We start from the raw sequence: 55,513 nt of genomic DNA, 5'->3' as shown, positions 1-55,513 counted from the left end.
GCTTATGAGGACTCTTCATAGACATAATGTTCATCAAGTTTTCATAATTCTTTTTAACTGTACAAACTATTGATTCTATCCCCTAACCCTACCCATAAGCCTAACCCTCACAAAAAAATATCTTTTAGTATGTTTTTATAATTATGGGGACACTAGCAATGTCATCATAAACCACATTTATAGCATAATACAAGTTTGTAAACTAAAAGAATTGTCCTTGTAAACCACTTAAACCTGCAAACACGCACGCATGCACACACACACACACACACACAGAGAGAGATTAATCAAAATTCTGCTTTTCACTTCATAGTTTTAATAGTACAGAAACAGGCCCTCTCACACTGAATCTATAAATGAGTAATGGAGCAACTATTTATTATTGCAGTGAGGCAAACACTGTTTTTTAGGCACTGATCCTGTGCTTCCAGATTCTAGCTGCTTTCTGAATACAGGATTGTGTATCTAAAGCACATCAGGAAGGAGGTGTGTTTTCAAGTGAAGGTTGTGCTCTCAATGACTGCAAATTAATCTTATGATGTATGAATGAGGACACTGATCAACACTGTAGATTTCAGTACTAGATTATAACTGGAAATGTGCAAATGAACCGTTGAGGTTGTACTTCCTCCTCTGTAAAAGGCAAACACATTTTAGCAGCTGATCTGCTAGCAGCTGAAACCTACTTCAGTAGGAAATGGATAGTAGAATTTGATGAGGGTCACTTGTAAGAAAGCAGCTTTTGCCACTTCAATTCCCATAATATTCATAGAGGTCCTTCGCATTGCTTTCAAAATGCCAACTTGACAAATATTAAATACAATAAAATCAACTCTGAAAAATAAATGAATGGAAAAGAAAACTTGAAAGGCAAATTTGCACAATCCTGAGATAATATAATTAAAAACAAGACATTTCATTTATCTTAAAAATTAACATGAAAATAAAGGAATATTGCCACAAGATCCATAAATGTTGACTATGGTGCTACATGTTGTGTTTGTTCACACAGAACAATTTAAATGTTTTCAGCTATGAGCTGTTGTCAGAATTATCTGTATTGCATACAGTGGTCGAATTCCAGTCGAAAGTGATCATCAATATGCCCTACTCACTTCAAAGGGCAGAGCCGTTGATGTGGATACTCTGAAGGGAACATGGCATTACTGTATGAATGAACAATTCTCTAACAGTCCTGTGGAAGGGCCCGAAACTATTATGGACATTTTCTTATATTTGGAACAACCCTTTGAGTCCCCTTACTGAAGAAAGAAAAATAGTTTGGCAATTGCCCAGTATATCAGAAAACCCTTTTTTATACAGTATATGAACTGGGTTACTTATGTTACCCTGGCAACAACTCTTGAGCTTACTTTAAAAATTTATTTTAGTATTAGTATTAATATTCTTCTTCTAAGATGCATAGGGCATACATTTAATGTTTTGTGTGAAATATTTGACCTCATTGTTTAAGAAACTAATTTAAACTTACAGGAGTGACAGTAAATCTGACTGTTACTGGAACATTTCTAACTCTGCAAAAGAAACAATCAATCAATATGCAACTATTGTCATTTTAAGGCTTGCATTGTGAACGCATTTTCTACCACGAAAATAAATAAATCCTGGGTTACTTTAGTTAATTTGTGTGATCTCTCAAACACAAGAGATGAAGGCTATGACTCGCACAATGCATTGGACACTCATGACTTGGTCCCACTGAATAAAACAAGTCCACATACTCCTAAAAATACTTCCAGAATTGTCGGCTTGACAATACATGCTAATATATAGAAATCAACACATGCTCAAACAACCAATTAGCTTCTGTACATTTGAAGTCTGAAGTCAGTTACAATATATATTTTCCTATTTAAGAGAAACCCAGCGACTTCTTTGAAATTCTCAAGGAAAGCTGGAAAGTGTTAGCACCGCAAATTAAGTGTGTGGTGTATAAGAAACATGAGATATGGAAGACAAAAATGCCCTTTTCATTCAGATGGTAACATTCAAAAAATAAGTGATCAAACCTTTGATAATACTATGCTTCTGTAATACCTGAATAGTCAAATATATAGTTATCCTAATTAACTCATGGCCTCCACACACACTGACCATAGTCTTGTTCAGTTCATAAGTTCATCATTTCAACTTTTCCTCCCAGAGCACGATCACAGGTTCTCAGACACTATATTCATACTTTCCCAGTTTTTTGGGCTCACTGCTCGGGATGCACCAGTCATCTGCCTCTGTGCTGGTTTGATAATGCCTTAAGGCTGACTTGTTGAAAACAGGCAGTCTCTCTATGGAGTCTGAGGATAAGGCCTGTAATAGACAGAGAGAGAGAGAGAGAGGACCATTGGTATTCTGCATAGTCCATAGTGCATAGTCTTTCTTTGTGAAAGTCCTGAATCACATTACACTCTTCATTACACTCTTACCCAAAATTAAACACATTTATGAATTTAAAGGTTACGTGTGTAATTTTTTCAATATTGAAATCAGGGACTAAGAACGAAATGATTTCCATTTAGGTTCGCTCAGATCAAAAATTTTAATCAAAATTTTTATTTTTTCATTAACTTAAGAAGTTCTGCATCCTCCTTTCCAAATGGTAACTGGTTAGAACAAAATAAAAGAGAGGTTAATAACATTCTTTTTAAAATGACAGTACTCTGAGCTAAGGGTGGGTGCAAAACCAGTTGCAGGGTTGCCAGATCTAGCAAGAGAAACAAGTAACCTGGTCTGGAAAAACAAGCCCAAAATAAGCCACTTGCCTGACCCAAATAAGTGAAAATGAGCCATTAATTTATTTTCCGGAGTGGTGAATTTATCAGCATAGAAATCATAAGCATACAGTTAAATACAGATTCAAGTATGATTTTATTAAAGATCTGCTTCTCAGTCAAAACCCAGTGAAGATTTGGAAACAACTGAGAAATGTAGGTTTTACCTCAAATAATGTTTTGCTTGTATCTAGATAGCCGTGCGTGTACATGTATTATTTATACATAATTGTTAAAAAGGTCTTAATTTCACAGAATGCAACATCTCAACAGGAAAAAATGTGTGATGCAGCAGTTTCCTTCAGGATCAAAGCACATTTTTTTTTCAGGCAACATGAAGAGGTGTAGTTCCAAAACTTTACTTTGATAAACCCTCTGGCCTTTGGTTTCATGAACGAAATGAAACTGTTATAACAGTCTTTAAAAATTAATTTTTCATTCTGGAACAATTGAAAATGACTTAATTCCCATTTCAGCATAAAATTTTGTTTGTTTTCTTTTTCATTCCGTTTTTAGTCCCTGGTTAAAAAACATTCTCATATCAAAATGTGCAGAGACAACTAAGTAAACCAATCACAGATTGACTTCTCAAGAGAGTGTAAACCATGGGCAGAGTTCCCATAATTTTACATGACTGAATAAGGATTTTTCAAAATGATTCAAATTCTGACAATCCGCTGATTATTATTCTGACCGATTTGTGAACAGATTTGTCTATTTCATTGACTTGTTCTCACACATTACAGGAATTTAACAAAATTATCAGACATCACAATGGCTTACAAGCAATATTCTGCTCTACACAAGAGCAATTTCTTTGCTGATTAGACAATATTTGGCAGACAATAACTAGAAAAATACACATTATTGAAATTTCCATGACCATTCCAGGCCTGAGTTTCCCAGTTTCCCCATGTCTGCAGACTGCTGTGGCTCTGTGGTGCTTTCAAAACATTCGCTGGATCAATTATGTGAATTAAGTGTGAGACTATGTGTAAAAAGCTGTTTAACTGGGAATTGACTATTGTTTTCTGAACAACGACTAAAGCGAAAGTTTGTTCAGAGTGTTAAGAAACCTGTTTGAAAACATACTTTTTGAATTAATTACATTTATATACACTCAGTCAGGGGACTCTCCTCAACCACCAGTGTGCAGCATCCACCAAGATGATGCAACAGCAGCCATTGTGTGCCTGTACGCTCACCACACACCAGATATCAGAGGAGAGAGTAGAGTGATATAGCCAATTAATGGATGGGGATTTTTAGGAGGCCATGATTGAGAAGAGCCAATGGGGGAATGTGGCCAGTACACCGGGGTTACACCCCTACTCTTTACAAGATGTGGCCTGGCATTTTTAATGACCTCAGTTTAATGTCTCATCCGAAGGATGGTGCCTTTTTACATTATAGTGTACCCATCACAATACTGGGGTGTAAGGACCAACACAGCCTGCAGGGTGAGCACCCCCTGCTAGCCTCACTAACACATCTTCCAGCAGCAACCTTAATTTTCCCCATAAGGTCTACCATCCAGCTACTGGCCAGGCCTAACCCTGCTTAGTTTCAATGGGTAACCAGGCATGAGCTGCAGCTGTCATGGTTCTGGAAGTGTTTGTCACATAATTTTTTAACCACTAGGGATTTCGATACTGGTAAGTACTTCATAGTCATTCTAAGCCCACCAGCTCTGAGGTGAATTTATAAGCAGTTTGAGAGTGAGGGAGATGACTCAACTGTGTCTTTGGCATTGTGTCATGGTGGTGGACGGTCGCTGCAGCGCTTGTTTGCTGTGACTTTGATTGGTGCAACGTTTGCCTTCAGAACTCACAGGTAGTGTAGTTCTTTACCAGGATTTCCACTGTGAAAGGCTTTTTTTGTTTGTTTTTTAGTTGAGAGAGAGAAAAAAAAAGACTGATGGCTTCAACTGGAGCATATACTATCAATTAACAACTTTGGAGCTAGGTCTGTCTTTAAAGGTTTATAAGTTATGGTTGAAAATCAATTAGCCTATTTCATGGTTCGTAACTGCTCCCCAGGGCCAACTTTTAGGAAAACCTTTGACAGGCTGCAAAACATCATTACATGTTTTGAAATAGGCTAATTGATTTTCAACTATAACTTATAAACCTTTAAAGACAGACCTAGCTCCAAAGTTGTTAATTGATAGCTTCCGGTTGAAGCCATCAGTCTTTTTTCTTCTTACTCCCATTGGTCCACATCATCGGTCGGTGTGTCCTGGAGCTCCACCTACTTTGAGGCTGACAGCTAATTCCCATTCAGTCAGTTAAGATCAGTCAACATGAAAGCACCCGCATGCAGATATTAGCAAGTTGGTGCAAATTTACCTATCATCTGTTCAGTCGTTTGTATAGAGACATGTCATACGATTTTTGTTGTTTAATTAGTTTAAAAAGGAATCAAATCTATGCAAATACTCTTTATGTCTATCATCATTCTTTTGTCTGTATTGTGCTATCTTAACAGTAGTATCAGTGTCTTTATAAATTACATTAATAAAGTGTAATCGGAGCTTATTATGGCCGCATATAGCTTGTTAGTGCATTAGCTCCATGTTTTACATGTAGTCTTGTGTGTCCTCATATTTAAATGTACCTCTAAATGCCTCCCCCAGCACTGTGGCCAGTGTCTGAATGTTCACAAAGAGTATGTCATTGCTCAGCAGTTTTGAACTTCTTTTTTTTACCTCTGAATCAAGAAGAACTTCTCCATAAGTATGTTGTTATCATAGTAAATAATGCCTAATGTGAGTCCATTTAATAGATTTATCTCAATGACTTTGCAATTTACTTGAAGCTGACATTGTGCACCTTTAGGTATATGACTGCCGATGTTCCATATCCCTCCATAGAGTACAGCTGTAGATCTCCCTGGAAGTACTTGGCATAGAGGCGGGAGATAGGAAGACCATAGCCAAAACCAGCCTGCAAAGAAGTGCATTTTTGAGTAAGTGAGAGAGAGAGTGAGAGAGGACGGCATTACGACTGTAATCTGGTTTAAACAATTGAAAATACGTATATCTGCAAAAGGTTTATTTTGTCCACTTTTAGAAGCACAGTAGCAAACAGATGGCCATAAACTAACAGACATGGACTGAAAGCCACAAAACTCAAATTTCTATTTCACTGGGTCTTAAAATATATCATGGCTCTTACCAGAGGAGCATTGCGAGTATCTTCTATCACAGGACTCGGTGCAGTAGAATACATGTAGCTGAAAAGCCTTTCAATTTTCCTCAAGGGAACACCACCTCCTCTGTCAGACATCTAAGATAATGTAGGAGTCATTACAAAACCCGTAAGTCACTCATGCAAGGATGTTCTAAGTTAAAACAGAGGTGAAATATTGCTCTTGATGAACTGTTGAGGGAGTACGAACCCTGAGATGTAATTGAAAAAGACCTCACCTTAATACTCAGGTCTTCACTCCCAAGAGAAACTCTCACTTTGATTGGTGGAAGATGTAGGCTGGTTTCATGGGTTTCCACAGTTGCTCTCATTGCGTTCTGTTTTAGACAAATCAAACCATCATATACATGAGCGTTTAATGCAAATACACAATTAAATCTTAGAGTTCACCAAATCAAAATTCCTCCATTTACTCATCCTCATGTCGTTCCAAACACATATTACTTTTTTATTCTACCAACCTTCTGCAAAACTTCAACTTCTGTGACAAAATGACAGAATTCTATTTTTGGATGAACTATCCCTTTAAAGATTCTTACTCCCATGTTTAAAATAAATAAAAGTATTGTTGTGTGTGGTGTATAGCTGCTATTATAGTAAGTACCTTGAAGAGTTCAAAGAGCATGTGGTACAGATGAGAAGGCACATAAACTATATTTATGGGCTCATTGGGTCCTTTAACTGCAAAAACAATAGATTTATTTATTCAGTAACAGTTCTGCAAATTGTAAAACAGGCTCATAGGTCACTAGTCCACAAATAACTTATTTTTTTAAGAATCCACTGTAGAAATCAACATTGGCATGCTGCCACAATTTGTCAACAATGAAGCACATGATAGAAGTTATGCTGGCTAATTTGTTATTATGTGTTGGTACAACAGGTGACCAGCTGCAAATGGTAGGCACTGAACCTTGCAAGGTTCTCCGTGCTTGACACCATAGTACAGTGCTATTTACATGTCTATGAGATAAGGAGAGAGATTGTGCCAAACTTGCTATTATGCAACTAGCGCTGTTCCTATCATTCCATATATTTCTCCATAGACGCACTTTGATGGAATTTTCAAGTAGTCTCCACTGATAAGTGATTTAACAACTTATCTCAATGTCAGTGTGGTTAACATAGCTTATTATTCTCATCACCGAAACACATTCAGATAAGCTACTTTAAGTAGTATGTGGATTGGTGGCAGTAATGTAAAAATGTATGTAGTTATTTCATTATATTTACAGTAATTTGGGGAGAAAGTTTAATTCAAGGCCATGCGTGAACTGATAAGGCACATAACTAACAACATAACACACTAAATAGTCTAGACATGTTTTATAGCATGCAAGAAAAGAATGTAGCATTCTAAAACATACCCCCCTCCAAATACTTTCGGTTTGCGCCATCCCACATTGTCAAACAATCTGAAATCTAAAGCCATGCATTGAATGAGCTGCTGTGTAAATAACACAGCAGAGACCGGCAGGGCAGAGTTCAGTATTTTCTCACAGGTCAGGACTCACCATGCACAGCACACACACAAGAAAAAAAACTGAACTGAAGGTTTGAGGGAGAAAATTCTCGCTCACAGTTCACTTGTTTGATTTCCACTTCTGGAGAGGTCAAGTAGTACTGATCACACAGCATTTTGGCACTCTCATAGGCATCTGGAGTGAGAAAGAGGGAGACAAGTTTTTGTTGTATGTAGGGCCAACAATATGTCCATTTTAGGAATGGGTCGTGACTAGTTGACTAGATTAGGTCGTCTAGATTAGTTAACTAGTCGTTCAGACAACCCACAACTAGTGGATTTTGATTATTATTCATATGTATACAGTATATGTAAAATAAGTCTTGCATCTCTAAATAATTCCACTCCCAGTTAAGCTAAAGGCCAAAGTATACTTTGGACCAGCATACGGAAAACTTAAGACTTAAGCTAGTAGACAAATCAGAAAACTAACTAAAACACATTTGCAAAAGGAGTAGCAGATAAGTGCGAATGTTTATTTCTGTGGCCTTCATTCAGAATTAGCACTTTCTTTCACAGATTAAAAGTGTAAACCAGGCAGCTAGCACAGGTAATTACCTTTTACAACCTCCACAACATCACAGTGTGGGTCGATACTGCCAATATGTTTAGGGTGGGCTGGATTGGTGCTGCCATCAAAGATTAATGCTGCAATGAACATACAATATTGTTTTGAGAACAGTTTAATAATGAACAACAGAAATTTCTGACAATATAAACTAACATTCAGCTGCAGTATTACTATGTACAGTATGTTTTTGATTTATTCATATCTTTACTATCTGGCAGAGGGCTTTAGAACCATCCCGAGCACTTACTGTGTTGATTCATCAGCATGCGTGTGGAGATTCGGCTCATGTAGAAACGGTCCAAAAAGTACTGGACGTTCTGATTGGTCACGGGATCCACGCCAAAGGCCTCCTTGTACTCCAGCACTCCCTGTGCCATGGTGGGCACCACATTATTATGCCTGTTCCTGACATTGATCAACATTTCTGTGAATCTGAGAGACGTATCAACTGGTTAAACACATCATTAGAGCAGCTAGTTAAAGTTAAACATGTGTGACATTTCCTAGTATGGTCCTTAATATTGTACTTACTTAGTTAAGACCTTTTTATCATCAGGGTTATTCTCTAAAAAGTCAACAAGCTCCATCAGACTCTGGGCGTACCTGTTTGTGAGTATACAAATAGGGAGGGTGTTTAGACTGGGAATGAGCACAATTCAGAGGGGTATGTTCAGATTTATATTTGCCCTGCCAATATTTTCACTGTCAAACCAAAAAAAAAAAAAAAAAAATTTAAATACTTGTCAGAAATAAATATACTGCACATTTACATTATTTATTAAACATTACGTTTACACAAGTTAAGTTCAATCAACAGTATTTGTGGCATAATGTTGATTACCACAAAATAAAAATATATATTTTTTTATTTGTTTATAAAAAATAAAAAAAAGTTAATTGAAAAAAGCAAAACAGAATTACAATGGAAGTGAATGGGGCCAGTCCATAAACGTTACAATACAATAGTAAGATGTAAACTTTGTGTTAACATAATAAATTCAAGGGATTTACTTGCGTAAAGGCGTTCTCCAAATTACAAGGTTTATCAGCGTCACGTCGTCATGACAACGTAGTAGTAATTTGGATATAACTTTACACAGATAAGAATAGTTAACAATTTTATCACAATGAAATCATGTTAGCACAAAGTTTACATTTTGAAATGTTGTTTATTTTACGAAAGTGTTTATTAACGTTTATTGACTGGCCCCATTTACTTCCTTAGTAATTGCCTTACTGTACCCACAATTTGTACTTTTTTTTTATTAGATTTTTTTTTCAATAAACGAGGGATAAGTCGATATAATTTTTTTCCCGTCATAATCAACATCATGCCACAAATGTTGTCCATTGAACTAAACTTGTATTGAACCTGGAACATTCCTTTAATTTGCAATTATAGCTGGATATTTTACCACTACAGTATAATGGAACTAATTAACACACACGCACGCATGGTTATTTTCACAACACTACCACAGATCATTCTTGCAATTTCGACATAAACTTTTCTCTGTTGTTAACCATAATAATAAGCAGAATTTGCAACAATGGTCAATCACAGAAAACTAAATGTTTAAGATTGCATGGCATAAAAAAATAGTGACAATGCTGCACTGGCCCGAAACTCTCTCATACTGGGCATGGGCGGATGGGCCATCCTTATTGTTGAACCACGTATATTAAGACACATAGACTATAAAAAACAAATACAAAGAAAAGCAAAAATAGTGCATTGTCTTCCTTTTATGGGAATCAATTTGAACCCAAGATGCTCGAAATTGCAGTATAGGAAGGCATCTCTTTTTGAAACACAACCATAATTCACCAGAATTTACATAAGTCTGTTTTCGTTCCTTTTAACAACAAAGCCTGTAAAATTGTTTGTTTCAATGGCTAAAGGTGGTGCATAGCAGTAACAGTGTTTACTATATCCACTAATCCAATTCTTAATGCAGCCTTTTCCAATGATGAATGGAGGCTTGGTATGATGACTGCGTGAACCATGTCCACCTATGTGACTATTGGCAAGGACAGCAACAACATGTCTAATTGGGTCACGTCTAACATGATACAATACTACTAGCTAAACCTCTGAGAAGGTTACAGTGCACAACTGTTTGTGTACAGTGTTCATGATATCTGACTCTGCATAATGTTTCAAAGACCACATGTGAAAGTCTGAAACATGTAGCTCAGGCTTTGATCTCAGCGTAAGTCACAGATTCTCTGGACTTGAGGATAGAAATTCCCAAACAAACCTTCAGCCTTTAAACTCAAGTTTACAAACAGCAATATATATATATTTTATCATACAGTAGATATTGTTTTTCATAAACAGTTCTCAAAACAGCCACTGAAAGAATCCAGTAAAGTCAGCAGATAATATAGTTTACGTAACAGCAATTATTACATAATTTGTGATACAGTTGACTTGTTGAACACAAAGCCTTTGCCAAACTTTGTAAGACAAAGGCAACAACTATGACTGCTATTGTTTGTGTTAATAAATCATTCTGTCCTTCTAAATCCTGTCCATTCAGAGCACTGTACGACCAAGTCTATTCTTAAACCTAAAAACTTTCCATGAACAACAAGCTATTTAAAATCACATGCACGTAGTACATGCATAGTCACACATGAGTGGGTAAAAGGGGCTGCCAACCCTTCATGCTTCCCTTATTTTCCAACATGATCACACAGGAATTCGGCATGCTGTTTCCGAAAGTTCCGTTACCCTAGGATCTGCAACATTATGCCGACTCAATGAAATGCTCCAACTCCCATCTGACATATTTAGAAAGGCTCAACAATTACAATTACTTTCCCTCGTGGCTTGACTGGTAACGCGTTGCATCAGTTGCATGGGAGACCACAGATAAATCCCCATTCAAATGAGAAAGTAATCACATTTGTATAAACAATCACGAGCATGATAAGGAAATTGCATTTTTATTCCTAACATTGCGTTTAGCTTCTACTAATGGTTAGGGTTAGATTTGGGTTTTGATTGGGGGTAGATTAAATAAAATAAGCATTTCTCTTCACTGTTAAACCCTGTTCAGCTGAAAACAATTATTTTTTCAACTGGCTTCTGGCATCCTCTCCAGAATATAAATGGATACCACACACGTTTATATGCTCTGAAACACTTACCACTTTAGCCTCTGGAGGCAGTGTTTTCAAATTCGGTCAACGTATACCAATTTTGGTTTAACAAATATCGGCACACACTTGCCAATATTTATGTGAGGTCAGGCTGTTATTTTCGCCCCACTAGCAACCTAGATGCACGCAAACATATCAAATGTGCATTTTTTTTATTAAGAATAAAATATATATATTTAAGGGATGTTAATGGTTAGGGCAGTTGAGAAAAACAGGAGAGGGGGAGGGGCCAGAGAGAAGGGGAACAACATCAAAGAGGACTCGAACCTGCATTCATATGAGCACAACAGCTTATACATGTCTTGAGCATGTGTACTATCCACTTTGCTGCAGTTCTTTTTTTGCCATTTAAAAAATTTGAAATGTAACTTCAGTGAAAATCTTGACGTACGTTGCACATTCATGAACGTATAGGAGAACAGCTTATTTAGAGCGACTCGCGTGTGCATGCATGTTTAGAGTTAAAAACAACTGAAGTTTTTGCATGAACTAGATTCTCTCATGCACTCATAAACATGCAACAGATGTCAAGATTGTTACTGAAAAGTGACTTAAATCTTGGTCTTTTTTTCACTAAAATCCAGTGAATGCCTTCAGAAGACTTGGAATATGACGCAAAAGTCACAAAGAGTTATTTTTTTTTATATGTTGGGCACTTTTATGTTTTAAACTAAGGCACTATCTACTGCCATTGAGTTTATAAGGTGGACTGAGATTCATTAAAACACTTCGTTTTGTATTCTGTATAAAATAAAGTAGTTTTTAAGGTTTGGAACCAAATGAGGGAGTTTAGATTCTTTTTTTTTTCTTTTCATTTTTGAGAGAACTATTTGTTTAAAAGAATAGGGTTTAGATAATGGATTTACGTTAGAACTATACTTAACTAATACACATCCCACAGACAGATAACTGATGTGTATAAAAGCACAGTGGTTAGACAGTCTATCCAGTATCTCTGTTTTCATGATGTAAATACCACTGAAATTACCAGTGACCTCAGGTTAAAATTTCAGAACCAGACACCCCGTGCATTGTGGCCTAAAGCTGAGCAGAAATGTTTTCAGAAAAACAAATGTAATCTGTGAAGTATTCAGTCTGAATGATGGCTAAACAATCAAAAATGCCGACGCAGACTGTTGACATCCTAAGATTTGCAAAGTCTCAATGTGCTTACTAGACACTGTTGATAAAAACTGACCCAAGTACATGTCCTAATATAGATTGTCATTCAGCCTGGAACTGAACTATTCAACTTATCACAATGAACAACGAGATAAATTGTTTCAAACAAACAAAGCCAAGGCCTTATAGCTTATTGATTTGTGTAAATCAGTTGAGTCAATGTCCACCTGTACAGGGTGTTTCCCCACCTTCAGCCTGAGACAGCTGGGATAAGCTCCAGCACTACCCATGTCCTGAAAATATTTAGTGGAGACGGACCATTTGTATTAAAATGAATGGGAGAAATTAGAACGGCCAATGGATGAAGAAAAGGAAGTCCTGCTTTACAGGTAAAAGAGCCAATCACCTTTCAGATACAGACATCGCCTGTCAATCAACTAGAGAACGAGCATGCACATTAGCTATAAAATTGCTTTATTTTTTTTTAAAAAGAAGCACAATTTATGATACTAATGTTGTCAGATTTTACTGCTGATTTTAAACATGTTCTTTGAGATGCTCAAAAAACAGAGGAATGTTATGAACGCCTGCATAGCTTTCATTGCACACACACACACACACACACACACACACACACACACACACAAAACAAAATGCAATGAAAGTGAATAATGACTGAGGCTGTCTCCTTCAGTGTTGCACATAAGACAGAGGGCTTGGAACAACAAGAGGGTGAGTAAATAATAACAGAAATACCCTTTTTTGGGTGAACTATCCATTTAATGTTGTGATGTAATCTTATTTGCTCTCAAAATTACAAGATCCTATTTATCTAAAAACAGCAATGGCTGTCACCTCTCTTTTGAAGTTATGTGCCACACAGTGTAACTCATATGTCACATGAGTTGATAAAAGTTAACAGAAAGAAAGCAACTGTATTCAATGGTCTGGAATTCATCACACTGGTCACATTCCAAACATATGGTCATGCGTGAGGTACTGTACATTACGGAACAGCAGGCAGTCTGGAAGAGCACAGAATTGTTATTGGCTGTAGATCTCACCAGCTATGAAGCAGCTTCAGAGAGGGGGTGCTAAGCAGTTTGTCTGGGAGGAAGTCTATCTCCTTCATGATGTTGGCTAACCGGACAGGAAGCTCTTGCCTTAAAAAAATGAAGGAGGTCTTCTCACAGGCATTGGCAGATCCTGTGAGCAAGAAATGACAATATTAGTACAATTAAATCAGTATGCACTATGCACCTGAAATTCAATATACTGTTAAACCCAATGGACACAATATTTTGGTGGACAGATAATGTCAGGTTGTTAAGGTAGGTAAGATATGTATCCCACTGGAACATTTTGATATACTGTATATTATGTAATGCAGAAAGCATAACAGCCATACAAATTCAACAAAGACAGATTCTAGTAGTAGATCATTAAACATCTGCATTAAATTCTGTCATTATTTTTGCACCCTCAAGTCGATCCAAAACCATTTGGCTTATATTCTTTCACAGAACGTAAAAGGAAATGGTTGGCAGAATGTTCAGTCTCAGTCACCATTCACTTTCATTGTATGTAAAAAATAAAAAAAAAAAAAAGCACTTTAAGTGAACAGTGACTGAGACTGTCATTGTCTAACATTCCGCAACAGAAAAAAGAAAGGCTTATGGTTTTGAAACAACATGAGTATAAGTAACTAATTAAATTTTTTTATTTTTGGGGTGAACTATCCCAAATATATTAAATGTTATTTAAGAGAATGGTTACGCAGTCTCAAATGCACAAATAACAATAACAGATTATTCAAAACCAAATGAGATGCATACATAGACAGTATTCTGGGCATCACGTGTGTGTGTGTGTGTGTGTGTGTGTGTGTGTGTGTAGCATTTTTGGGGGAAGCTTTTACATATGTTACAATACCATGGTATAGTGAACTGGTAATGTCACTTTGATTTAAATACAATGGAACTGAATGATTACCATATTCGTTCACCCTGGCGTTTACACGGTACTCCAAGGTACTTCAAAGAATACTATGGTATTATACGTCCGAAAACCATGATAATATTATGGTACTTTAGGTTGTTCGGTTTACTAGTTTAAACAGCGTTTACAGTGGTTGCATTAAATGCATTTTAAATAAGTAAACAACTCACCAAAGTCAATAAACTGCTTCATTGAGAGTGGGGACGGAGAGAACTTAGAAAATCGGTCCACTTGCATTGGTATGTTTAGCTTTGAGTTGTTCTTTAACAACAACTGGGCGAACTTCATGTTGATCTTCAAGTTAAATCCAATGCTCTTGAAACGTTCTCACCGAGCTATTGTCCTGTTCTCATCAGCAGAAGATCATACAATCCGCAAAGTTTGCATTCTAGCACAGCCTATAACTTTCATCCTACAAACAAAGATGTAGTCCTTCTAAATCGCATTTATTTGTCATTGTGCCAAAATACCTGATCAGCACAAGGTGCAAACAGGGTACAAGCATAATAAGGAAAAGGGAGGGGGGAGGGGAGACTGTTACTCCCCTAGGTATAGTATAGTAGATTATCTGACACACATCAAATACTTTTTTATAGTCTTACTGACAGCCATAAAGTATCCCAAGATTATACATTTTGTAAATATCGTGTAATAGCAATGTACTGAATAATTATATCATAGGGTGTTCGTAGCGCAAGCAACAGAAACGGATGTAGTCAATCTACAAGCAGTATATCTATATCAACGCGACCGTGGGCGCATGCGCACAGCTAATGCAGAGCAAAGGTCTTTGGGAGTGGGTCTGAGAAAGTCATCTTTAGCGGTGTATTGTACAGTGTGTTCCGCATCATAAAAACGACTAAATGGACAAATCACTTACTATAACTTGAGTTTCCCTTCTAAAATATTCATAATATAATCAGACTATAATGCAGATTAGTCATTTATTTTCAGTTTTACTGTTATTACAATAATTTTATTATGAAATGACAATACTTTTTATAATATTTAATTAAATATAATATAAAGTAAAATAGTAAAATAAATTATAAACTAAAAAATAAATAAAAATAAATTATAAGAATAATAACTAATTTATTTGGAGTTGTATTCTTTATAGTTGATATTTTTAATAATAATTTATTATTATTGTTATTATTATTATTATTATTATTATTAATATTTATTAAGCCTAATTTGCTGGATGTTTAAACAACAGAAAATACAATAATTCAGTAATTTTCTCATTTTTGACCAGGGCTCCATCTAGTGGTGTGCAAGCGATTGAAATGAGGAACAATCGTTTTCATGGTCAGATACATATTGTTGTGGATTGGACTAAAATTATTTATGTATTCATTTATTTATTGTCAAAAAAGACAATTTCGTTTAAAAGCTGTTAACCACCTGCAAAAGATTTATTTTATTTTATTCTATTTTTTGGGGGGATTTGTGAAATTTAGAAGCGGCTTTTAAACAAAACGTGGCTGTTATCCACTGCTTTTTTTGTTGGTATACCGGTAGTTATTTTTTTATTGCACATTTACGTTACAAGACGGAAGATTGCAAAACGTAAGACAAAACTACCAAGATGGAACACAAAATGTGATTAACAGAAACACAACATAAACAATAAAACATAATAAATAAATAAATAAATAAATAAAAGTAGGCTACAAGGAATCCACTGCTTAAATCTTTTAATCAATTGACTATAGAATCCGCTAGGCGGCACTGTCAGTACACATGACTTTATTTCTGTATTCCGTATTAGACATCATTTGGAGTGAGGTGGAATTGTTTAGTTTCAATGTGGAGGTAGCAAGTTGGACTTTGAGCACCTGCCACCCCTGAAAGATGTATGCCATTATCCTTAATATAATTTGATTGGGTTTGAAAACATCTTCATTGCATTTCTGAAATATCGCACCGTGTAATCTCAAACATGTTTTAATGCAAGGGACATCATTAAAGCGGATGCTATGTTGTGCACAGCAGCAGTGATACAGCATATTTAGAGTGAACAGCATCCGCACAGGGAGCAGGTAGGAAGTCACTTAACTGTGCGGTTTCATACTTGTTTTGGTTGGATTGACGTGGTGTCTTTCATTCAGTCATTCATTTAATTCTTTCATTATGACGTCATTCGGCTTCTTTTGGTACCCACTGTTAGCAATAGCAACATCCATTCACATCAGTTGTATTTTTAGATATACTATTGTGACATTTGTGAAGTAGAACTGAATTTGCAGTGGTTGTTTATGACGAAATTCCCTGAATTGGAATTGGGGCATGCATGAACTTTGTCATGGTTCCAAAACCAGATTATGATACTTGACAGTTATAACGTAGCATCCTCATAGACATGTGTCTCTGGTCCTTTCCAATACCATGAACAGCCTATAGACGTTATTAATGTTAAGTCTGCATGAAAAAACTACCTAATCTTTATGTCAGTGTTAATGTAATTGTTTTTTATTATTTTATACATCTCCCAACATAATGTATTTCAAACAACCAACATTGGTGGTTTTAATAAAGCTTTCTTCACAATTTGGAATTTGTTTGTTTTGTTTCATTTTATTTAGCCTGCATCATATGCATGTTTTGTTTTGTTTCATAATTTTATAAGCACAAAATCAGTTAATCAAAGCTTCATTGGTGATATTAGGAAGTATTAGCTAGATAAATACTCAAGTTTCAGACATCTGCCACACCCATATCTGTATACCTATATTTGCTGTATTAATGCGATCAATCCAGCTTTCAAATGCCTCATAAATATGTTAATATTTTTGTTGTTTTTGTTGTCCTGAATAAGATATATAACAAGCAAATTGAAAATACAAATGGGCCAATAGAAAATTGTTATAGGTTGGTAACAGTCTAATAGTTATTGAACAAAGAGTCTAAAAATACTTCTACCCAGTTTCCATAGTGCCCTGCTTATACTGAACAGAAGAGGACAAATGTGCAAAACTATAAATCTGTAATGTTATCCTCTTGTCGCAGCACAAAACGGCTGATAAGAGTGACTTAAAAGCCGAACTTGAGCGCAAAAAAACAGCGCCTTGCTCAAATCAGAGAAGAAAAAAGAGAAAGGAGGAAGAAAAAAAGAAAAAAAAGGCAAGGCAACCTGTAATAAACCTTAATTGTAATGAGCATTACACAGACAGATTAATAACATTTCATTTAGAATGTGCTAAGAACATGACATATATCTGCCTATGTTTGTTTGTGTGTGACTTTGCACACGAAAACAGACAGAGACCCAACAGAAAGCAGAAGCTGCCCCTGAGGATTCGGATTTGGACCGTAAACTCAGGGAGACGGAGGCCCTTCTCCAGAGTATTGGAATCTTACCCGAACCTCCATTAGGTACAGTACACAGCTCATTGGACTGTATTCAAATATGCATCTGTGCCACAGCCATCTCACTCAACACATAAGAAAATAGCCTTTTTTACTTTGCCAATGCCAGGTTGTGTAGTATTTTGTGTTCAGATTTCAGTGTAGGTCTACTTTAATGACACATGACTTTGAACGGGACATCATCCAAACCTCTCATTCTGTGGGCTGTTACAAGTCAAATGTATTGATTTATTTTGCTCCTTGGTTTTCACATTTTACCACTATACCTCCCACTTTATTGGTCCTGTCAAAGTTGTTTTTAAATAATGTAATTTCAAAAACGTACACCAAAATGGATATTTAAAATTTGTGTTTCTGCCCTGCAAATCTTCAGACCAGTAGCAAAAGCATTGTCTCATGCCCTTATGCAGATGTGAGAAAGCTAAGAATGGTTGGAATCTTTGTAATAGGTAAATGATCAAACCCCATTTGAGTCAGCCACTACTGGTGTTGGCAGTCCTTTTAATAAAAAAATAAGGCATCCTCTTCTACATCTCCATCTTGTGGAGAGAAGTCTATATTACATACATGAGTACTCCCTCGTGGAATTGCAATATGGCTCTTTTAGTGGTGCACTGAGTAGTTTTACTTCTAAAGAAGTGAATTGAAATTTTGAAACGATAGTATCAAATCATGACCTCTAAGACAAGAGGAAAACTCCAGTCATATCTGTAACCTTATAAAAGCTGTTTTCTTCTACATGCAGAGGGTCTCCTCATGGGAGCTGCCATGTTAGGACCAACTGAATACTACTCGCTTAATCTCAGCAACTGCCCTGTTATTGGACACATTCACTCAGGGATTAAATTAATTCATGGCTGACTGTGAATAGTGAATTTCCACAATGGCATTGGTCATTAAAAACTATTGCGTTTAAATTATGCTGCATCCACGCTCGTAGGCGTCAGTATAAGTTCTGACAACACATAAAAAAAATTACTGAGTGCATCTTTTTTCTTCATTAAAACATTTTGCTCCAAAAGAAATTGTAATATTGAAATATATGTATAAAATCATGACCACTCACATGAGATTTTGGGACTTTTTATCAGTAACCTTATAAAAGCTGTTTTATTTTACATGGAGAGGGTCCGTTATTAGTAGTGCCATGTTGAGACCACATGACGATCTCAATACTGCTTGCTTAATCTCAGTAACCGGCCTGTTATTGGACACTTTTACTCTTGAATTCAATCAATCAATCAATCAATCAAATTTATTGCAATAGCACATTTAAAATAGCACAAGTTGACCAACGTGCTTTACATTAGAAAAAAAACAAATTAAAAAAAGCCACATTCAAACACATAGACAATAAAAACATAAACCAAAATATAAATACAGTCAAAGATAATAGAGAAAAGATGAGTCTTTAACTGAGTTTTAAAAGACTCAATTGTGCCACTGGATCTAATGCTGAGAGGCAGACTATTGCGAAGGGCTTTGGTCTAGCAGTTTTGTATTGATAGAGAAGGTCAGAAATGTAATCAGGTGCAAGCCCAAGCAGACCCTTAAAAACAGTTAAGAGTATGTGATGAGGAGGAGGGTGTGGCCAGGCCGTGATGATGCACAGCCGGTGCTGAATCAGCTGATCAGAGGGGGAGCGAGATAAAGGGGAGTTGGAGGCGCCAGTTCAAATGAGAGTGAGTGACGCACAAGGCCGCATTGCATGTGTGTCTGTGTTTATTTTATGTTGAGTTTTTTTATTAAAATTTGTTTACTGTTCAGCCAGTTCCCGCCTCCTCCTTGCCCGTACTTACTCTGTTACAGTAGTGCCAAAACCCAGGAGGGAGGAGGGATGCGCTGTCACGGAGTCCTCTCCGCTGCCTTCTGCAAAGGGAGCAGCTATGTCTGTCTGCCTGGGGACGGAGGGGTCACTGCTGGCTGCCAAGATCCGGAGGAACTGCTGCCGTCCGCCAAAAAAGGGCAGGAGCGTTCCATCCGCCAGGTCCTGGAGGACTCTCTGCCATCTGCCGGGGCAGGAGCAAGTTGGCGTCCGCCAGGGGGTGGAGGAGCGGTTGAGGGCCAGGTGACAGCGCGTCCGGTAGCCGGCGAGCAAGTTCTTCTCTCTCTCTGTGTCTCCACTTGACCTTTCCCTCTCCCCATGTCTCTCCCCCAGGTTCACAGAAGGCGAGGTGGACCACCGGCTGACAGAACGGCCGGAAGGGCAGCGTCTCCCCTCCAGAGATGGGGGGAGTTGGTCAGACCGTTGGTACCCTGGCCTGAATCAGGTGGGTGAGGAGTGTGACGAGGAGGAGGGTGTGGCCGAGCACCATGGCTGGCACTGAATCAGTTGATCAGCGGGAGAGTGAGATAAAGGGGAGCCGGAGGTGCCAGTTCGAGAGAGAGAGACATTTTTTTATGTTGAGTTTTTTGTTAAACTTTATGTTTACTGGTCAGCCGGTTCCTGGCTCCTCCTTTCTGTCTTTTATCTGTTACAGAGTACCTTAAATTGAATGCTATATTTAACTGGAAGCCAGAGCAAAGAGGCCATCACAGGAGAAATACTAAAGTGCTTCCTAGTGCCAGTTAGGAGTCTAGCCACTGCATTGTACACTAACTGTAAATGTGATAATGAAGCGTTTGAAAGCCCCAAATACAATGAATTACAATAATTCAATCTGGATGAAATAAAAGCATTAATAACAGTCTCCAGATCCTTGAATGACAGAAATTATTAAATTAATCATGAGTGATTGTGAATAGTGAATTTCTACATTGGCGTCTGTAAACTATTTAATTTAAATGATTCTGCATCCAAGCCAGGTGTCACTGACCAAAATGACAAAATAAAGTTACTGAGTGCACATTTAAAGTTTTATTTTTTACTGTCTTCGAGCAGTTTATTTACGCTTGATAGGTGTGTTCCATTCAGAAGTGATTATCCCTAAGCCCTATTCAGTTTTTCAGAATTTACCATCACCTGTGAGAGCTTTGGAGTGCTGGAAAGAGTGGGGCTCAAAAATAACAGTCATTTGGAATGCACTTTTAGAGTAAATTTTATTTGAAATTTGGTTTGGAATGACCTTACAGCATGGCGATAATGATTGTAATCTCTTTGAAGTGCCTACCGAGGGCATCAGTTAGGCCATTTGCAACGCAAGGGTATATCTGACTGCCTTTTTTATCTTTTTATAGTCCCAACACCAATGTCCCCATCAAAGTCTATGAGCACACCAAGTGAGACAGGCAGCCAGGACTCGGTGGATGGCACAACTTCTGGCAGGTATTTAACAACCCTAAATCTATGTATACATGTAAATAATTTTTTTTTTACCTAACATGAATAATTTATGTTTTTATAGTATTTGAGAGAGGGCAAAAAGTGCATTCCCTAATAAATAGTGTATTAAGGAAAACAATAATGTTACTTTTGTTACATTTAGTTTGTCTGTTTTATTTCATTTGATTTATTATTAATGGTGTAATGAGTCTTGGGGAACATCAGTATTGATTTCTGTTAGAATGTCCTAAAAACCCTAAATCGTAATTTCAAATTGAAGAACTAATTTAAAAATGTTTTGTCTTTTTATGTGGGATCAACAGATATAGGTAAGAATCCACATTTTGTTCCTGAGTTTGTTTCTTAGAATTGATTGTTCGCTTCCAACATGGCATCACTTCACCTCTCAGTCAACCTGTGACAATGATGCAAGACATTCTAGATTTTAAGATGTAAATCCTATTTACTACTAAAATGTTTAAACTAAATGGAATGATTCAGTTTTTCTGATAAATTTGGTCTTGAAATTGATAATCAACTTTAATCAACTCTTCCTGTGGGAGAAATGTTCATGGTTAAGATGATACAAGTTGAATTTAATATAAAGCCTATCACAAATAACAACCAAGAGTTAACAGGATCATTTTTCTTTCTCTGAAATATAGACAGATAGCTCCAGTCATGTGGAAAGGGAAGGTTGATGCGGATGCACTGGCCTGTAATTAAGCCTGCATAATGCAGACGTGTAGCACGTTTGACACATGATGTGTGCATTTGTCTCTGTCAATGCTCCCTCCAGGGGGCTCTGCTCACAGCCTCTGGATTGAAGAGACACATCTCCAGTACATATTAATGACTTCATCCGCACAGCCATACAATATCATTGTCTCATCATAGCAACAAATCCCTGTTTATTCTGCTTCTGTGGGGGAGTAATTGTGCTATGGGGATGCTACTTTGAATCTGTTACACTACAGTCAAACTACCATAAAAAAGTAGTCAGCGAAACTACAAGCTGCCAATGAAACATAGCTAAATACATTGAATCTATTTGTGGTCAGGGGGTATAATTATATGTAATATTTTTTTGTTTGTTTGTTTTTTCAACCGGAGCAAATGTATTTACAAAAGCAATTCGAATCTTAGGCAAACCTGACCATAAATTTACACTAAATAGAACTATTAAAGCTAAAAACACCATCATGTGCAGTCGATTATGTTAAATGAAAAAAATGCTGTTAACTATTAATTAACTATTCATATTTATTCTGTAAAATTATTTTTATATATAGCTATAAAAAGAAAATTATTTGATTACATTTATCTGTTTTATTTAAATGATCCAAACTAATCGATTCAGTAAAATTAATTGGTCTTACAAAGGGAGGTTAAATAAAAACTTAAAGCACCATAAATTAGTCAGATAAATTATGTAAAAAAAAAAACAACATATTGATGAATAGCAGCATTTAAATTTATTATTTTGTGAAATTATTGTAATGAATGCTATCATGTCATTTTATATGACAATAAAAAGAAGACATAAAATAAACTGAATTACATGAATTACAGTAGTTTTACAAAATAATTCTGGTTCATTTTACTGAATCAATTATGGACCATCCATTCCATTTAAACATAAAAAAGTATGAACCTATGCTACATATAAGAGAGAGAGAGAGGACAAGCACATTTTATTAGTACTTCTGATCGGCTGTAAAGCTGTGAGGGAAAGATATGACAAAAAAGGCGTTTTGTCTCGTAATCTAAATAGAAAAAAGATACACTATTATAAAACATTCTTCATAATAGTTTTGCTGTTTGCTTCAACATTTTTTGAGATGTTAACAGATATGTACAGGTTGCACATCAAACAAGTATAGTGCTTATTATGTTTCTTGTTAAGGGTAAAGTGGATATTTAGTTTAAAAACTAAACTTGAAGCAACGTCATAAAATTAAGTACAGTATATGTGTATACTCTGAGTTGTGGCTGGTTGTAGAGTACACTACGGGCACCTAAACCATTAGCGCTGTGTCAGGGAACGCTGCAAATGCATTGATTTCAATGGGGATGGTGCGTTGGAAGGACAGAGAGGGAAAACGCAAGGGTTTCCGATTGTGAAGCTAAATCATGCGACCAAAAGTTGAAAACATTTAAACTTTTGCTGCAATGCACTCTGGTTTAGGCATCCATTGACCAATGGAATCTCTGAGAGGCAGGACTAGTTGTGCTGTGAAATCGGAAAAAAAACATGATGGACAAACTCAAGCATCCTGTGTATTCATTCCCTGTCCTCTATTATCTTTCTCTGCAGGCTAAAATGATAGTAATTGTGGAAAGAGAGCATGGAGAAGAGTTTCAGGGTTTACTGATGCATTTTCAAAAAGATATATTTAAAATAACCATCTCTTTCCATGTCTGCCAAATGGACATTTCGCAGTCCCATGCGTCAAACGCTCTGTCCAAGCTTTCCCTAGTGTGTAAATGACTTAATACGTCATTTGATTCTGAGTATTAACACTAGCCAGAGCAAGTTCAACAGAACTCACAGAAATGATGTGAGATGGGCTCTGTGGTAAGACACATAACAGCGGAGAATTGAACTTGAAACAGCATCTGAAAAACATGGTGCTCCCTGTCAAAGATGTCATCTAGGCCAAGTTTACATAGAAAAACAAATCTTCTACAGCACAACAGATGCGAAAGTGCGTTCGGTGTGAACGGCCCCAACACTGTGTTGTAATGGTCTCCACTACTAAGCATCCAAGTAAATACAACTCTTATCCTCTCCCAGTGGCATTAGTAAGCACATAACAGACAATGAAATGTATGTATTCACACCAAAATGTGACCTAGAATGCTGCTTGAAGGGGACATGTACGCTCTGCTATTAATGTCAATACTCACTGTATCTCATTGGCAGCTGAAAAAAGCAGAGTAGTTTAGGTCGTTCCCCCTGGTGTGACTGCATGATGCCTGCTGTTACCTTGAGCCTTCACTTCAACAATTCCTCTTGCGTGGTTAAATTGGAGCCATTTGCAACGACGTGAATGACAATACGGTTTTTTAAATGTCATCGCTGGTAAACCAGAATGTCAGTTTGACATGCTACCCATCTGGCTGTGTTAGTATAGTGGAAAAAAATTAATAGGCATGTTTGTGACTTGTAAGAAGGTTGATAAAATAGTTTAGAAGGTCAACCCTAGCCTTTCACAACTCATTCCTGTAGGATAAAATAGATAAATCACAGCAACACGTTGCCTGAAGTTTTGTCGGTTATATGAGAATATACAGCATGAGCATTTATACAGAAAATACATATAATATATTCTGGCCACTTACCAAAATATTTAATGTATGAAAGTCTTTGTTCATATATGTCTGTTGTAATGTGCAGTTTACACTATACATGGTAAATGGTCAGCACTTATATAGCACCTTTTTAACCTTTTTGGTATTCAAAGCGCTTTACACCGTTGACTCGTTCACCAATGGTGGCAGAGCTGCTATGTAAGGTGCTAGCCTGCCATTGGGAGCAAATGGGGGTTCAGTGTCTTGCCCAAGGACACTTCAGCATGTGGAGTCGTGTGGGCCGGGATTTGAACCACCAACCCTGCGATTAGTGGCCGACCCGCTCTACCAACTGAGCCACAGCTGCCCCTATACACATTACTCTTTCTGACTTTTCATAAATGATGACAGTCTCTGTACATCTCTTACAAAAAGTACAATGGTGGTAACATGGCTTAGTGTAACACTGCTGTTTTGAAATACACCATGAATGTTTATTAAATGGTACTTCAGAGAACATCATGCAATCTTTAGGATAACATGTCCAGAAATCGTGGTATTACTACGGTACATGTTCAAAAATGCATGGTATTACCAAGGGTCCGGTCCAAAAAAATACAAGGTATTTCCATGGTTCATGTTCAAAAATACATGGCATTACATGTCCTGTCCACAAAAAAAAAACAAGCAAACAAAAAAACTTTTTTGTAAGTGCATTATTTTTATTGAATGAGTCTTTATTTTCTATAGTCATTCACATACACACATATCAAGACACAATATATGTTACTATATTGCAACAGTATTTACTGTACACAAATGCACATCCCTCGGACACTTCAGAAAGGCTGAATCATATTAAATTAATATCTCTCATGCCATTTTAACATCTACCATTTTAATATATTTTGTGAAGTATCACCAAGAATTGTTCCATTCACCCTTCAGAAATTGCAAATCAGTACATTATTTGTTCAGTACGTTTGAAACCTCATTAGCATTGCTTTGAACTGCATCCCCATGTGTGCTGATTGGATTGGTCCTTTTTTCTGTTCTTCTTGCTGGCATGTGGCATGTGTGTGTTATGGGATTTGTTTTGTGTGTGTAATTGTGTTGTTTCTGCTGAGGTTAATCTTGCGTGTTCTCTCCCTCCTGTCCTCCGCTTGACACTCTCTTGCGCCCCCTCTAGGACCCTGCAGTGGGACACTGACCCCTCTGTTCTCCAGCTGCAGGCAGACTCTGAGCTCGGGTATCTCCTCCTTCTCCTTCTCTTTCCCTCTCCATCTCTTTCTTTCTCTTTCTGGCACTCTCACTCTCATTCTGCATTTCCTTTAAAGTTGGTCAGGTTCAAGTGTTTTCAGCTGGTCTCTTTCCAGCTGTTTGCCCAGGGCTGCATGTGACATTGATTGATGCATCGTGCCATGTACTGAAAATGCTTTAAACATTAGTTCTAGCAGTCAACTGTGGGTCATCCATACACACAGTATGTTCATGGACCTGAATAATGAGTGATACAGCATTTTAGATACAGTGGCCCCAAAAAGTATTTGGACACATAAGTTGCACTTAAAAATGTATGAATGTCATTGCTTTACATAACAAAATATCTCTCTTCAAAATATCATTTCTCAGATCTATCTTTTCTGAGCCAGTTTTTGGGCCACTGTATATTATTAGATGGGCAGTATGGAATTTGTGTGTGATGCAGATGACTATTTTAATGTCCATGCAAGTGTATGCATGTGTGTCAGGTTGCAGTGCTGTCATATACCATATTACCTCTCTCCAGGCAACAAACACACAGGATGGGGCCATCTAAGATAACTCAGGTGAACTTCCTGCCCAGAGAATTGGTCTCCTACAGTAAAGCGACTCAGACACCTTTAGCAGCCCTTCAGTCTGAAGGTAAAAAAACAGTAGGCTAATATTACGTTTACATTCTTGGCTTCACACTGGCAAAAATAATTATTCTTAATCAATATATATATATATATATATATTTTTTTCTTCTTCTCATGAATAAGCTAAACATCCTTAAAAAAAGATACATTTACATTAGAATTATTAACACATTTGTCAAAAAATTGTGAGTTTTATGCCTAAAAAACAATATAGTGAAGGTACAGTACATATACTCTCTCTCTCTCTCTCTCTCTCTCTCTCTCTCTCTCTCTCTCTCTCTCTCTCTGTATTTGAGAGATGTATTTCGTTCCTCGTTCCTAATTTCTTAAAAAAAAAAAAGCAAAAATCGAGGTTACAGTGAGTAATTTACAATGAACAAATCGTTTTTTCCTTTGTTGATTTAGCACCATTTTAATGTCAGAAATACAATTCCCTGTTGTGTGAAATGGTATTTAGCAAAAAATCAGACATTTAATTAAAATGTATTAGATTGTCAGTCACTGTTAAGATCTACAGTAACTTATTTATATGATTTTATCTGTAGTCAATCAAAATAGGCAATTTATGATTTCATGGTGAAACAGCTTAGGACAATCTTGGAAATTCATACAGGCTGCTCAGAGATGAGCTTTGATTGTCATTGCTGTCAGGTGGGCTGTCATCCTCATTGTCTAGTTCCATTGAAGAGCTCCAAACCTGCACAGATTAAGATTCATTTGACCAGCCGAGGCCTCCATTTCCTGAGGGGGGTGGGGGGCTTTTTTGAAAAGAGATGCCTGCCCATCAGTGACTCTGCTTGAAATGGCAGAACAGTAACGGCATTCAGTCAAGCTTTAAGTGGATGCAGACGGGTAATTCAAGATGGCTTCTATCATCAGAATGTCACTTAGAGTTGTGCCTGCTTCTCTGTAGAGCACTATGAGTTTACTTTTGCCATACTGTTCAGATGGTTGGGTCCACTATCAGTCCAGGTGCACAACAGTTCTAACGTTTGGATGCTTAGATGAAACCTTTGTAGACCAGTTTCTGAACTAATTTCCATTTAAATAGTTAAATAACTACTTGTTTGTCCGATCAATGACAGTAGAAGGTAGTGTTTTGGGAAATCTGTTTGAAAACAGTAGTGGCACAGAAATGGCTCTTCACCTTAAAAGAGTAAAACTCCTTTAAACAGTTAAGCAGTAAACACATACCTTATTTATAACAAGCCTTATAATTCTTAGAGTTAAGTTGTAGACTCCCACTTCATGGAACCGTATTCATGGACGGATCAAAAACAGCTCAGCACAATGGCATTCGAACCTTGGGTCAAAGCTCTATCTTTACAAACATTCAAGACTCACCCACTGTTTTTCTGATTGGTGAAGATCCTCCATTATCCCTTCTCTGTCAAACCCCTTTGACTATCAAACACTTCTTACTGAACAGTAACACCTTTGAAACTATCAGACAACGATATTATTCAGGAAATATTTAGAAAGGTATTAACTGAATGTATTTTAGAATTTGTATCTTGTATTAATCTCATATGTCTGATATAGCTTTGTAAATTGTATATATTTATTGTTTACCCTATGCTTGCCATGTGAATATCCTTGTTGCTTGATTCTTGTTGAGACAAAATTAATAAAACTCATAGAATTGATTGATTTATGAGATGTGAAAATGCTTAATCACAGTCACTTTTGCTTGTTTGTAAAAGAATAATTTCAGGATATTTTTCCTTATTAGTTTAAATGGGATTCATACCACAAAGGCTTCTTGGCTTCTATATTCGTTAACTCAACACAGCAGTCCGCCGTAAGCTTCCCTTTTCCACAAGTGTACTCTAATTTACTCAAAGCTTTCAACATATGCTAAAATCATTTTTTCTAAAGCCAATCATATTTAAAGCATCATATTTCAATTATATTTTTAAATTTATGGTCTTAAAATGAAGCTCACATAGAGTTCGACTAATTTGATTGCATCCTCCAGATTCAGGAGCCAGGCCTGGTATAAAATGCAGATGGTTTGAAAAGCACCATAAACATCTCCATATGGATGGAACCCCCTAACAAGCGCTGTTTGGTATTTGCAAAACTTTGCTGGTAGTCCTGAAATGAAGCTTAGCTTTGCTAAAGATTCTTCTCCCAAAATGTATTCATGTACTCACCCACAAGTTGTTTAAACACATAAGACTTTCTATCTTCCATTAAACACAAAAGGAAATGTTAGGCAGAATGTTCAGTCTCAGTCACCATTCACTTCATTGCATCCTTTGTGCGTACAATGAAAGAGAATGGTGACTTAGGCTAACATTCTTCTTAACATCTCCTTTTGTGCTCCATTGGGAAAAAAAAAGTAATGTGGGATTGGATCGCATGAGGGTGAGTAAATAGTGACCAAATTGTATTTTTTTGGTGAACTATCCCTTTAAAATGTGTTTTGAAAAACACTAACTCGTTCTGATCTCGAAATGGGTTTAACTATGGTATCCCTTTTTTTATTCATCTGCATTTCGCACCAGAATCCCCACCATCCTCTCATGGCTCCTTGATCCCTGCGCTGGCAACAGCTGCTTGCCATGTGATTGGTGATTTCCTGTCATTATAAATGATGTGTTTTTATTCCTTCCACTTCCTTGAAGCCTGATCAGAATTAAAATTGCTTGTGGAATTTCCTGCCAAGGCAGGTCATTTATTCAGCAAGTGCAACTGCTGACAAGCCTTTGATTGGCCGTTGCCCTTAGCACTCTGTACAGTTTATTTGTTTTTTTCCTCTCTGCTAGTCCCCATCCTCTGTTCATACAGATGCAGGTTGGGCTCACAGCTGTCTGTAGGTACAGGATGACTGTCCAGGGAGACCTTGCTCCTGTGGGACCTCTCATTTCAGAGAGAACACATGAGAAAGAGAGGGTTTTAATGAGTCTTTGCACCACCTGCTACAGCTTGCATTCTGTGTTTGTTCAGGCCGGTCCAGAGGTTTCGTCCATTGATTGGTGAAACTAAACAGATGCCCCCCCCCCTGCCCCCCTCTCTTTTTTTTCTCTTTCTTTTCTCCTTTCTGACCCTCTCTTTCGCTCCCTTATTTGTGGGGGACCAGAGAATAGCCCAGGTGTTAGCCTCCCGAAACAGCACTACAACACTGTCATTAAGGGCAGCGGCCAACATACAGCTCTGTTTGATTAAGATTGAATGAAGCCAAACTCTTTTCAAAGTTGCCTCTTTCCTATGCAAAGGTTTTAGATGACTAAAAACCTGTCAAAGGAATTTTTTTACTGTATATTATTGGAAAAAGTTGTAATTTATTCATATGAATTTTGGGGATACATTACTATAACAGATCATATTTGTTTGCCTAAATTAAGTTTTATCTTCATTAAATATTTAGAGAATATGCTGGATCTTATCCTTATTGAGCATGTTCACTTGCAAAGTCGCGACAATGGCGTCCGTTTATTGTTGTGCACATGACTGTTTACGTTTTGATACCAAAAGCAGAGAATAACCCCACGATTTCAAGCCATATATAAACACGGGTTTGATGTGTTGTTCAGATTTTTTGAGTAGGTAAGCTGATTTTTGGTGGTAATCGGTAACCTGTTTAAAAAATACGTGGCCAGCAACATTTTTGCAATAATGAAATTATGCGCTTTATAAGAAGTTTCGCTGCACTTTCCCAGTTAAATTCTTTATCATAACATACAGTAGCAGTGTGTGAGTATGAGTAATTTATAAAAAAGTGTATATAAAGTCATAATCAGCCGTTATAGTTGTGATATGGGTAAAAGTGAATAAAACGCACAGGTGGTGTACCACCTCTAGTGATCATTTCCCCAGAAAACTGTTGCGAAATGTATAGAACGCAGCATGTAAAAGTCAGTTTGCATAAATGTAATTTTAAGAACTTTAGGTGAAGATCATTCTATGAGACTAAGTTGCAAGTACCAGTCTATAGAAAAGATTTATCAACACAGACTGTTGCCTACAAATCTTTTGAGGGTTCCCATGGTCAACAAAAGTTTAAAATATCAGGGAATTGCTTGATTGTTATTTTTAGGTGTGGATAGATCATGGAAATGAATACAACTTTATTAACAAAGATTATATAATGCTTAATAGATCAGCTGTTTGTGTACATTCAAATATTAATATTTATGAAAATACATGAAAGTTTAATGACATTTGTTATAAGTATTTTATTTTACCTTAACTAATGTGTTGAGCAATATAAAATGTTATCACGTTTGTTTGTTAATCACTCTGGGTTATTTGTTTTAAGTCACTTATACAGTATGATGCATTTGGTTCAATACATTCCTTGATAGATCCAACAAGAATCTGGCTGTTCATCAGCTGGTTGTGATGTTGATCCCAATTCAGCTCTCACTGCAGCTCTAGTTTATTGCTGTTACTGTATTTTGTGTTTCCAGCAGTATCATTCAGATTCCATGATTGATACAGTTTCATAAATATTTTCAAAGGTGGTGTCTGAGAAGGTGGCAGCAATGATTGCAGTGGTTCATTTTTGCTTTTAAAGCCTTCCAGATCTCACCATTAGAAGCGAAAGACCTTACGCTATTGTGAAGAAACATATTTGGATGAGTGTAGAATGCAGTCATGACTCAGCAATCCTGGTCAAATCAAGGGTTATGGCTCATGTGAACTATTAACCCCTCTGAGAAAGCCCAATCTCTCGTCTCACATCAATCTAAATATGTGTGACTCTGTTTAGGACAGTTTAATTCAATGAGCTACTGGTTTCCGCATCAGCTTTGCTCTAATGAATATAGCTAGTGTGATATCATCCAGGTTCTTGTCTTTTGATTGGTCCAAGATCTCTCTCTGCTAAGTGTGCATTGTCCTTCACTCAATCGAATTACCCGCCAATCACTGAACACCATATTCAAGGCTCCAATGTGCTCTTGGTTAAATAATTTTTATGAAAGAGCAGGCTTGTGAAGGCTGCTGGGAGAGGATAACATTGAAGAGGCATGGCTCATCCACTGGACAGTAAGCCAGGGGGTTCTGGGAAGGTCAGCTTGCACACTCTTCTCATGCCTTTTCATTGTTGCCATGACCCATCAAAATTTGGCTTCCTCCAATCCTCCAGCTATTGATTAAATATCTGATCTGACAAACTGTAGAAACACTTTAAAAAGACACTAGATCTTTTGAGAGGAAATGGATGACATTATTGCTCTTGAGTTAAGGAGATGCTCCCATGAAACATCACACAGCCAGTGTTGGGGAAGCTACATTGAAAATGTTGCTTCTCAAGCTATTAACTTGTTGTTAAATATACACTACTAACTAAAATGCTACTGTAAAAGAAATTCAATAAATTAAAAACCGTGTCCATGCCTTACCCCATTTCACTACGTTAAGCCTCCAATAAATGATTTATATACAGAGGTGGACAGTAACGAAATACATTTACTTGAGTACTGTACTTAAGTACACTGTTTGAGTATCTGTACTGCACTTGAGTATTATATTTTCTGGAAACATGTGACTTTAACTTCACTACATTTGAAAGACAAATATCGTACTTTTCACTCCATTACATTTCTATCAATGTCCTCGAGTAGAAAGTCATTACTATGTAGCAGCTTTGAAAATCAGTGGAGGATTTTTTCTTCTCTAAAATGTGATTGTTTTTTTGCAGATGACAGACAGCCTATCAATAATCACTCTTGTAGTGTCACGTGTCGTGAAGTTCAATGATTTCTCAGCATTTTTGGAACACTGATCAGTTGGCAAAATGGAAGACAGCATTTCCTCGGCACGGTGCGTGCACCCATGGCCATACTTGGAAAATATGTTCCAGTTTTCTGAAAATTTTAAAGATTCATTTAGTTTTAAATGTTTGCTTTGTTTGCCTAAAACTAACCATATCACAGCCTTCAAAAACTCGCTGTCCAAGCTGCGGAAGCATATTGAGGTATGTAAACTTTTAATTTCTTGTGAAAGCTTGAAATTATCTGTGCTTTAGAGCTTAAGTTTCAATATGAATTATGGTCGGTCAAATAATTTTTTATGGATTTGCCCGCCAAGTTACCATAGCCTTGTGGATACACTGCTAACACATAGGTATGGTTCGACAGTGATGTTAGTTAGCATGCAAAAGCTTGAATTCAAATGTAAATGAGCTTAAGAGTTAATATCTTGTAACTTTTATAGTTTTTTTTTCTTCCCTTGCATAATTACTATAATTATGTGTAGAGCTGCACAATTAAATCATAAAAAGATTGAGATCTAGATTCAAACACCCACACAATCTCTTTCCATATTGATAACGATTCGTCTGTCTATTAAACCTTTGACAAAAATCATACCGGAACATTCAAATCTGCGTTGGTGCTGCCGCTGAGCCAGAGAGAGCAGTTATCATGAATAGGTTTGAAAAAGCTTCATAAACAGTCTTTTCTGGTCCTGGACATACAGCCAAAGTGCATGGTCATGTCTGTATTTACGGCAATTTCAGTATCTGCTTGATTCAAATGTGGGTTTGTGCACACTGCCAGAGCTGTGTGAGAACAACACCATGCTGCTTTTGTGGGGGTGAGTAGGGGTGTTAAATAAAAAATGAAGATGATTGTCTTTTTTGTCAATTCAGTTGTTTCATTTTTATAGGTTTTGTAACATTCTAAAAGCTCTTTATTCTACAGATACTACAAGCTAGTCAGTGTATTCAGTAGGTTGCATCAGAGGCATAAGGTATTGTAAGTATTACATACAACAATGCAACAATAATAAAACAATGCATTGGCATAAAAAAGGAAATGTACTTTTGATACTTAAGTACTTTTTAAAACCAAGAAGTTCTGTACTTTTACTAAGTAATAATCTGTCTTTACAACTTTCACTTGTAATGGAGTAATATTTGATCAGTAGTATCTGTACTTTCACTCAAGTAATGGGGTGGGGTACTTTGTCCACCTCTGTTTATATATAAAGCTGTCAGGCCTGTTTTGGCTAGAAATTTCAGGCTTCTGTCATTCATCCTTACATATTCGCATTATGTCCGTAAACAAAGAGAAAAGATCCGGCAGCAGATATTCTACTTACTGTACTCTGACAACATATTCTTTGACTTACACTCAGTGACTCTTGGTGCAAATAGTCAGATCAGCTCTGAAATGGTGATCACAGGCATGTTTATTCCTCAAACCATCAGATTCATCCATGCAGAAGAGCAGTGCCAAACCACTACTGAAGTAAAAACACAAAACTATGTTCCTTTACTAGTTACTTTCAATTTTATTTTTTAACCACAGATACCGATAGAGTTCAATAGAATTCTGTAGTGTAAATTTAAATTAGTAGCATTGCATTTAGTTTGTTACCCCCAACAAAGCACATAGCCTTAGCTCCAACCTTTTATTCTGGAGTATGTGACTCACTTCTGGAGTAAGTGACATCAATGAAACCAGCTGAGCTTGGTTCTATAGGTAGGTCAAAACACTGAAATGGCATGTGCAGTGTATTTCTATAAGGAGATAAGAGTTGTTTCAGCAGTAGGCTACGGTTAAAAAGGAGAAGTATTCTAGCCATGTAAAATCCCCATGTGCCCAGATAGGGAGGGCTGGCATTGGATCACAAGCTCAGAATTTGGTTGCAACCGCTGATGCTGAAGCGGTAATTTCATTACTGCACTTGGTCACCCCTGTCTTGGAAACAATCTCATGGACAGTTAAGAGTTCAGAAGTTCATAGAAATTACGTTCTTTGTTTCTCACAATTTTGGCCCTCTTTTCCTATTTGTGCATCTGGACATGCATTTGTGTGTGCATAAGACTCCTTTTTCTGGGATCGTTCAGGGCCATTAGCTCTGTGGGTCTCCAATGGGAAGTGGTGACTAACTAACTACTAGTTTGAAAGACATTACAAGGACTTTTCAGAGAGCACCATCAGCAAGCTGTAAGCAAGCATAAGTGTAAGTAAGCAAGCTCAGATAATTATTTTAGGTATTATTTTTTTTACTGCTGAACATTTCAAGAGTCTACATATTCATAATGTTTGATGACACATCTATGAAAATGAACAATCAGACTAATTAACATTATAATGATTTTGTTGTGGTCATTCTCAAGAGCAGCTCAAATCTCTTAAGTTACATATACAGTGAAGTGGTGACATTATTATTATTGTGAATCATACAGTACAAAAGTCCTTACAATCAAACATGAAAATGATTAATATTACCATGAACTGTATAGGCCCAACAATATGCAAAATTATTATCATGACATAGGCTTAATATGACATTTTTTTGTAATTTGTTTCTAAATTTCCCTTGAATTTAAATGACCAATAAATCACTGCACAAAACACATTGTGGTCGACACAAACCATGTTTTTTTTTCACATTGCCAGTGAACCTACTGTATATTTAATGTTGACTGGGTCATGTGTTATTTTAACATGCATCAAGAATCCAAAAGCCATTTGCCTAATTTGGCTAGCTTCTACAAAGTGAAATGAATTTGCATCAAAATACCATAGAGTTGATAGGATGTCAAGATATGAGAAGATATGAACAAAATATATTGGAAGGATTTTTTCTTCCCTTTTGAAAGTTGATAAGGCTGTGTATTTTGATATCCTAACAATATATGATTATATGGTTTGTTGCATCTTTATTATTTGCATTTAATATGATTGTTTCCCTGCTATCCACGGCCCTATCAGAACATACCTGCAACCCATCTTTGGGTCACAACCCACCCTTTGAGTGTGTGGGGTGCGGTTGGCATCCTTCTGTCACAGGCTATATTTTTCTATGGGGCCTGTAGTCAAGGCTTTTGCTTGTAGCCTTGGCATTTGACACCAGAACGCCGCCCTCAATCGTGGGTGTCTGGGTTGAGCCAGGCGTATGGGTCACATATGGAAGCTCTTAATGGCGGCATGTTGTTTTAGTTTTCTTATACAAGAAAAAAGCTGAGGGTGTCAGTGTTCACAAAACTAAAGGTTAGCCAGAATTCCCTCTCACACAACAGAGCTTTGCTCTTTCCCTCCATATACCTCCCAGGGCAAGGAGAGCGTCGTGTCGCATTTAGAAATGGTTACATTTACTCTCTTTTGATCTGCAATGTCAGAATTAATTGGTGACATTAGATGGAATGTCTGTGTCTTATTCCCCCTGTGCTCTGCACTGAAAATGGTTTGACTTTGAATTCATCATCATCATCTGATTCTGGTTTCAATCTAAAAAAGGCCAGAGTCCCAAATGGTTTGGATCAAGGAGGGATGCCAGTCAAAAAATCTGAAATGAGACAGTACAATGTCTTTCACAGTATGTGGACCATGCCAATCTGCATCCATATGATTACAATTTTCCTCTCTTACCAACATAATATAAGATACATGAAACACCTCTGCCAAAATCGATTGCTTTGTGTGTTGAACATCAGATGGGATACAGTTATATTCCTGCAAACAGTTGGACTTTTCCCCCCTGATTCGCTAGGTTTAATGTGAGGCAGTGCACAGGTCTGGGTGGTCCTGAAGTTGCTGCTGCAGATGGCTGATGCTTTCTCTGTTTAATATCTTAACTTCTGAATGTATGTATGCACTGTATGTATGTTTGCATGTGAACAAAAAGTGAAGCTCTGTCGCTTATGTTTATGAGACCTGAGATATTTTAAAGCATGTAAATGCCAATACCTTGTTTACATTTATGTAAGTTTTCTCAGATTGTTTTAGATTTAGCTGGGAAATTATAAATAAAATACTGTAATTGTATAAAATACAGAGGACCCCAAAAATTTAACTCACACTTTAAAATATATGTCATTGCATTAGAAAACAAAATATCAAAAGTGCCAACAAAAGATGCCAAACCTTTTTACAGAAGAACTCATCTTTTTATTCTCTGGGCCATTTTTGCAGTTACTTTTAAGCAACTTATGTTAGTTGTGATTTTAGTAAGTATGTGATTGAAGTCATTATGCGTTTCTATCTTTCTTTAAAAAAATCACTCTTGGTTTGATGTTTCGTTATACAGTAAAGTATTGCGCATAGACGTTTGCAATTTTTTAAGAGACAGTTCACCCAAAAATAAAAAAAATCCCTAATTTACTCACCCTTATGCCATTCCAGATGTTTACATTTTTTCTTCTTCTACTAAACACAAATGAAGATTTTTAGAATAATATTTCAGCTCTGTAGGTACTCACAATGCAAGTGAATGGTGGCCAGAACTTTGAAGCTCCAAAAAAAGCACACAAAGGCAGCATAAAAGTAACCAATACGACTCCAGTGGTTAAATATATATCTTCAGAAGCGATATTACTTTTTTACTATAAAATCTCTTCCCTGCCGAGTAGGTGGTGATATGCACAAAGAATGTGAATTGCCAAAAATAAAAGAAGAAGAATGTGAAAGTGGTGATTTATAGGAAAAAGGGGCATACAAATATTGATCTGTTTCTCACCCACACATGCAGACATCTGAAGACATTAATTTAACCACTGGACTCCTTGTATGGATTACTTGTATGCTGCATAGCCTGCATATACAATGCCAAATCTATGAAATTTCATTCGTAATGGGGTTCAGCTTCACTAGACACATTACTGCCAGCCATGTTCAATCAAATAAACACCTAAATAGAACTTTCAGAAGTTCTGACGTTTCAGAAGTTGGCTAAAAGGTCTCACCCGGTAGCACACTATGCCAAGGTCATAAGAAATGTTCAGAAATTATGAGGAAATAGGTGACTGAAATACTGGGAAGGGTTAAAAAGCTATTTCAAAGGCTCTGGGACTCCAAAGAACCACAGTGAGCCATTATCTCCAAATGGAGAACACTTAGCAAAGTTGTGAACCTTCCCAGAAGTGGCCGAAAATTCCTCCAAGAGCACAGCAACGACTAATCTAGGAAGTCACAAAAAACCTCCAAGGAACTGCAGGCCTCTCTCACATCAATAAAGGTCACTGTTCATGACTCCACTATCAGAAAGACACTGGGCAAAAATGGCATCCATGGAAGTGTGGTGAGGTGAAAGCCACTGCTAACCCAGAAGAACATAAAGACTCCTGAGTTTTGCCAAAACACGTCTTGATGGTCCTCAAACCTTTTGGGAGAATTTTCTGTGGACTGATGAGTCGAAAGTAGAACTGTTCAGAAGACAGGTGTCCCGTTATATCTGGTGTAAATCAAACACAGAATTCCACAAAAAAACCACTTCATACCTTCGGTCAAGCATGATGGTGGTGGTGTGATTGTGTGGGTATGCTTTGCTGCTTCAGGGCCAGGATGACTTGCAATAATTGAGGGAAACATTAATTCTGCTCTTCCAGAAAATCCTAAAGGAGAACGTCCGGTCATCAGTTTGTGAATTGAAGCTGGATTATGCAGCAAGACAACGATCCAAAGCATAGGAGTTTGTCCACCTCTGAATGGCAGAAAAGAAGCAAATTTAACGTTTTGGAGTGGACTTTTGAAAGTCCTGACTTGAACTCGATTGAGATGCTGTGGCAGGACCTTAAACGGGCAGTTAATGCGTTGTGACTGATCTCCAGTTACCGGAAGCATTTGGTTGCAGTCGTTGCTTCTAAAGGTGGCACAATCAGCTATTAAGTTTAAGGGGACAGTTAATTTTTCACATGATATATGTGTTGTATAACTTTTTGCTTCAATATATATATATATATATATATATATATATATATATATATATATAACATGAATACTGTTGTTTGTTTTATATCTCGTTTGAAGATCTAAAAATATTTAGTATGAAAAATACACAAAAAAAAGAAGAAATCAGAAGCACTGTATATGTTTTTGGAGCAGCAAAATTTTGATACACATTCACTGGCATTGTGAGGACCTACAGAGCTGAAATATTCTTATATTGACGAAGAAACAAAGTCATACACATCTGGAATGGCATGATGGTGAGTAGATAATGAAAGAATTATCCATTTAATTGTGGCTTAAGTGCCCAAATACTTTTTTGGGCCATTGTGTATTAAAAACAAAACAAATAACATTAAATAATAACTAGTCTATATAATGAAATCAGTTGTTTTGGTTATGCACTACAGGGGACATAAGGGGGCACTCTTAGCACATGGACATAATACACACTGTAACAGAATTTAGATTTTTGTTGCTATGAAAAAACACTAATTGTGTACTTAAGAAAATGACATGATCTGCTGTATTAAATAATTTAAAAGTCATTGAGAGCTATTTCTAATTTATTGTAAATATGTAAGAATAGCAACAGCATATTTAACTGATGAGCAATGGAAATCTATTTATTTTAACACTGAGCACCAGTCACACAAATGTGACAAATTTCTCATTCTTAATTCTAAATGAAAACACAACTTCTTTAGATAAATTCATTTAAAGTAATGAAGTGTCTTTAAATGAATGTCTTAATCAAAGAGCTTTCTCTTTGTCCGTTTTGTGACTTGTTGAAAAGTGAGTTTAGCTCATTGCCTGGGTCGAGTTGCTCATTTTGACAGGCTAGGGTTTGGAAAGTTTGAAGTCATGAAGTTTAATCATGCTCTGTGGCCAGTCTGTGCATGGCGTGGCATGATGACTTCTTAAAGATGTGGTTATGGGAGCAGGCCAGCTTCACTGGTACCACATTTGCGGGCCAGAGACCCATTGCATAATGTAGGTTCATTACCAGCCGAGAGTCTCGGTAGGTCAGAAATATGGAATCTAGAACAGAAGATGCTCAGTATAAAGAGGAACTAATCATTTGTAAAGAGTCTGTGATTAATGTCAGTATGGTGCTGTAAGGAATTCATTTCAGATCAAGTACAGAATGTAATTGTAATTTTTTTTCCTAATCTATCAAACAATTAGGTTTATAACTTTTTTCATCTGCAACATTTCTGAACCTGAATACTATGACTATACGTACTTAAAGGGCATAGCATTTGCATCTTATCAACGAAAGACATCTTATCAATTTAATATAATTTTTTAAACAAATAAACAACAGTCAATCTAGATCAGATGGTGAATGGAACTTTGTCTTTGTTTACAAAAAACAGTCTAAATAGTATCTAGTTTCTTTTCACTATTTGAATTGGTGGATTAAAATGGTGTCTAACAAAGAAGTATCATGTTCCGTTCCTAATAAAAATCATAGTGTATTTCCTTGATTATAACCGTTTTCTACTTCTCATTTTTTATGTTGTTTGAAAAATTATTTACTGTGCAAATAAGACAAGAGTTCAATTTAAAATAGGCTTGATAAAATTATGTATTTTAATATTGTGTAACACTACAAAGGACTGCAGATATATCTTCTAAAGTAAAGATGTCAATGGTTTCAATAGCGATGTTTGGTTTTCCCTTAAAATATTTTTGTCCAATTCATTGTAGATATGTTTGCACATTATAAAAATATGTTATAGTTAATAAAAGTTTAATAAAACTTATAATAATAGTAAACATTATTTCTTATTTATATTAGTTATGATCACTATTCTTATATAGTGAAATACAATCTCAGATACTGTAAGCACTAGTAATATGTGTAGCCCCCACACACTGACACATTATTTAAAAATTTCAGTTCAATCTGACAAGACTTTAAAAGCTCAAATCTAAAACATTTCCTGTGCACGTTAGCAGTGCTTCTGAAAAGATATCTGTTCAAAGTGCCTGTGCTCTTTATCTCTCAGACTCTGAACATTTCCAGACCCCAGAGTGCTGTCTCACTCTCTGAAGGGAAAGCAGGTCTATGCTGCATGGCCTTGGGCATGGAGATAGCGGCGCTCCAAAAGAACTTTGTGATCGATCTCAGCCGTTTGTCATAATGATGTCATAATGATGACAAATGAGAATGATGAGAATGATGAGAGAGGCCAACAAAAGGCTGTGCCCAATTCTGAAGTCGCTTTTCCAGTAAAGAGTACAAACAGCAAACTTCTGAAAAGCCTCAGAATGGGTTTCAGAAGGGGAGAAGAAAGATAATATGATTTATGTACATGGTTTGATGAGCTGTATTCACTGCATTACAGAGTTTTCTCTAGCATTTGTCATGCTGCTATTAATTCATTCATCTCTCCCTCTGCAGTTTGAGTCATTATTATGGTTCAGAATGAGATCATCATAGCAGTATATAAGTCTAATGTATACTTCCATTACCACAATTAAAAATCATGATCCAAGATTACTTTTGCACTTTGATTTGGACACTTTCTGAATATCGCAATGTATCCCATAGGGTTCTTCATCAGATTATAAAAGGTACATGATTCTTTGTTGAATCTTTTGAACAGAAATTATGTTTTTTTTTTATGATTAGAAATAACCATTTAAGGAAACACAATTATAATACTAATAATAATTAGTGCAATGTAAGTTTGGTAAATGTGTTTGAATAACACGTAAAGGAGAATATGGACACATAGACAAATGTGTAACAGTTCTCTTTACTCATCTCAAAAAAGGTCTGGAAACACTGGTCTGAATTGTAGCAGTAGGAGTTCTAATGGGATGACTGGTTTGTCGCCCATCCGTGTGGTTTGTAGTTATGAAATGCAAACAGTGTATCCAGAGTCATGGGCTTTTACACAGCTGTAGGAGGTAGTGAAGAGTGTTGGCTCAAGGGCTTGACTCCACTCTGGTATGTTCTGCTCTCTGTGTTTGATGAGCAAGTAGCCATGATCACAAGTACTCTCTCCACACCTTATTTTTTTTCAGGAGACAGCCTGATATTCTTTTGAGTGAGAAAGAGAGAGAGAGAGAGAGAGAGAGAGAGAGAGAGAGAGAGAGAGGGAGAGAGGAAAAGGAAAGAGAAGGGCTTTTGTTGGCTGGATGGGTCAGAGTTTGCAGACTGCTGCATGTGCAAAATGTATCCTCATGGCTCATTCCAAATTCTATATGAATGAATTTGCATATGAACCATCACCTTGTTTTGTAGATCTTCATATTTGAGCCTACTCAAAATAGTTATAGCACATTATATCGATGAAATATATAAAATAATAATAATAGAAACTTTAATCATTTTTAATGTGATTTATCCTCAAATAATGACATAATAATAACTTAAACCAGCCTAATGTGAAAATGGTTAGGCTGGTCTGTTTTGATGGTTTTAAAAGGGTTTTGGACCCTTTTTTAGCTGGCTGAGCAGTTTAACCATCTAAACCCCAGCTTGGCCAGGCTGAGAGACCAGCTTAAATCAGCAGAAAACTACCATAGACCTCTTTTGTCTTCTTCAGCTGAGCTTATATTGTTAAATATACTGTACAGTTTATTCATAAAGTATCAGACCCCTTTATTTTATTTTTTCATATCAATCTACACTCCATACCCCATAATAACAAAGCAAAAACATTAGATTTTTCTACACTTTGATTGGAGTCCACCTGTAGCAAATTCAATTGACTGGACATGATTTGGAAAGGCACACATCTGTCTATATAATGTTTTACAGCTTTAAATGCATATCAGAACATAAACCAAAAACCCAATGAGGTCAAAGGAACTGCCTGTAGAGCTCAGAGACACAATTGTGTCGATGCACAGATCTGAGAAAAGGCTACAAAAAAAAAATGTGGTTGTATTGAAGGTTCCCAAGAGCACAGTGGTCTCCATACTTCTTAAATGGAAGAAGTTTGGAACAACCAGGAGTCTTCCTAGAGCTGGCCGCCCAGCCAAACTGAGCAATCATGGGAGAAGGGCCTTGGTAAGAGAGGTGACCAAGAACCCGATGATCACTCTGGTTGAGCTCCAGAGATCATTTGTGGAGATGGGAGAAATTTGCAGTAGGACATCCATCACTGTGACACTCCACCAATCTCAGTGGCCAGGCTGAAGTCTCTCCTCAGTGCAAGACACATGAAAGCACCTAAAGGATTCTCAGACTGTGAGAAACAAGATTCTCTGGTCTAATGAAATGAAGATTGAACTGTTTGGCCTCAATTCCAAGTGTCATGTCTGAAGGAAACAAGGCACCACTCATCACATGTGCAATACCATCTAAACGGTGAAGCATAGTGGTGGTAGCATCATGCTGTGGGGGTGTTTTTCAGCAGCAGGGACTGGGGGACTGGTCAGGGTTGAAGGAAAGCTGAATGCAGCAAAATACAGATATTTCCTTAATTAAAACATGCTCCAGAGTGCTCTGGACCTCAGACTGGGCCGAAGGTTCACCTTCCAACCTGATAGAGCTTGAGAGGATCTGCAGAGAAGAATGGCAGAAAATCCCCAAATCCAGGTGTGCATAATACCCAAAAAGATTTGAGGCTGTAATGTAATCGCTGCCAAAGGTGCTTCAACTAAGTACTGAGTTTAAGAGTCTTAATACTTATGTCAATGTGATAATTCATTTTTTTTTTTTTTTTGTAAAGTTATACAAAATCTGCAACATAACAAAATGTGAAAAAAAACAAAGGGGTCTGAATACTTTCTGATTGCGCGGCATGTATAAAAAAAAATTCTTTAAGGCCCGGGTACAATAATATGGGAATGTGTGGATTAGTGTGAATGTGGCTTATGAACTTTTTGCTGGGTAGTTTGTCATGCAGGGGTGCAATAAACAGATAGTATTTGTCTCATGCCCATAGTGTCGTGCCAGTTCCATATGACAGACTTCTTTCATTTTGCTGTTACCGCCTCCTCAGTGCTCTGCCTCTGTTGTGGTCTGCAGACTGCTCAACACCCAACTTCTAAAGCCTCATTTGTGTATGTCTGTGTATGCTGCATATTAAAAGAGGAAGACACAGCATGTGTGTGATGTATGTTTGCCAGGCTGTGTGTTTTGCTAAACTCATGCTCGTATTATTGGTGAATCTCAATTTAAAAATGTTGATAGTTTAGTACTTCATTGTAAATTCAGAAATCGTCACCTTCCTAAAATAATGTCCTAAGTAATTTTTTGACAAAAAGTTTTTTTTTTTTTGCCTAAATCATCTCCTCATGATGCTTTCATGATTTCTGAAAAACCAGAAAAAAATTACTTGGGATAATTATTTATTTTTTACTTCTGGAACCTTTTGCAAACTATTGGATACATTTAAATGGGACAATTATTTTGTATAAGTGTAAGCCATAAAAATGCACAGAATATGTCAAATGGCAGAGCATTGGATTGTCCTCCCTGTCTTGTCTCATGCCCTCATATGGAAATACCCTCTGCCTTTTAGTTAAATTACTCTCTGTGTTTCAGAGGTCCTGAGGAAAACAAACACCCTCCGCCCCTTGCAGAGAGAAAAAAATCCCCTCTTGTTAGATGAGGGGATTTTTTATTGTCTAATCAGCTCCATATCCCAGTTTAGATGCCTGAAGCAGTGCAGCTTGCTCCAATAAAATGCTGGATGAAAGAGTTGCATCCTCCTTCCGTTTAATCGATGGCATCTTATCCTGCTTTTGGGCACCAATCATTTTTTTAAATGTCATGTGCCTTTTGAGGTTCTCAATGTCAACATTTATCTCTTTGAGAGATGACTGGTGTTGAGATGATCTGGATGTCCTATAACTCAAAGAGATGAATTTACTTTATAGAACAAATTCTGCCATTCTTACATTGGTGGTGGCATCTGGACGATCTTCCAAAATCTGAAGTATTTCAGAGTGGATAAGGAAGACATTTGTTTTTTTTTTTTTTTAATTTTTGGAAAGTGAATTCTGTCATGATTTACTCATTCTCATGTTGTTCCAAACCTGTATGACTTTCTTTTTTCCATGGAACACGAAAGGAGATGCTAGGGAGAATGACAGCCTTAGTCAACATTGACTTTCATTGTATGGAAAAAAGATGCAAAGAATGGTAGGGCTGGGTGATATTTTGCCGACGATATAAAATTAAGCAATATTGTGAATCTCGCAATTATTTTAATGTGCTTTTTATTTGGCCATTAATTTTAATAAAAAACAAATCAGTAGACTAATTCCACGATCCTTCAGGGCTGCACTATTAATCAAGATAACATCAATATGGCTACATGGTTATATGTGATAATAACTGCAAAAGGCTGATTAAAGATAAATAAACATGTCTGTGTGTGCGTCAGAATAAACGGGTGACACGTTCTGTTCTGTGCACGTGTGGGGCTTATGGGCTCCTGTTTTTAGTGCTTTTAGAGTAGTTCACATGCATTGTAAAAGAAAAATACTGCAGGTTCAAGCATTCACGCAATTCCAAACATTAATAACTGCTACAAGTAATTATACAAATCAACTGTACAAATGCAGCACAGTATAACAGAAAGGGATATGACAGCTTTAAACTACAGACTGATATTGTTAATTAAAAACTGCAATTTCAGTGTCAAAATCTCCAAAAAGCTCCAGGTGAAGGTGGAATGTCAAAATAAAAGCTCCAATTGAAGATGAAATGTCAAAATAAAAGCTCAATGTGAAGGTAAAATAAATAGGACAGAAATATATTACTTTTATATAAACAAGCAGGGCCGGATATAAGGGGGTGCTGGGTGGGCTTTGCCTTAATTGACCTGCAATTAAAATGATCTACAATTAATTTTTTATTTAGGTCTTATTTTGTTAATTTTTGCTAAGATGACCTGTCCTCCTCTGGCTTTACATCGTGAACATATGCCAATAATATTTATCTATGGAATGTGTAATACATATCATGTATTCATTAAATAGTTTAAGTGATAGCAATTGGGAAATCTAATATCAAGTCAATTTTTTTTTTAATTATTATATCAGTTGTGTGAGCACAGTAGAACCACAGTAGCATCCATTTAAGCAACTCTGCACAGGACAGGTAATGTTAGGTAGGACACATGTTTTTTAATGCCAAATATTATGAAATCATATTTTAAACATTGCTTTTTATTAAGCTACTATGTGTCAATGTGTATAAAATATAAATTAAAAAGAAAAATCATCATATCACATTCTCACTTGTGTAAATTTATTGAAAAACTATATAAATTATTTGTAGCCATATCGCCCAGTAATGAATGGTGACTGTGACTAACATTCTGCCTAACATCTCATTTTGTGTTCCACAGAAGAAAGAAAGTAAAATGTGTTTGAAACAAAATGAGGGTGAGTGAATGATGACTGAATTTATAGTTTTGGGTGAACTACCCCTTTAAGAATGTTCTGTAAATAGGGTAAATTCCAATTTCATGTTGATTTCTTTAATAGTATTGTCAGAAAACTTGATGGCATTGTGAGTCTCACAAGCACAACTCTCCTACACTGATATTTCCATGACTGGTTCCATCTGTAAACCATTTGTACATGGTACATCGCATGCAGTGTCTTTGTAGTGGAAAGTGCTAAGATTCTCCATACCACATTCAGGATTTATTCTCTTGCCCTCTGTAATGAATGAAATCATTTATGTTTCCACTGCGGCTCTAATATGTGATAACCAGAACCAATCTTTGACATATGCGGTACCCAACCGTTGCATTAATATTAATTTCTCTTGCTAAATTAAGCCGTTAATTCTGGTGTCTTTCTTTAAATCTGAGGCCAACACAGATATAAGCTTGTTGTAAAAGTATGGATTTCTTGTTCTGATTGAGCACTCACTTCTGCTGCGTTGGTCATTACAGCTAGCAGCTTGAGAAGCGGTGGATTTCAAATGATCAGAGCAGCTTGAGGAAGCTGAGAGGAGATCGAAGGCAGGTAAGATGGAGAGATGTCATTACCTTGCAGGGCAGGTTGATTCACCCTGGATAGCGGGGTAGATGGTTCTTTATGTTCTTTCCCACAGAGTGAACTAGCATTAAGCACCATGCGAGGAAGGCATCTCGTGACTGGGATGAAATAGGCTCTAGGTTGCAAGGCTAGAGATTTTTAAAGCTGTCTCATTTATCCTTACTTTCTTCAAGACTTCTCACTGATCTCTTGGGCCTTGTGGCACAACGGTAGCACATAGACTACAGACTCCAGATCAGGAGATTTTGTGTTCAAGCCGTGTTGGGGTTTGAAAACACTCTATATTGTAGTTCTCCAAAATGTGGGATTGTCAGATATGCAGATGATGGCTAAAGATACAGATAAGATGCAGATAAATAATATATATATATATCTTATTTATAGGTTATTTAAAAAAACTTTTTTTGGAATAATTTTACATCGAAAATCATTTCATAAATTGTATTTAGCAAATATGATAATACATTGTATGGACATAATTACAATTAAACAATATATCATAATTATTTAATTTATAATTTATGTATATCCTCTATGTAGGAGATGTACAAATAAGATAAAATAGAATAGTAATTGATACATGTTCATATTTATAAAATATTTTGTAATTAAGAAATGTAGTAATAAATTAGCTTTATTTTATATATAAAAAAGAAATACAATATTTTTATATGTGATTAAAAATTTATAAATAATAATGATAATATTTCTTTTATAATAAATACATTATTTAATTACTTTTGTATATTATTCTCTATTTGAAAATATAAAAAAATGCTTTTGAGAAAGATAAAAAATTGAAGGAATGAAAAAAATAAAATAAAAATGTTGTATATAAAATATGCGGCTTCTCTTGCATTAGATATTAAAGGGGTCAAGTTATGCAATTTTTTATACATTATTATTTTCATTGAGGTTCACTAATAATGTTAATAATGGTTTTTGCACAAAAACAGTCATAATGTAGTATTACATGATCTTTTTACACCTTTCGCTGGCCCTCTGAATCACTCGGTTTCTATGTACTACCAGGGGGGCTTCCCCTCCGTTTTGTGTCTGCTTAAGCCACTCTTTACTTACATCGGAATCCTCCAGAAAGTTATGCAAAGATGCATTTTCCACAACCAGGAACACCAACATCTGGGAATCATACTTGACATCTTAATGTTTCTATTGGTTAGAAGCAAACTGCAGAAACAATAGTACCACTTTGGATGTTGGAATAACTCAGTTGCGACGATTATATATGTTGTGGAGGCAGGGCTATTCAAATGACACTGCATTGTGACATCACAATGTAGCCGATTTTAAAACGAGTCGATTTTTGAAGATGGGGAAACAATAAATACTTTTATGGACTGGAGAGGAATTTTTAAGTTCTGAAACTTACAGTATATTTTTATAGTACAATGATATCTTATATGTCAAAATGTCAAGGACATTTGTATTTCTCATGACATGACCCATTTAAGTGAAATGTAGGCTACAACTTGACCTGGACTCTGTAGATCTGCTTTTTGTGCATCCCTGGAGGATTTTTTTTGCTGCAAAAGCTGAGTAAGCAGAAGTGTCACAGAGTGCCCCAAAACTTCAGGTATTTTTTGCACTGCAAGAATTTTTGGATCCTAAAAAAATGTCCATGTACCAAAAAAGGTTAAGAACCCCTTCTATTCAGTATTACTGTATAGAGCATGCTGATAGCAATGCCAAAGTCATTGGTTCAATTGGAATGCATGTAGTGATTAAAGGGTTAGCTTGAACGCACAGTCAGATTTGTGGATGAATGCATTTGCCAATTGCATAAATGTAATCATCCGCTGATGTCATGCGGGTTTGCCGTCACCTCATGGTAAGCTCAAATAAATATTTTTAGGGAAAATTAAAAATGTATCTTGGGGTATCATTTCATTTACGTATAGGCATTAGAGTTTCCCTCATTGGGTTTTAGCCCACAGTGTTGATATTTGGCAGAGTGATATGGGGTGTCACAAAAACATGCTGAGCCTGAAGCTTTGGGCAGGAAGCCACAGAGATCTTCAGATATATTGCAAAAATCTTGCGTGTTGTTTTGGCTCAACCACAACTATTAATCAGGGGTGCTGTTGCTTTATCCCCGTCTGTGTGGTCAACACTTCTGCTGGCCACTTTATGTGGTGAAAGCGCTCAGCTTTTCCTTTTCCAGATAACTTTCCCCCAGACCTGGTCAAATCTGGTCACATCCTGCTTGGCGAAGACTCTAGACTCACATCCCAACCAAAACCTTAAGTTAAGGCTGTTTCTCAGTGTGGATTCTTTTGTGTTCTTATGTTATCGTGGCTCGTTCTACATCATCCACTGCCATAGATCAATTCCAATACTCAAGAGCGCAAGTACAGAGAGTGCATAGTGTATCATTTAAGTGCATGGTACATAGTACATCATTTGAGACAGAACTCATCAAAAGGCAAAAGAGTGAGAGTGAAAATGAATGGCAGGATTCTTTTTTCTTTCAGCTCAGTGAAGAACAGGGCAAAAACAGATGGTACAGAGTCAAGGAAAGAGTAGTCTATGGTGGTGTGGTCAGCCTGGGCTGGCTGGCTGCCTGTCTAGGTCTAAGGACTCCTTTCTTCCCTGCTGGTCTCTGGCTCAGAAGCTCAGTCATATTCAGCAGCTAAACCACATTTGCTCTGGTCCAATCTGGCTCACATCAGTGATCCACATTCAGCCTCTGGTGAATCAATTGTCTCAATGCTGCTGCTAAAATGAAATGCCTTTAAATCACAGTTTATACATATTAACATGAAGTGAATGTTTACTATATAGGTTTGCTGTAACACCTTCAATGCATTCCATCATTATACTTTCAATATACAGTACATTATATGGAGTACAACCATGTCTAACTCAATACGTTGAGCTTAGCAGTGACTGACCACTTGGTATATACTCTGAAAGTATTTTTACCATTTTATAATTTATTCTTTACTATACTGTGGCAGAATGACCCAGCCCTCCGTCTCATCATCGTCAGCCCACCTCACTAAGGCTCACTAAGGTGCGAGGCTCACTAAGGTTCAACTTAGTTTGGGCAGCAGTTGATGAGGCACACCTGATGTTAATAGAGCCTCATAACTGCTGCCATTAGAACGAAGAGCGCTCCTCTCCTCGGTGAGCAAGCTTCTATCTCCTTGTGTGCACACACTGGCATCCTCGCAGGAACGGAGCAGGGATTGTCTGGCACTAAATAGATGCATTGCCGGACCCACATCCCGAAACACCTTTGATCGAATTAGATGCGACGCTGGGAGATTGGAGCACACATTGCGGTCGCCACACCACACTCCTCTGATCCACAGGAGAAGCGCATGTGGGAGTTGGCGGAGCGACCCGCCCCTCCCTCTCCTCATCATCGCCCTGCCTCTTAGTGCTGTCCATCAGCTAAGGTCACAACAGGAGAGAGGAGAGGTGCAACTTAATGAACCTCATTTGAGCAGCGGTTGATGAGGCACACCTAACGTTAATCGAGCCTCATCACTGCTGCCATTAAAACGCATAGTGCACCTCTCCTCATGGAGCTGGCTTCTATCTCCTTGTGTGCACACACTGCCGTTCTCGTGGGTCTAGGAAAGGGGGAGTGTTCGGCGCAAATTAAATGTGGCACCAGGGATTGGAGTACGCCAGGATACTGGGCTGCTATTCCTCTCAAGGACCCCACCCATTATAACTGGACTTTATCCTCTCTGCACTCCCTGCCTTCACATAGCCCCAGTGCACCACAAGGACGCCAGATTTCCCCTTTATTTTGGACAGTAATTCTCCATGGACACTTTAATCTCCTTTTTGGACATTTTGTTTATTATTATTTCTCATAAATGTCTCTAGAGGGCCTGTTGCCACACCCATTGTTTCTGGCACTTTTTCACCCCGCCACAGTTTTAAAGGAATAGTTCACCCAAAAAATGGAAATTCATATACTCTCATGCCATCTCAGATATGTATGACTTTCTTTCTTTAGCATAACACAAACATAGGTTTTTAGAAAAATAGCTCTTTAGGTCCATGCAATGACAGGATCCAAAACTTTAAAGCTCAAAAAGTATAACTTTTACTATAAATATAATATTTTATAATCACTATTCTCTCCTATATGTTCTTATTCTTTTGTTTTTTGCAATTCACATTCTTCGTGCATACCGCCACTTACTGGGCAGGAGGGACAATTTATATTAAAGAAATATTTAAATGTTTTAGGAACTAAAAATGAACCCCATGGACCTTAGTCAGGATACAATTCCAATTTCATATGGACTCAAATGGAAACAAGGCTTTGAATTATAGAAATACAGTCTATCATTGTTTTCAGTGCACAAAAAATAATATACATTTATATATACGCAATTACAGTTGGAAAGATGCCAACTTAATTTCCTAATGCCCATTATGTACAAACAGTGTTGATTTGTTACATGTTTGCTTACCCAGCCTCAGTATTGCCACGATGAATATGTGCAATCATCATTTGAAGTCAGAATTAAATATAAAGTTGTGATTTAAGCACTGAATACAGCAGAAATTCCAGAATTTTGGTAGATTTTGAAGCATTTCTGACAGACGTCACTGCTTTCAGCTCACTGTGATTGGCTCGCGCCTGGCGTTTTCCGCTTCTTATTTGCATTAATATGAGAATTCTCAACTTTTTTTTTGCTCTCAGTCACTCCCCATTCTTGTGCCACAGCGTTGTCAATCTCCTTTTGACTCCCATAGAAATTAGTTGAAAACGCTCGCTCACCTTGCTCACCACACACCAGTGGAAATGTATAAGTCATTGCAAATCATTCTGTTTTTTGTGTGTGTGTGTGTGTGTGTGTGTGTGTGTGCGTGTGTGTGTGTGTTTTAAGACCATTACTGTTTTTAATGCTGTAATGTGCCAACATCTCATAACTAACTTAAAATAGATAGCGAGCTAATATTAGCTAATATTACAGAGCTAGCTTCTACTAGCCTCCGCTGTGATTCACTTATGATTTCTTGGTCTCTGCAACTTGTCTAATTGATGGATCTTGTTTTTACTTTAGTGGATAGTGTTGTACTTCAATCAAATCAAATCAAATCAAATCACTTTATTGTCACACCAGGACAGGAATTTGGGTATAAATAAAATTAAGCTTGTGGCAAACTTTTTTTTAAACAACCCTTGAGATCATTGTAGGTTTGTCTTGAAAAGGTAATATATTACCTCTGAATTCAGTTTCACCCTGACAATTTCGAATGGCATTTTTACTTCAAGAACTCTACATTTTAATCCAAATTGGATAAAGATAAATGGAGGCAAAAACATTATTGTTTGATATTAATCCCAAAAAATAAACAATAGCCACCAAATTATGTCATACTAAAGGATCATTCTCAACAGCGTAAGCGGCTGCATTCTTGCAAAGCTTAAATCATTGTTGAGCATGCCTCCAGGCCCTTGCCTCCTCCTCGACTGGTGTGAACACAAATACACTGGTGTTGAGAGAGTCAGCCACAACACGTCTGGCACGATGGGATCACTTCCTTCTGTAGACTGGGCACCCACTGTCAGCCTGACCCCTGATAATTAACCTCTGCCTCTGGGGTTCAGCAAGAAAACAATCCCACAGAGCTCTGTGTGTATGCTAGCGTGCACGGGTGTAGGCAATTTTGTGTGCTCCCCATCTACAGGTGCCTGCGAGGGTGTTAAGCGCCTCACATCCTTCTCGCCATCTGCAGGCGAGGGGCAGGGTTAGGACCACATGCCAAGCGCTTCAGGGCCGAGGAGGGGTATGGAGTGGATGGCATAGCAGGTGGCTGAGAGAGAGTAGCGCTAGGCTAATTCTTTGACTGGGGTGACTAGGTTAATTAAGGGGTGAGCCTTAGGGCCTTGGGGACCTCGGGCCATTTGGTTGGGGGGTTTTGGGGAGTTGATAGAGTGCAGAAAGGGGCCACGCCACTCACTAACTCCGCTTCCTGTGGGGTATCTGTGCCTCTCTTCACAAGGGGACCTCTGGAATTATAAACTTGCCAAAACTCATGCACACGTGTAGCACATATGTTCTTGGGGACCCAAGGGAAGTGTGTTTTAACTCAGTGTGTTGTTTCTCTAGAACTCACGGTTGTGTAAAGCAGCTGTGCAAATCCCTATCGAATCAAAAAACCAATAGGCCCTGTTGACCCAAAACAAGTCTGATTAGCGAAGTGTCTGATTAGTAAGTGAGTCTGATGGGAAGTGAATGGAAGCCTACACTGCATGCCCAATTATTAGGCAAAATGTATTCCTCAGGTTTAATTTTATTGCTGAACAAACACAATGCTCTTAGTCAATCCTTTCTCAGGGGAGAAAGTGTGCACAATTATTAGTCAACTAAATTACAAAAATTATTTCTCCCAATTAAATTGCTTTTCTCTCAATTTTTAGAGTAGGTGCAACAAATAAGTAACACAAAATGACAATTAATTAAAATGTTTGGCCTTTCAAAAATATTCATTGACCAATATAGCCACCTTTAATTTCAATAACTGACATGAGCCTGCCATCCATGGAGTCAGTCAGTTTCTTGATCTGTTCACGATTAACTTTCGCTGAAGCAGCAACCACAGCCTCCCAAATGCTGTTCAAAGAGGTGTATTGTCTTCCCTCACTGTAAATCTCATGAGAAGGGCCCACAAGTTCTCAGTTGGATTTAAGTCAGGTGAGGAAGGGGGCGAAGTCATTATTTGGGCATCTTTGAGGCCCTTGCTGGCTAGCCAAGGATTGGATTATTTTGATGCATGTGATGGAGCATTGTCCTGCATAAAGATCATGGCCTTCTTGAATGCTGAGGACTTCTTCCTGTACCACTGCTTGAAGAAAGTGCTTTCCAGAAACTGGCAATAGTTTTGAGAGTTGAGTTTCAGTCCATCTTCAACTCGAAAAGGTCCAACTACCTCATCCTTAATGATAGCAGCCCATACCAGAACCCCTCCTCCACCTTGCTGGCACCTGACTCGAAGTGGTGCCCTGTGTCCATTAGTTATCCAGCCACAGGCCCATCCATCTGGTCCATCAAAAATCACTCTCATTTCATCTGTCCATAAAACCATTTAAAAATCTGTCTTCATGTATTTCTTTGCCCAATCTTGACAGTTCAACTTGTGAATATATTCAGTGGTGGACGTGTTTCAACCTTCTTGACCTTGATGTCTCTGAGCACTTGGCACCTTGTACTTCTGCACACTCCAGGTAGGTTGCAGTTCTGGAATATGTTATCATTGGAGGAGAATGGGTTCCTGGTAGCGTCATCTTTAACTGTCTTTTGCAGTTAATTTGCTCCTTTTCTTCTACATGCATTTTTTGCACCCCAGTTGACTATTCGCAACAAAACGTTTGATTGTCCGGTGGTCTCGCCTCAATAGTTTAGCTATTTCAAGAGTGTTGCATCCGTCTGAAAGGCATTTTACAATATTTGACTTTTCATTGTCATTTTACCTGAGATAATGAAGCTGCCTAATAATTATGCACACCTTGATATAAGGTGTTAGTCACCTTCGCCACACCCTCCCTCATTACACAAATACATACCACGTGAAAATGATTGAATCCAATAAGCATTCAAGTTTACACTCACCTAAAGGATTATTAGGAACACCATACTAATACTGTGTTTGACCCCCTTTCGCCTTCAGAACTGCCTTAATTCTACGTGGCATTGATTCAACAAGGTGCTGAAAGCATTCTTTAGAAATGTTGGCCCATATTGATAGGATAGCATCTTGCAGTTGATGGAGATTTGTGGGATGCACATCCAGGGCACGAAGCTCCCGTTCCACCACATCCCAAAGATGCTCTATTGGGTTGAGATCTGGTGACTGTGGGGGCCATTTTAGTACAGTGAACTCATTGTCATGTTCAAGAAACCAATTTGAAATGATTCGAGCTTTGTGACATGGTGCATTATCCTGCTGGAAGTAGCCATCAGAGGATGGGTACATGGTGGCCATAAAGGGATGGACATGGTCAGAAACAATGCTCAGGTAGGCCGTGGCATTTAAACGATGCCCAGTTGGCACTAAGGGGCCTAAAGTGTGCCAAGAAAACATCCCCCACACATTACACCACCACCACCACCAGCCTGCACAGTGGTAACAAGGCATGATGGATCCATGTTCTCATTCTGTTTACGCCAAATTCTGACTCTACCATCTGAATGTCTCAACAGAAATCGAGACTCATCAGACCAGGCAACATTTTTCCAGTCTTCAACTGTCCAATTTTGGTGAGCTCTTGCAAATTGTAGCCTCTTTTTCCTATTTGTAGTGGAGATGAGTGGTACCCGGTGGGGTCTTCTGCTGTTGTAGCCCATCCGCCTCAAGGTTGTGTGTGTTGTGGCTTCACAAATGCTTTGCTGCATACCTCGGTTGTAACAGTGGTTATTTCAAGCAAAGTTGCTCTTCTATCAGCTTGAATCAGTCGGCCCATTCTCCTCTGACCTCTAGCATCAACAAGGCATTTTCAGCCCACAGGACTGCCGCATACTGGATGTTTTTCCCTTTTCACACCATTCTTTGTAAACCCTAGAAATGGTTGTGCGTGAAAATCCCAGTAACTGAGCAGATTGTGAAATACTCAGACTGGCCCGTCTGGCACCAACAACCATGCCACGCTCAAAATTGCTTAAATCACCTTTCTTTCCCATTCTGACATTCAGTTTGGAGTTCAGGAGATTGTCTTGACCAGGACCACACCCCTAAATGCATTGAAGCAACTGCCATGTGATTGGTTGATTAGATAATTGCATTAATGAGAAATTGAACAGGTGTTCCTAATAATCCTTTAAGTGGGTGTATATGGTTTGGAGTTGGAAATTGTGCATGGAAATAATGATAAGATCAGAATACTTACTTGCCTAATAATTGGGCATGCAGTGTAGTACTCCAGGAGTCTGTATGTCAGATACAGTGAGATTGGGTGTCAGGGTGGGTCAGAGGGAGAGAGGGATGTTTTGGCAGGTGTCACACAGAACAGAGACTGATTCTGACCTTGTACATGTCCTTGCAGAAGATGAAGAGGAGGATGAGGAGGTCACAGAGCCGAAAGCTGGCCCAGAGACTGATCAACAGGAGGAGGATGAAACCATGGACACCAAGGAAGGTGAGAAGAGTCAAGTTTGTGTGTGAATGTTTTTCATTACCTTGTCTATTAAGATATATGTTTATGATAAGGTTGGGCAAAATTCAGAATTGTATAATTCATGGAGCATTCTGTTCTAATTTGGAATTTGAGTTGATTTGCACACAAGTTGATTTAAAATGACAAGAATATCAATTTACTGAATTGCAAAAATGAAAAGTAAATAAATAAAAATAATAATAATATTTTGACTAATTTAACTAATAATGGCTTTTATTCCTTGATGTGTACAATTCAATGCTGTCAAAGCAATTAACACAGGCAATAAATAGCTTTTGTTTTTGCCATACAGCACCACAAAATGTTCACCAAACAGTTTTAAGATGACTTATTTTATAAGTTAAGTAAAGGTTAATATAAATATTGACACAATTGGGGGTAAATTATAGCATTCTGGGAAATTAAGTGTTCTTTCACCATGATCAAAAGAAAAGAAAAAAAAGGTATTATATTAAATAAAATAAATAAAAAAATATTAATTGAAGACACATTTCTACAAGGAAATTTTCAACCAGTGATTATTAAATAC

The 55,513-nt window shown here is 37.3% G+C and overlaps 2 protein-coding genes and 1 pseudogene across 2 annotated transcripts; 2 read left to right on the top strand and 1 right to left on the bottom strand.

Annotated features, from left to right (window-relative positions):
• Positions 1–274: 274 nt before the first annotated feature.
• Positions 275–14,881, bottom strand: LOC127650876 (pyruvate dehydrogenase (acetyl-transferring) kinase isozyme 2, mitochondrial-like). The gene is made up of 11 exons (XM_052136510.1): positions 14,547–14,881; positions 13,443–13,584; positions 8,620–8,691; positions 8,336–8,520; positions 8,076–8,165; positions 7,576–7,653; positions 6,600–6,676; positions 6,214–6,312; positions 5,963–6,073; positions 5,618–5,731; positions 275–2,325 (listed from the first exon to the last, which is right to left on the bottom strand). The coding sequence occupies exons 1-11, from the start codon at positions 14,662–14,664 to the stop codon at positions 2,182–2,184; spliced, it is 1,230 nt and encodes a 409-aa protein (XP_051992470.1). The 5' UTR covers positions 14,665–14,881; the 3' UTR covers positions 275–2,181.
• A 10,457-nt stretch (positions 14,882–25,338) lies between these two features.
• On the top strand, positions 25,339–31,978 carry LOC127650528 (cytoplasmic dynein 1 intermediate chain 1-like). Its single transcript, XM_052135988.1, has 3 exons — positions 25,339–25,553; positions 26,094–26,209; positions 31,856–31,978. The coding sequence occupies exons 1-3, from the start codon at positions 25,378–25,380 to the stop codon at positions 31,912–31,914; spliced, it is 351 nt and encodes a 116-aa protein (XP_051991948.1). The 5' UTR covers positions 25,339–25,377; the 3' UTR covers positions 31,915–31,978.
• A 20,920-nt stretch (positions 31,979–52,898) lies between these two features.
• Positions 52,899–55,513, top strand: part of LOC127650527 (cytoplasmic dynein 1 intermediate chain 1-like) — a 45,765-nt pseudogene continuing 43,150 nt past the window's right edge.

Source organism: Xyrauchen texanus, chromosome 10 (assembly GCF_025860055.1).
Source record: "Xyrauchen texanus isolate HMW12.3.18 chromosome 10, RBS_HiC_50CHRs, whole genome shotgun sequence".
NCBI classification, from domain to species: domain Eukaryota; kingdom Metazoa; phylum Chordata; class Actinopteri; order Cypriniformes; family Catostomidae; genus Xyrauchen; species Xyrauchen texanus.
This window is presented reverse-complemented; position numbering and strand designations above follow the sequence as displayed.

Excerpts from the sequence above, each read along its gene's own strand:
- LOC127650528 (XM_052135988.1), top strand. The coding sequence starts at position 25,378 with ATGTGTGTGTTATGGGATTTGTTTTGTGTGTGTAATTGTGTTGTTTCT. Across the intron at positions 25,554-26,093 it reads CAGGCAGACTCTGAGCTCGG|GCAACAAACACACAGGATGG; the intron begins GTATCTCCTCCT and ends ACCTCTCTCCAG. Across the intron at positions 26,210-31,855 it reads AGCAGCCCTTCAGTCTGAAG|ATGACAGACAGCCTATCAAT; the intron begins GTAAAAAAACAG and ends GTTTTTTTGCAG.
- LOC127650876 (XM_052136510.1), bottom strand. The coding sequence starts at position 14,664 with ATGAAGTTCGCCCAGTTGTTGTTAAAGAACAACTCAAAGCTAAACATA. Across the intron at positions 8,692-13,442 it reads CTGAAGCTGCTTCATAGCTG|GTACGCCCAGAGTCTGATGG; the intron begins GTGAGATCTACA and ends ACTCACAAACAG. Across the intron at positions 8,521-8,619 it reads GATAAAAAGGTCTTAACTAA|ATTCACAGAAATGTTGATCA; the intron begins GTAAGTACAATA and ends TACGTCTCTCAG.